General features: G+C 45.6%; 1 long non-coding RNA gene across 1 annotated transcript; it reads left to right on the forward strand.

Annotated features, from left to right (window-relative positions):
• The first annotated feature begins 33,774 nt into the window (after window positions 1-33,774).
• Window positions 33,775-36,334, forward strand: LOC143740145 (uncharacterized). The gene is made up of 2 exons (XR_013204768.1): window positions 33,775-34,185; window positions 36,167-36,334. It is a non-coding gene; the product is annotated as an uncharacterized LOC143740145 (long non-coding RNA).
• Window positions 36,335-72,089: the final 35,755 nt, after the last annotated feature.

A 72,089-nucleotide genomic window follows, 5' to 3' on the forward strand; every position in this document is an offset into this window, starting at 1 on the left:
TGAATACATACAAGATAAGCATATTTGTAATAAGTAAACATATCCATTTAATTAATAATTGAAAAATGCAAAGATATAACAAGATATAAAACAAAGATATAGCAGATAGAACAACGGATCATGTACAAATTTAAAACACATGGAATGGGAATAAGGGAATAAGAGTAAATCATTTACAAGTAAGTGAACTTGGAATCCTGCATCCATTTAATGTTGTTTCAGGGTGTTCTCACTCCCCATCATGGTCAGTTTTCATGTGCTGATCCTGCAGTACGCACTCCTCACATTCCTCCTCTCCAAGCTTTGCAAAGCTGATCTTCTTATGTTTTACAGCTTTGCGGTAGCTTTCATAGGAGCAGCTGTTGCCTTTTTCCAAATAATCAGCATACATGAGCTTGATGTTAACGTCGCTAGGGAGATAGCGACGATATGGGGCATGCTCTCTTCGGTAGTGGCTCACTGATGGGTGGAATGATTCAATGTGGTCGTAAAAAGGCTGCATGTCCAGCTTGTTGGATGGTGTATGTCTTCCTCTTTGGTCTCGTGTGATCACCTCATTCCCATTCCCCATCACAGAGAGGACCAGGCTGTCATTCGCTGGGTGGTACCCCAAAGTGGCCAAGAAAAAAGTTTTACAGACCTGCTGTGGGACCTGATCTGTATTATTTAGCCTGTAAACAAAGGACCTGCATCGTCGACTTGTTTTTCCATCCACACAAACTGCTGCTGTTGGTAGCTGGCTGACACTGTGGAACATGAATGCACGTCTGTCTGTGTAGTTGATGTCCCAGTACCTCTTCCAGATCTCCTTACGCCTCTCCTCACTAAATATGTCTGTGCATTTTCTTCTGCTTTTACACGGATCTCCCATTGGTGGGGCTTTGGCTGGAGCGAGGGTGGGCTCTGGTTCTGGCAGTGGAGCGAGTGTGGGCTCTGGCAGTAGAGCTGTGGCTGGAGCTAGGGTGGGCTCTGGTGCTGGCAGTGGAGCGAGTGTGGGCTCTGGCAGTAGAGCTGTGGCTGGAGCTAGGGTGGGCTCTGGTGCTGGCAGTGGAGCGAGGGTCGGCTCTGGCAGTAGAGCTGTGGCTGGAGCTAGGGTGGGCTCTGGTGCTGGCAGTGGAGCGAGGGTCGGCTCTGGCAGTAGAGCTGTGGCTGGAGCTAGGGTGGGCTCTGGTGCTGGCAGTGGAGCGAGGGTCGGCTCTGGCTCTCAGTCTTAAACTTATATAAAGCAGTAGAGCTGTGGCTGGAGCTAGGGGAAACTCCATAAGAGCAACAAGCGTGGTGTCAGGTGTGCTGCAGAACAGCTCATCAGAACCAAACTCTGGGAAACTAATATCCAAACAACTATCAAGATCTGTCCATGTTTTTGATTTGGGTGCTGGATCACAATCAATATCGCCATAAGTAACTGAAATGAACAGAACAAATTTACAATGGAGACATGCATGGAAAAATATGGAACATGAACATGAAATATTTGAAGAATATTTGATTAATTAATGTCAATGTTATGAAAATGCCTACCACTGTCCAGAACGATCATTTTTTGTTTGTTTGTGGTGCATCCGGACCACAAGGAATATCACCACAAGGAACTGAAAGGAATAGAGCAAATTTAATAATACTAAAAATAATAATAACAATAATGATAATAATAAAATAATAATAAGGCATGGAGGGAAATTTGAATAGGAAATAATATTTTATATTCAATACACGTAGGTCCAGCAAACATTTGTTTTTACCAATAGGCTATTTGATTAATCAATGTCTAATTTAACAAAGTATCAGGCATAGGCCTACAAGTTAGTGCAACTGGTTAATCAAGGGTTAAGTTTGGCTCGCTGACTGGTGGATTAATCTCAAATGCGTGGAGTGATTTGAATATTGTTTTTCTGACGTAACTGACTACCAGACAAAAAAGCTATAGCCCGTACATGCGGGTGGATACAGTTTTGCAACCAATTATTATTTATTGCAACGTAAAAGGAATTGCCTTTACATCTAATTGAATGTTAATCGCCTGACTTGTGGATTGATGTGAACGCCAGCTATAGAATAATGCTCAGAATGCTTGTGGATTAAACATCTCTGATGACGTTCATTGCCATGGATTTTATCATGTTACAAGAAAAGGTAGGATATGGATTTGCGAGCTGTTTCTATACTGTTTTTATGTGTGATCATACACTAACGTTAACTGCATTCGACTCGCACTCGTGTCGTGCAACTAGTCTGTTGTCTAACGTGACAGTACGTGTCACTGACAGGCTAGCTGGCTCTGAGTGAATTACCATTATGAAAAAAAACACATTTATTTGAGATTATATACGGTTAAATAACTTATTGCTGGTAAGTTATTTAGTCTCTGCTTGTTTACAGTGCTTATATGGAGCAGTTTGGTAGCCTATTCATAACTGACTAACTTTAGCCTTATGCTAGGCTGCTGTTAGCTAGTTAAATTAAGTAAATCGCGATCTTAAGTTTGTCTAATGCACATTTTGTGTTTCACAATTTCTTACCTTCAAAATGATGTCTGCGTTTCAAAGCCATCTCAACCATCATTTTCCCTCGAGAGTAATGGGCTATCCTTACGCTATAATAAAACAACCACTCAACAATATTGTTTTACCTACTCTTTTATTCAGGTATTGTGTGTGTCAGAAGTGCTTCAATGACAGTATGACAGTAACACAGGCTACACCGTAACTTAAACGCGGCAAACTTTAATGGACAGTAAAACAAAGGCAGAATACCGTAACTCCTGGCCGGCACAGTAACTTCATATTGACGCGCGGCGATACAAAGGCAGAGTGCCGTAACTCAATTTGAGCATTCCAAAACAAAGCCAAACAGCGGTAACTGGTGTTACGGTCTTCTCCCTTGGTTTCTCCTTTGCTTTTTGGAAGTTACTGTTAAGACAACCCATCATTTTTAGAAAAAACAACAGAATTGACGCAAGATACTTCTTCAAGATAGGGTCTTGAATTTGCCAAAAATATCAATAACTCATTTTCGACCTAAAACGTAGTTACGGTCTTTTGCCTTTGCACGGCAGAATAGTCACAGAGTGTACAAATAACAAGGTCATATGAGACACAGCCCTCTTTTAACCGTATAAATATTGGGAACTACAGGTCCTTCTAAAAAAATTAGCATATTGTGATAAAGTTCATTATTTTCCATAATGTAATGGTAAAAATTTAACTTTCATATATTTTAGATTCATTTGACACCAACTGAAATATTTCAGGTCTTTTATTGTTTTAATACTGATGATTTTGGCATAAAGCTCATGAAAACCCAAAATTCCTATCTCAACAAATTAGCATATTTCATCCAACCAATAAAATAAGTGTTTTTAATACAAAAAAAGTCAACCTTCAAATAATTATGTTCAGTTATGCACTCAATACTTGGTCGGGAATCCTTTTGCATAAATGACTGCTTCAATGCGGCGTGGCATGGAGGCAATCACCCTGTGGCACTGCTGAGGTGTTATGGAGGCCCAGGATGCTTCGATAGCGGCCTTAAGCTCATCCAGAGTGTTGGGTCTTGCGTCTCTCAACTTTCTCTTCACAATATCCCACAGATTCTCTATGGGGTTCAGGTCAGGAGAGTTGGCAGGCCAATTGAGCACAGTAATACCATGGTCAGTAAACCATTTACCAGTGGTTTTGGCACTGTGAGCAGGTGTCAGGTCGTGCTGAAAAATGAAATCTTCATCTCCATAAAGCTTTTCAGCAGATAGAAGCATGAAGTGCTCCAAAATCTCCTGATAGCTAGCTGCATTGACCCTGCCCTTGATAAAACACAGTGGACCAACACCAGCAGCTGACATGGCACCCCAGACCATCACTGACTGTGGGTACTTGACACTGGACTTCAGGCATTTTGGCATTTCCTTCTCCCCAGTCTTCCTCCAGACTCTGGCACCTTGATTTCCGAATGACATGCAAAATTTGCTTTCATCCGAAAAAAGTACTTTGGACCACTGAGCAACAGTCCAGTGCTGCTTCTCTGTAGCCCAGGTCAGGCGCTTCCGCCGCTGTTTCTGGTTCAAAAGTGGCTTGACCTGGGGAATGCGGCACCTGTAGCCCATTTCCTGCACACGCCTGTGCACGGTGGCTCTGGATGTTTCTACTCCAGACTCAGTCCACTGCTTCCGCAGGTCCCCCAAGGTCTGGAATCGGTCCTTCTACACAATCTTCCTCAGGGTCCAGTCACCTCTTCTCGTTGTGCAGCGTTTTTTGCCACACTTTTTCCTTCCCACAGACTTCCCACTGAGGTGCCTTGATTCAGCACTCTGGGAATAGCCTATTTGTTCAGAAATTTCTTTCTGTGTCTTACCCTCTTGCTTGAGGGTGTCAATGATGGCCTTCTGGACAGCAGTCAGGTCGGCAGTCTTACCCATGATTGCGGTTTTGAGTAATGAAACAGGCTGGGAGTTTTTAAAAGCCTCAGGAATCTTTTGCAGGTGTTTAGAATTAATTAGTTTATTCAGATGATTAGGTTAATAGCTTGTTTAGAGACCCTTTTCATGATATGCTAATTCTTCGAGATAGGAATTTTGGGTTTTCATGAGCTGTATGCCAAAATCATCAGTATTAAAACAATAAAAGACCTGAAATATTTCAGTTGGTGTGCAATGAATCTAAAATATATGAAAGTTTAATTTTTGTCATTACATTATGGAAAATAATGAACTTTATCACAATATGCTATTTTTTTGAGAAGGACCTGTATATTCTCAGAAGACGAAGCACTACTACTTGGGTGGAGTGATAACCGCAGCACCTGAGACGCGCCGTTGTGAGGAGCAGAGAGTTCGTTCAGAGTTAGAGTAATAGAGTCAGCCTTCAGCAATTATTAGATAGTAAAAGCATAGTTTACAATCATGGGTGTTCGCTGTATTGTAAAGAGCTGCGACAATAAACAGGAGAGACCAGGTAATACCATGATGTTTCATAGAATTCCAACCAAAAACGAATCAATGGCTACTTGCTCTGGATATTGATCCAAACACCCCTGAAGAGATCATCAAGGACCATCGTGTTTGTTTAGTACATTTCACTGAAGACGAATATTTTGAACAAATGGAATTTACCACACGGACCATGAAACGTGTTCTGAAGGATACGGCCATCCCATCGATAGCACAGACAGGACAAAGTAGATCGCCTGTGGCTGCGGTAAGTGTTCCGTTATGTTTTTAGATGACTATCTTGTCTATCAGCTACCAAAGTTTGTAATTCCTCGTCTGTGTATTCTGGCTCAAAACGATATGGTTCTGGATCTTGGTTTGATACCAAGTAAAAATCATCTGACAATTCCTCAAAGTCAGCCATGATCACCATTCACGTCCACTAGCTAGTTAGTCACGTTTGTTTTGTTGACGGAAGAAACAACGAGAGATGAAAAAGGTATGTATGGACTTATCTAACTCTGAAGGATACGGTGAATAAGCTAAAGTCCCAAAAAGTCGGCGTGTTCCTTTAAACAACCAGGAAGAAACATCATGGACATATTCCAGAAGGACAATGTCTGTGTCATTCAGTGTCATTCATCGCGCTCAAATTTTCACTTATGAATTGGCCCCTCTTAGTCAGTGGTGGACAGTAACGAAGTAAATGTAATTCGTTACTGTACTTACAGTAAGTAGCTTTTTTGCGTATCTGTACTTTACTGAAGTTTTTACATTCGGGGAGACTTTTACTTTACCTCCTCTACATTTCAAAGTCAAATATCTTACTTTTTACTCTACTACATTTTCAAAATCAGTCGTTCCTCTTTATTTATGAGTTGATAAAAACGTAACTGGTCAAATGAGCAGCCAATCACAGTAGGCTACAGCGCGCGCAGTTTGTTTTGAACTTGAATTGGCGGTATCTACTAAGTGTGTACCAGAGCCGTTATGAGAGTTGCGAATATATACGGTTGCGACACAGTAGCTGTGTCCGAAACCGCTCACTCGTTCACTCATTCACTAATCCCTATATAGTGTATGGCATTTGAGTGCACTATATCTGCAAGGAGTAAACAAAATGAAGTCAGTGAATTCTGACGCTGGCGTTTACACTGTGCGTCGGAGAGCTAGAGCTGTCGCAGAAAAGGCTTCGTCACACGTACTGATAAAACATTTATCTGATAAAACATTACACACTTTATAAAATAATATTAACAACAATATAGTCATAGTGATCTCGCTGCCGAGCGGTCACGTGATTCGTGTAGCTCTCAATAGTTCCAAACAAATTGCGTGGCCAATGATTTTAAGTGGGGCAGAGAGCAGCATGTATGTGTGTGTGTGTATATATATATATATATATATATATATATATTTAATGGCGTTGTGCAGGTTTATGTGAATGTATTATAGCTTTAGGATGTTAATAATTATGACCATAGACGCTGGAGAAAACTATATACAGTAAATACTGTAAATGTATTACACCTTATAGCAGGTGTGCCTAACCCTGCTCCTGCCGATCGACTGTCCTGCACAGATCATCTCCAACCCTAATCAAACACACCTGAAGCAACCAATTAAGGTCTTCAGGATCACTTGAAAATTAAAGGCAGGTGTGTTTAATTAGGGTTGGAGATAAACTGTGCTGGACAGTCGATCGGCAGGAGCAGGGTTGGGCACACCTGCCTTATGGGAACAGTCCCCTTCCCTCCAAAATTAAACATAAAAAATGTATTAAATTCTCTCTCTCTCTCTCTCTCTCTCTCTCTCTCTCTCTCTCTCTCTCTCTCTCTCTCTCTCTCTCTCTATATATATATATATATATATATATATATATAAATAAAATATAAATATTACTCAAGTAAAATTTTTAATAATATTACAAATAGTATTACAAATAGATATATAACAATAATTATATATATATAATAAAAATAAAAACATTACTCAAGTAAAAGTAGAAGTGCTGCCTTTAAACATTCACTTAAGTAAAAGTACAAAGTATTTCCCTTTAAATGTACTTAAGTATCTAAGTACTATGATTTTTTATGGCTATAATGTCCTATTATAATTTGTCACAAGACTCTTACTTAACTCAGTCTACGTGAAGATTAATGTCACTCTTGGCACACCAATCTAGTAACAAAATGACATTAATTAGTTAAATAATATAACTATTAATTAGTTATATTATATATATATATATGATATATATATATATATATATATATATATATATATATATATATATATATAACTAATTAATAGTTATATTATTTAACTAATTAATGACAAAATGACATTAATTAGTTAAATAATATAACTATTAATTAGTTATATTATAAATAGTATATATATATATATATATATATATATATATATATATATATATATATATATATATATATATATATATATATAACTAATTAATAGTTATATTATTGAACTAATTAATGTCATTTTGTGACAACATTTATTTCCATCAAAAGTTGCATCAATTTTTGGTCAAGATCTTGATTTGACTAGGCAAAAGTCAAGCACTGATAGTGGGTTGAAAAGCTGCAAACTTGAAATTTAACAGTCCTGTCTGATAGATTATTTCAACCTTATTAATCTAGATCTTCACACTAGCATCCTTTTCACCATCTCTTGCATGTATTTATGTATTTTTAGGTGGGGAATAGTGTGGTGTAATTTACCTTCAGAAAGAAGTGCAGATAAATAAGATAGATAAATAACTAAGCTATTCCCTCACCTCCCAAGGTGCAGTAACTCTCATTGGTGATAGGTGAAAATGAGACATATTCTTTGATGTTTTTGACATAAAAAAGCAAATAACGCAAATAGATCCTTTCAACTTCTCATGAAATTAGGACCCAGCGAAAGGAAGAGATGGAGCTGGCCTCCACAGCCACACTTAATCACTCTGACTATGGTGTCTGCTCCACTGGGAATGTCAGAATTAACAGGAAAACCAAGGGAAAGACTTTAATCTGCCTCAACTACTAATTCTAAGCTATAGCAACACAGGAAATTTTCAGCAAACAAACAAAAAACAAAACTAAAAAAACTGATGAAATGTGCCTTATTCAAATTAGTGCAGAAAAACTTTCTGTTTGGTTTTGAGAAGTATACAAACAAAAATAGTCACGGTACAGTTTCAAGCATTTAGTTTGCAGTGCAAGATGCTTTATTTGATAGTCAGATATAGGAATTTAAATCACTTAAAAAAGAAGATTAAAAATATACATATGAAAAGGTCCATAATTCTGCTCTATAATTCTATATTTCAAATAGTTGTATATATATCATCATAAAATAAATTGTAATTTAAATATAAATTAATGTATTGACTCAATATATTGATAAATTTAGTGAAAAATGTTCTATGAACATTAACTACTAAAACAAAAATTATGATTGCTCAAAATACTAAATCCTATACTAATAAAAGGCCCTTTTCATTTTCAGTCAAATAAAAGCTAGAAATTAAAACAGTGAATATGCTGGACAAAAGCATCCCTTTCCACAATTGGATAAATATGGTAAGGTGTGGGCATGCTGTTGTCAATGGTTCTGCTGTCTCAGTGGTTTAGGCACTGCCAGACTTTTGTGAAGGTTAGGGATTGTAACTGTCTGTTTATGTCAGTCCCTCCACTCAAAGGTCACAGTGAGTCTGTATTTTGTATTAATTAGCCACCCAAATGTCTGTTGTGTTTGCACACTGCACCTCTCTCCATCTCAGGGACTATCTAAAGTGAAGAGTTGAGAGGTGATGAAATGGTCTCTTTATCACAACAGAAAATTGTGAGACTTGATCACCTAGGCACTAAGAAGCCTTTTAATAGATTATTTGATGTTTGTAATTGCAGGAATATTGGCCTACTTTTTTCAATGGAGTTGAAAATTCATATGATTTACTAATTCCTAAACATAAATATGTATGTAAATATATACTGTGATACATAATTAAACGTATATTTTGTGGATGCTAGGATAATGCAAAACTTTTTCACAAAAAAATATGTGTCATCTGGCAAAATATTTTAATAGCCAGATGAGAGAATAATGAAATCCCTAAAGAAACTTACTAAGTCTTTTTTTACAGTGTTTTTATGCTACACCTAACATTTTCACATTATCTGCTATTTTTCACCTTGTAATTTATATTATTTTCTTTTTCTTTTCTTTTTAATGTTCATGTTAGTCCACAGTGCATTAATTAATGTTTACAAATACAACTTTTGATTTTAATAATGTCAGTCAAGTCACATTTATTTGTATAGTGCTTTTTACAATACAGATTGTTTCAAAGCAGCTGTCATAGATCACACCTATGTGGCTCTCTCCGATCACCGAAGGACACCGTCACCATAGTATTGAACTTCATTTCACATCAGCCCCGTGCCTAGGTCTAATCAGCGGCACAGGTGTATCCACTTATCCCCTCTATATAAACTGCCTCTGAACTTTTGCGCATCGCAAAGTCTTGTTTTGCCCCGGCTAACATTTCAGAGCATTTATTCTACTTTGATTGCATCCCTGTTATCTGATCCTTTCCTGTTCATGGTTTCTCGTCTATTCGTCTGCCGCCTGCCCCGACCTTGCCTGGTATTGTTTATGATTCTGGATTTCCTCTGACATTCCTGTTACTGATCTCTGTATTTTGCCTGCCTGACTATTCTATATTAAATATACTGCAAATGGATCTGCACGACTCTGACTCTGCATCACAGCAGCATTCCAGAGATAACAGGAAAATAATGCAACAAAGCAACGAAGCCCATCCTCAAAGAACGGTAAAGAAAAGTAAACCCACCAGTCGTGTATCCTGAAGAGCCTAAAACATAGAAAGAGAAGAGATTTAATAAGAGCATGAACATGGAATGTGGAAAGCCTCGTAGGCCAATAGCTAGTTAGTAAGAGGCGGCTTCGTCATAGTGAGAACAGTGGGTCTGAAGGTACTATGAGAAGACGTGAATAATGCATTTATGCATTTATGATCTGCTACTGTATTTAAGCAATTATTCATTGCTGACACTTTGATGCAAAGCGACTTGTTACGTTTCGAGACGCACTTATGACTGATCAAAAACAGTTCCCTGTGAACGAGTTGTGAAATAGTGACATGAACTGAGATGAGGCTAACTTAGTACATATGGACAGGCCATTGGACCACAAGCCGTTATAGACCACACAGAGACGAGGCCGCGATGGACCACACAGAACAAGGCCACCTTGGGCCACACAGAAACAAGGCCGCAATGGACCACACAGAGACAAGGCCACCTTGGGCCACACAGAACTAGGGCACACAGACCCGGCCATGACAGACCAAACAGAGACAAGGCTGCGATGGACCACATAGAACGAGGCCACCTTGGGCCGCACAGAGCCAGGTCACCTTGGGCCACACAGAACCGGCCATGACAGACACACAAAGACAGGGCGCGATGGACCACACAGAACGAGGCCACCTTGGGCCGCACAGAGCCAGGCCACCTTGGGCCACACAGAACCGGCTCTAGTGACCACAGAGCAGTGCAACACTGGGCCACATAGCCTTGCTAGACCACAGAGACAAGGCCTCACGGCCTTAGTAGACCACAGAGACAAGGCTGGCAATCAGCCACAACGGCCTCTAATGCTAGGGATGCTCCGATTGATTGGACGCCGATCATGATCGGCCGATATTGGCTAAAAATAGATTGATTGGCGAACCCCAAAAGCGCCGATCAAAAAAGCCGATCACGTGACGTAAATTACTCGCGCGACTTTTTCCCACCTGCATGCATGGCGCACGGGCACACAACAGCAGAGTGGAGCTTAGCAGTGGCAACATGAGTTCTCCTTCACCGGAACGAATAGGGAGTCTCCAAACGGATTGAAGCGCGCGCCCGAGTGAAGACCGTGCACCGCTCGAGCCACAACAGAACGCGGTATCTGCGCCACTGAGCACTGAGCACTGCGGCAACGAGCACTTTGATCACTTGATAAAAAAAAAAAAACATTTCAGCGCTAGATCGCCTCTTATTTAACAAATGAACAAAAAGAATGCTCTGAGTTAACTGGAGATGTTTTTATTTATTTGTATTGGTACATTCGTGCCGCAAGATGTTTCAAAAGTGGTGGTGGTATTTTTTTTTTTTTTGATCTGACGTAGTTGGTTCCTCAACTAGCCTACATCAGATTCAGATTCAGATTATTTTATTTAATGCCATGTCAGCATTCAAATTTATTTTCATGGCAAAAATTCAATTATAAAAATACAAATATCATATAAATACAATAAAACAATACAAAACAAGAATTAATTTTATACAATATATATATTTTTAAATGAACATATGATAAAAAATCCAAAACCTTTTCAGGCATAATCTCATTAAATATGTCCTTTAATGAAGTAACTTCATAAAAGAGCATTCTGCTCAACTGCATCAGACGTTCATAATAATAACAGAAAAAAAACTTGCCATAGTTTTGGTGTAACAAGTTGTACATTTTGTTGCCAATTAGTAAATGTAGTGGGTGTATTAAGAGGCTACAATTTCCAAATATGCCTAAGTGTAACTTGATCCCCTCCCATTAAGCTGATCTGATGTGTGTTGGTCTGCCTGACCCCTCACTTTTAGCGAGGCAACAATGCCTCGAGGCCGCTTGGCCACACAGACAACAGCCGCTGGCCACATAGAACCAATGCCGCTAAGGGCCACGAGACCACTGGCCATTTTTTACATACAGGACAAGGCAACATTGTGCCACAAGACCTTTAGACCCACACAGAGACAAGGCCCGCTGGGCCACAAGGCTGCTAAAGCCACACAGAGACAGAACCACTCATAGACAAGACCTTAGGCCACATAGAACCAATGCCATAACTGGCCACAAGACCACAGGACAAGGCCACATTAGGCTACACGGTCACAGTAGACCACACTGAACATAGAATGAGGCCGCGAGGGCCGCAATATCGTGAGCACACACTGAGATGAAGTCGGACAGAGACAACGGCCACTAGGCCACACAGAACTGAGGCCGTAAGGGCAACAGACCACGGAGGCCACACACAGGACAAGGCAACATTATGCCACCAGGCCTTGAGACCCACACAGAGACAAGGCCCGCTGGGCCACAAGGCTGCTAATGCCACACGGATACGAGGCCGACGAGACACGGCCGCTACGCCACACATAACCGTGCCATGACTGGCCACAAGACCACGGGACAAGGCCACATTAGGCTACACGGTCACAGTAGACCACACTGAACATATATATCATATTTTTTTTTTTTAGACTATAAAGGCCACATGGGACAAGACTACAACAGCTACTAATGCCACATAGAGACAAGGCCACACTGAGACAAGGCCACTAGGCCACACATAGACGATGACTCCTTGGCCATTTGTAAAATGCAAGCTAAAGCTATTGCATAATATGAGAAAAGGGAGAGCATAACACCACCACCAGTAGTTGCATAGGTATTTACCTGAACCGTTACTGGAGAGCTTGCTGAGCTTCGAGAATGATTTTTGAATCGGGTCTTATATATGACTCAAAAGCAGAAGAAGACCATCTGCCCAGGATCTTGACAGCTGAAGTAGAAATGCCACGTTCAGCTGCTGTAGTGGCTGCCCCAATCCTGAAGGAATGACCAGTATACTGGGAGGGAGATGGCTGCAGCTTTTGAGGACAGAGACTAGATGAGTCCTGGACCAGGCTTTAGAGAGTGGTGCTCCAGTAGTTAGGATAGATAGAGGGGAGTTTTTAGAATTTTTTCATAGATGAGAAAGGACCGATTTTATTACCATTTTAGAAAATGTTAAAGGAACACTTCGACTTTTTGGGACTTTAGCTTATTCAACGTATCCCCCAGAGTTAGATAAGTCCAAACATACCTTTTTCATCTCCGTGCGTGCTGTAAGTCTGTTTGACGCACCCACCGCTAGCCTAGCTTAGCACAAAGACTGGATGTAAATGGATACAGATAGCATACTAATCCCAATAAGTGACAAAATAACGCCAACATTTTCCAATTTACATGTTGTGATTTGTATAGTCACAGTGTGTACAAATAACAAGGTAATATGAGACACAGCCACTTTTTAAATGTTTAAATACTGGGAACCATTTTCTCAGAAGGTGAAGCACTGCTACTTGGGCGGAGTGATTACTGCAGCACCCGAGAAGCGCCGTTCTGTCAACAAAACAAACGTGACTAACTAGCTAGTAGTGAACATGATTCGTGATCATGGCTGACTTTGAGGAATTGTCAGAGGATTTTTATTTGGTATCAAACCAAGATCCAGAACCATATCGTTTTGAGCCAGAATACACAGATGAGGAGTTACAAACTTTGGAAGCTGGTAGACAAGATGCCGAACAGACTGAGGTCGAGGAGAGAATCAGAACGAACACAAACTGGTGGTGTAAATGTGGAACATGCCAACCTATGCCGACAGAAACCGAGTGCCTTTTTTGTAGTGAATGGGACCGGGTATTGCCATCGATGTCAAGGCTTGATGACAATGAAAATCTTTACGTCACTACCACAGAAGATTTCTCTGCCCTACTACACCCGGCAGTTGTCGATTTTTTTTTTCCTGTTGTGACAAGATCAACTGGAAGAAACGCCCCATGCAGAGTGAACATAATGGACAGCTGTCCACCAAGTAAGTGATTTTGTAATAATCATAATGCATAGTTCAATGTAATTGTAGTATAGCCATACCATACAGTTTGTCAATACACAAAATATGCACACATGCCAATTGACATAACACCCTTGTAATAGCCTTTCATGATCACCTGTTTACTTGTAGCCTAGCTATTCATACAAAGTTTTCTGTGCTCTTAGACAATACAGGTTGGTGTCCTACCGCATAGTATTGGAGTGGGCCCTAAAGGGAGAAACTTTGGGTAGAAGCAATCGTAAACCATTGCCATCATGTGTGGTTTGTGCCATTCAAAGAAAATATCCCTCAGAGACTGGTGTCTATGTGGGATTTCAAGAGGCGGAGGAGGCAATGGAAATGTTGTAAGTAAGTATGTGCTAACACCAATCATATAAAGTAATTAGCCTATACTACGTATTTATCATACACAACTGCGAACACAATTTATAAACTAGTTATTTTCAAATCTATTACAAGATTAAAAGCTGAATTTTTTGTTGTGTTGGTATTACTGTATATGTTGCATAGACTATATCTGTGAATAAAGACATGTAACAACATAACATAAAAGAGCAAACCACAAATATCAGAGTAGAAGTAGTATTGTCCCTGACTACATTATTCTGTATTCACTTTGCATATTCTACTCAGCCTGTCTGATACTTTGACACTGGTCTGTGAAACTACACTGCCTTACTGCTTCTTCTCTGCCCACACAGGTTCCATCCTTTGACCTCTTACAAGACAGCAGAGCTTTATTTCATCCGGAAAATATGTGAAACCTTGATTTGCTTTTTATTTATTGTAATATTTTATATTTCAAATACATTATTGCAACATCTACACTTATGTCTTTTCATTTTTGACAACATATGGTGTGTAGTCAGTATGAGATTGAACACCTTTTACTGTACAACTTGTAGGCCTACACAAGGCAGATTAGCACAGGACAAATAAGAGAACAAGAGAAATCACAAACTGAGAAATATTATTTATTTTACACTAGCTGTATAACAATAACAATATACAATAATAATAATATCAAAAAGGCACTTTGGGTGGCAGTGGAGACAGAGTGAAAAGCAGGCCTATGGAATGCCAAAACCATTTTTTTTTTTATTCCTGAATTAAAATATGGAAGAACATTATAACAACAGTGTACTTCAGAAAATGCTTATTCTGGTAATTGTGATACACAGATAAACCAGACAGCACAGCAGAAGTATCAGGAGTTTTGCACAATATCTTATACTGACAACAATAGACTAACCTTTTCCAGTATGCCATGGATAAAACTGGTGTTCTATATTTGGAAAATCCTCCCTCATTATTTTCCTGATAGAGGGATGTCTGTCGGTTGTGACAACCTTTACATCGATCCCTTCTTCTAGGAGCTTTTCCAGTCCTTTCTTGAAACCCATTGGCTCCATGGCAACAGAACTTTTGGCCTGGGTCACCTAGAGGGAACAAATACGCATTTACTGCCTACTGTAGAGATTGGGACATTACATTTCTGATAAGACTTTTCAGAACAATGACTTAAGGTTTGGATCTATTATTATATGTATTATTGATCATTTTTACCTGAATCAGCTCAAATGTTAAAATCTGATTGGTGGAGTCATCCATGAAGGAATACGTTGTGTATTTGCATGAATGACCTGGGCTATCACTTCTCCCATCTCCGCAGATCTGCACTCCCTCACCATCCAGAGTCTGGCAGATGAGTCTTGCTCTTATAGTGTCCTCCTGCTTCTTGTATTGTTCTGCAATAACTGGAATCAGGTAGCTGGACTGTATGCTGTAGTAGGTGGTTTGATGGGGAAGTTGAAGGTTCAAAAGCCCTGCCCAATCAGCAATGTCTGTATTAGTAGCACCACTGAAGAGTGTTGTTGCTGCTGCTTGCAGATTGTTCTCCGCCATTCCACGGACACTTGGGCATGATTCCCATTCTCCAGTGTGTCCACTATTACATTTCCATAGGACTCTGATCCTGCTGCCAGATGTTTTCACATTTTGGTTCACATCACACATTGCAGCACCACAAACAGTGCATTTTGGAAGAGTTCCATGAGTTTGGACTCATTAACCAGCCACTTCCTCTCTTTCCATCCTTTATATTGCCCAGGAATGCTTGCTGTGCTTCCTGTGGTAGAGGTGGAGGGGCTTGTGTCAGGGACAAAACTGGAGTCAGCAGGATCAGCGGCAGGTTCTGAGGCCATGCTGATGTCCAAGGCTGATGTTGCTGAACTGATATCCATTTCTGAATAATCAATTTGTTCTGGTTCCTGTTGATGACAAACCAACATGGACAAGTTTATTTTCTCATGTCACCTCTACATACATACATGTTTTTGCGTAACATGTTAGTCATAATTTGAAAATACATTTTCAATATTCAATTATCTGACTGTTCAATTTTGCATTTCATGGTGATTAAGATAAGTGTCAGCTGAATGATCAAAATGTATGTAAATGTTGTGATAACATTATCATGGATAGATAACCTGGCTTGCTAATTACATCAAATATTAGACTTTTTTTTTGGCCTGCAGGTAGCCATCATCATGGCTCATGCTTCATCATGATGAAGCAGTGTCCTATATAGGAAATATTGAATTTTTTGAATTTTTTTTTTTGCATTTATCATATAGAACGTCACGGTTACGTATGTAACCCTAGTTCCCTGATAGGGAACGAGACGCTGCGTCAAACGCTGTGGGGAACGCCCCTGCGTTGTGCGTCATGAAGCACGTATGGAATCAGCCCAATGGAGAGATGGAACGTCATAGGCGGGTGACGTCATGGATCAGGAAACTATAAAGCACCCCATAAACACAAGCGCAATAGCTTCTGATAGGCCTGAAGGAAGCACTAGCGGGAATGCCGGGAGTATGGTGGAATGACGCAGCGTCTCGTTCCCTATCAGGGAACTAGGGTTACATACGTAACCGAGACGTTCCCTTCCAAGGGAACTCGAGCTGCATCAAACGCTGTGGGAACGCTAATACCCACGTCGCCATAGGACCAAGTGACCGCCATGTGAGAGCTAGCGCACACAGGACGAGAGCACCTGTGCCCCAGGGGTAGAACTTAAGTCTAGGTCGTAGAACTTAATGAAAGTATGCGGTGAAGACCATCCAGCCGCATCACAAACGTCACTGAGGGAAACTCCTGACAGTAAGGCTTTAGAAGCCACCATACTCCTGGTAGAGTGGGCTCGTACAGCCAAAGGTGAAGGCTGACCAGCCGACTCATAGGCAAGTGAGATAGCCTCGACCACCCACTTGCTCATTCTCTGTTTAGACGCGGGACAGCCCTTCTTGGGTGGCCCAAAGCACACAAATAGTTGTTCTGACTTCCTCCACAGGGCAGTTCTGTGGACATAGGCGTCTAACGCCCTAACAGGGCAGAGTAAATTAAGTTTCTCCTGGTCAGACGACAGAAATGGAGGAGGACAAAAGGTTTGCAGAACTGTAGGTCTAACAACATTAGTAGGGACCTTGGGAACGTAACCTGGTCTAGGATGCAGAAAAGCCTTAACCATGCCAGGCGAAAATTCCAGGTGAGGGTGAAACCGACAGAGCCTGCAAATCTCCGATTCTCTTTAGTGAGGAGATAGCAAGAAGAAAGATAGTCTTAAACGTGAGAAACTTCTCAGGAACTTCTTCGATAGGTTCAAGAGGAGCTAGGGAAAGACCTTCTAATACGATGGCCAGATCCCAGGCCGGCACCCTCGTACGAACTGCTGGCCTCAGCCTCAGTGTGCCACGAAGGAAACGAGTTATAAGCAGGTGTCTCCCAAGAGAAACTCCACTGAAAGGGACGTGGTAAGCAGCCAGTGCCGCCACATACCCCTCTAGTGTGGAGGGGGATAACCCTGTGGAGAAGTGCTCCTGCAGGAATTCCAGCACTGCACCCACTGGGCAGTTAACTGGGTCCTGCAGGTGCTCTCCACACCAAGAAGTGAAGAGTTTCCACTTCAAGGCATAAAGCTTCCTCGTGGATGGAGCTCTGGAGTGAAGAATGGTCTCAACAACCTCAGTTGAGGACCAGAGTTCATGAGCTGGGCCCCCTCAGAGGCCAAGCCCACAATACTGGGCGGGGGTGAAATATCATGCTGCCCGCCTGAGAGAGTAGTTCCCTCCTGACCGTGAGCTCCAAGGGAGAGCCGTCCAGGAGAGAAATCCGGTCCGGAAACCATACTCGGGCCGGCCAGAACGGGGCTACTAATAGTAGGCTGACCCCGTCCCGGTGAACCCTCTCCAGAACTCCAGGTAGCAGAACAATCGGGGGAAAGGCGAACAGACGTGACCTTGGCCACGGCTGCACCATAGCGTCCAACCCCAGAGGGGCTGGATGGCTGATGGAAAACCACAGATGACAATGCGTGGTCTCCTTGGAAGCGAATAGGTCCACCTCGGCGCGACCGAAACTCAACCAAAGGAGCTCCACCACCTCGGGATGGAGTCTCCAATCCACCGGCCTCGGGCCCTGTCTCGACAGGGAGTCTGCTACCACATTCAAATACCCAGGAAGATACATTGCTCTCAGAAATAGTAACCTCCCTTGGGACCACAGGAGGATCTGACGGGCCAACTTGTAAAGCCGGCGAAACCGCAGGCCCCCCTGATGATTTATATAAGAGACCACCGACGTGTTGTCTGACTGAACTAACACATGATGACCTCTCAGGTCTGCTAGGAAGTGTTTCAGAGCCTGGAACACCGCCAACATCTCTAGACAATTTATAAGCCGTGATAGATGATGGTCCTGCGACAGCCCTTGGGCTGGACGACCACTCGTGACCGCCCCCCATCCTGTGAGGGAAGCATCCGTCGTTAGCGTTACGCGACGACAAAGAACCCCTAACACAGACCCTTTGAATAGGAACCAAGTTTCTTTCCACATGACCAGAGCACGAAGGCAGCACCGCGTGACTTTGACCGTGCGGAGCGGATTTCCCCTCGGGGAGAATCCCTTGGTCCTGAGCCACCACTGTAGCAATCTCATGTACAACAGGCCGCAAGGTATAACGTCGGACGCTGCTGCCATCAGACCCGACAGTCTCTAAAACTGTTTTACAGTAAGTAGCTGGCCTAGCTTTACTTGTTTCTGAGAGAATCGAAACGATGCGGGTCGGAGCGAGTCGCGCCTTCATCGAAACCCAAACCCAAACGACACCCAGAAAAGTGGTCGTCTGAGGAGATAATACACTTGTCTTTGCGTTCAGCCTCAACCCCAACTTCCTGATATGAACGAGAACGACATCTCAATGTCGAACCGCCATCTGCTCTGTCTGAGCTAAAATCAACCAATCGTTGATGTAATTGAGGACACAAACACCCTGAAGCCTCAGGGGCACTAGTGCTGCGTCCATGCATTTCGTGAAAGTGCGGGGAGATAAAGCTAGGCCAAACGGAAGAACCCTGTGCTGGTACACCTCGCCCCCGAAGGCAAACCTCAGGAACTTCCTGTGTTGTGGAAGGATGGAAATGTGGAAGTACGCGTCCCTTAGATCTATCGTGACAGACCAGTCCTCGGATCTGATTTGTGACACGATCTGCTTGATAGTGAGCATCTTGAATTTTGGCTCCCCTACCGAGCGATTCAATAGGCGCAGGTCTAAAATTGGACGCAACCCCCCATCCTATTTTGGAACGATGAAATATCGGCTGTAATAGCCTGACTCCACACTGGGAGGAGGAACCCGGTCTATAGCCTCCTTTTGAAGGAGTGCTTTCACCTCTTGTTCCATAACCAAAGCCTGCTCGGGGCCCACCACTGTAGGCAGAACCCCTCTGAATCTTGGTGGACGACACCTGAATTGGATAGCATAATCCCTTTCTATTGTCTGCAGGACCCAATGAGATATTTTTGGAAGGCTTTTCCACTCTGCCAGAAATTCTACTAAGGATACCAGTCTCTCGAGACTGGCCTCTGTTGTAACTTGAGCAGCAAACGCAGCGCCCTGTAACGGCACACCGGCAGGGTTCAACTGGTCTAACCGCTCTGAAACCCTCCTCAGAGGGAGCGAGCGTCCCTCAGGAAATCACTCGCTGGGACCGTCTGCGCCCCGGCATGAAGGCGGGGTTGACAGAACGGGCCCCTGAGGGCACCGAGGAAGAATGGCCTTCGTAGAAAGAGGTGCACACCTTTCCGCCTCGGTGGGGACCACCCTCAGTGTCCTGCGCACCGTGGCGCCAGGACTTCTTCTTAGCCGAAGCCTTCTTAGCTAATATAACTGTCCTCAGATCAGTTCTATTACTGGGAGATTTCGGCTGAGAGTGCCACAGCTGGGCCCACTGTCCAGCGGGGGGAGCACGAGACGCGACACTCTGCTTCAGCGCCCTATATGATGAGCTTGCAGACGGCCGGGGCTGCTCCTGCCCAGCAGCCCCAGGGACATTAATTTTTAAAGGGAGAAATTTCTTAAAAGCTGTTGTTTGCTTTTCCTTCTCCTGGAATTTATCGATGACAGAATTTACAGCATCGCCAAATAAACCCAGGGGGGAGAGAGGAGTGTCTAAAAGGAAAGCTTTTTCTTTTTCTTTTATATTGGTCTGATTTAACCACAGATGTCTTTCTGCGGCCACCAGAGCTGCCATAGATCGACCCACTAGCTTGGCCGACTCTCTGGTTGCGTGCAGGGATAAATCAGCAGCCTGACGCAGTTCGCGAACCACGTCAGCACTGACCTCCTCACTCTCACTCACGTCCCTCAGCAGGTCAGCCTGGTATGCCTGGATAATAGACATAGTATGCAGACATGACGCAGCCTGACCCGCCGCCGAATACGCTTTACCCACAAAGACCGAAATATTTCTAAGAGGCTTGGTGGGTAATGCCGGTGCCTTAACAGATGACGCAGCCTGGAGGGAGAGAAAACTCGCAAGCGTCTCTTCCACGCGAGGCATAGCCGAATAACCATATGATTTTGCCCCCACAATATTAGAATATGTTGAAGTCTGGGGACTAAACACTCTATATGACACCCGTTTTTTTCCACGATTTCAACACCTCAGTGTGGAGATCGGGAAAAAACGGCAAGCACCGGCGTGGAGGTTGCACTCGTGACGGCAAAAATCTCTCATCTAATTTTGATTTAGAAACAGACTCCTGTCTAGTCACTGGCCATACAATGCTGAGTTTTTCTACAGCTCTTGTTAATACCTCCACTAGCTCATCACTTTTGGGAGTGTAAGGTGGCGAATCCTCCACATCTCCCTCATTTATAACTGGTGCCTCAGCCCGAGCGGAAGAAACCGCAGCGCGTGCTACTGAACACGGGACTGAGGCACTGGATCTCACAGGCGAAGGGAGAGATAAGGCAGAGCCCGTCTCTAACCCCGCTGAGAGATCCATTTGCGATCCCCACGATACGCGTCGTCGCTCTGCCTCGGCAAGAGCGGGACCCGAACTGTGGGGAGCGCACACCGAACCGCTCTCCTCGAAGAGCGCCCGGCGGGCGCGGAGCGTCCTTAATGGCAGACGCTCGCAATGCTCACAATCAGCTCCCTCGAGAGCTGACTGGGCATGCTGCACTCCCAAACAAACAACACAAAGAACGTGTGTATCCCCACTCCTAAAATAACGCGAGCAGGGAGGGACACAATTCCTAAACTGCTGTTCGTTCGCCATATCTCTCTTAATATATATATATAAATTGTTTGTGTGGTGCAGAGTATGTAAAGACAGACAATATTCACACAGGGACAGATTCACATATAGCGCGAATGAAGGCACAGAAAGCTGTTGCGCTTGTGTTTATGGGGTGCTTTATAGTTTCCTGGTCGATGACGTCACCCGCCTATGACGTTCCATCTCTCCATTGGGCTGATTCCATACGTGCTTCATGACGCACAACGCAGGGGCGTTCCCCACAGCGTTTGACGCAGCTCGAGTTCCCTTGAAAGGGAACAAATAAAACCATTGAGTGATAAAATATAAATTATCCTACCAATTGACGTGTCCAGCTGGGTGCCAAGGCAATCAATGGCTTTGTCCTTGTAGCTGTCTGAGCAGGACTTGTGAGCTGCAAAGGTAGTGGGGCTTTGAACTCTGCAGTAGGTGCAGTACAGGTTTTTCGGTGGTGGAGTGTGGTAAACCTGCAAACAGGCTGGAAGCATCCTCAAATTCCAGCAGATCCAGCTGCAGGTCACTTGGCTCATCCTGATTAATCAATATCACAGAACATTTATAAATAATTATTATTACAGGAATGGATATATTTAAAATGTAATTTATTACAGCTGAACCAAACGTATTCAACAGCATATAATACAATAATGTTAGATAATTGTAGTACAACAGGCTAGAATAAGGGGAAAGTAATAGCACAAGGCAAATTGTTTTTGCACAATGAACCTACAGACAATAGCCTACTATTTCACAAACAAGGTCACTGTTTCTCAATAATGAACACTGCCATCCACTCCTCCAATTCATTAGCATGTAGAAGGCTACAGTCCTGAAAGTTACCTTTAGCGCTGCTTATTTGTTACTGGGGCGATAGAGCGCGTTTGTGACAACACAATACTAACATAGGGGATACATGGAGCCCGGTAACAACTGTAATAGTAGTGAGCACCCTATTCATTCAATAGTGTCACTAAGGTTACATTACATCTAGCTAATGGCACTGTAACAGTAGGCTAGTCATCTAAAAACATAACGGAACACTTACCGCGGCCGCAGGTGATCCACTTTGTCCTGAATTTACAATCGATGGGATGGCCGTATCCTTCAGCACACGTTTCATGGTCCGTGTGGCAAATTGCATTTTTTCTAAATAGTCGTCATCAGTGAAATGTTCTGAGCAAACAAAATAGTCCTTGATGATGTCTACAGGTGTGTTTGGATCGATATCCAGAGCAAGTAGCCATTGATTCATCAGATCAGCGTTTTTGATTGGAATTCTATGAAACATCATGGTATTACCTGGTCTCCCCTGTTTATTGTCGCAGCTCTTTACAATACAGCGAACACCCATGATTGTAAACTTTTACATTTATTAGTAATTGCTGACTCTATTACTCCAACTCTGAGTGAACTCTCTGCTCCTCAGCACGGCGCGTCTCAGGTGCTGCGGTTATCACTCCGCCCAAGTAGCAGTGTTTCGCCTTCTGAGAAAATAGTTCCCAGTATTTAGACGTTTAAAAAGTGGCTGTGTCTCATATTACCTTGTTATTTGTAAAAACTGTGACTATACAAATAACAACATGTAAATAGGAAAATGTTGGCGTTATTTTGTCACTTATTGGGATTAGTATGCTAGCTGTATCCATTTACATCCAGTCTTTGTGCTAAGCTAGGCTAGCGGTGGGTGTTGCAAACAGACTTACAGCACGCACGGAGATGAAAAAGGTATGTATATGGACTTATCTAACTCTGGGGGATACGTTGAATAACGTTGAATAAATAAGTCCCAAAAAGTCGAAGTGTTCCTTTAATGTGATACATGAGCCTTGAGAGTCATTCTTAGAGTTTTTAAGAAAGAGTAAAGAAATTAGGTGAGAAATCAAATTAAAAAAGGCCATGGGGAAAATTGGAGTGAATCCCCTGGATGCATGAGCCATGAACGCTTTAACAAAACACGGTTACAATCTGAATATAACAATAGGAAAAGAGACTATTGCGGACGGGAGGTAATAAAAAGGTTGGTTGGATGGATTTGCTTTTCTAAATTACTTGGTGTGTAATGATGCTGTTTAAGCATAACCAACATAAGCAAAGTTACAACATTCAAAGTTCGAGCAATGGGAGAATTTCATTTAAAAATTGTTTTTAAGGACTACAGCAGCGCTGAGGGGAACTACACAAAATTCCTCCTTGGTTAGTGCATCACAAACCCTAATTTTACATGAATCCTGCCCACGGAGCATGATTTATAGAATATCGACACAGAGTAGCTAATCAGTGACTAGAAGATAGCTACGCATAAGCTACATAATTCATCAACTAACCATTCGGAATGTTGCTACATGTTGACATCTCTTGAGTCTCTACATCTTTAATCTGACTTCGGTTTGAACGTAAAGCTAAAAGTTTTGAGATTTGTCTGTGAGAGGTAATCGAAACGGCAAACAAGCTGTTGAAATTCTGACACCTGTGCTGGGAGCAGCAGCCCAACTACATCCAGACAAAAACGATGCGCTTTACTCACCCTCGAATGACAATTCCAGCATATTATATGAAAACATCCGTGGGGTATTCCGAGCCAAACGTTTCACACGCCCTAGGGGCACCGGAGACCAATCACGCATCGATTTCATAATTGTTGATGAGGAAGGAACAACCGGCCGTGATCAGAATGGAAATAGAAGAATCTGAAAGAAAAGTGAACATTATAAACAAATAAGGCAGAAATACGTTTCTTAGGAGTAGGGAGCCAATCGGTGATATACGGTCTAGCTGGATTGAGCAGAGCGATTAATTTACGTGAACTCTGTTAGAGGGCAGGGTGGTGGATATGGGTTGCTGAAGGGCAAAGCCGTCTGAAGCCTGAAGACTAAAGCACGCAGCTGTTGTATTGCAGTGGCCAGAATGAGAGCGACCTTAATCATGCAATTATAGACTTTGTTGGACCGAGCTTTGTTAGCACATACAATGTATACGTTTTGCAGTCTCTTCGAACCCGAAAGGATGTTAACAGCCGCTATAGGGTCCTTTCTGTGAAGCGCGGATGAACGAAGCCTGAGCCGGCTTGATAAATCGTCGAACTGCTAAATCTTAATCTTATTAATATTAATACGATACTTGCCTGAAGTAAGGTGATGGCATACCCATAATATACTACCTCAATCACACTTGATATTCTGTTGTTGACTTTTGAGCGTAGAATCCATTTCTCAGCTGCGCAGCATATACCTGACATACTAATAATGGATAAATATTCTAAATGTTCCGATCCAATCTGACTTGTAATGCTGCCCGAATCATAAATCATGCACTGTTCCTTCGTTGGCCAGAGGAGAACTGGCCCTCCGACTGAGTCTGGTTTCTCCCAAGGTTTTTTTTCTCCATTCTGTCACCTGATGGAGTTTTGGTTCCTTGCCACTGTTGCCTTGGCTTTTGGCTTGCTTAGTTGGGGACATTTAATATTCAATAATATTATTGATCTGCCTTACTTAAGGTGGACGTTGACGCAATTTTCTTTTAGAAACAAACTGTTATATTATTTTCATGTTATCACTGTGAAGCTGCTTTGATACAATCTGTATTGTAAAAAGCGCTATATAAATAAAGGTGACTTGACTTGACTTGACATACTCTCGAGTTGCTCTTGTAGGAAGAAAGTTTTATTCACGGCTGAGAAATCTCTGGCCATGGCAACCGAGTGAGTCCCTTGAATAGAAATAAATTAACATTTAAATCGTACAGCTGAGTAAATATGTCACTCGAGTCTCCTTGACTGTGATTTGTTCTGGTGATTGGTTTGGAAGTTATAATCTAACTTATAACTCCTGTTAGTTCTACTGTGCTAAGCATGTTTTGGCTAAGTATATGACCTTTGACCTGAGCATCCTTAGTCTGCCTTCTCTGTACATTTAATACCATATATATTACGTAAATATTTCTATAACACATATCAGTGGATTAAATTAGTCACCAGAAAAAATTGTGTTACGGCGATTATACCGTATTTCTGTTATTGAAGAACTTAAACTTAAGTATTAAAATATATTGATGATATGATAAATATATATATAAAATGCAAAACTGTTATAGAGAATTATCAGCACTTGTGCCCTAGTTATTGGCGATTCTATTACACGGAACGTGAAAATAGACACCAGCCACCATAGTCGCATGTTTGCCGGGAGCCAGAGCACCTGACATCAAAGCAAATTTAAAAGTGCTGGCTAATGCTAAGCATAAATTCTCTAAGATTATTTTTCACGTCAGTACTAATGATGTTCGACGTCGCCAGTCGGAGATCACTATAATTAATGTTAAAGAGGTGTGTGAACTCGCAAGTACGATGTCAGGCACTGTAATTTGCTCTGGCCCCCTTCCTATTCAAAGGAGTGATGAGATAGTTAGTAGACTGTCCTCACTCAATGGCTGGCTGTCTAAGCGGTGTTTGCAAAATAATATAGGATTCATAGACAATTGGAAAGAATTTTTGGGGCAGACCTGACCTGTTGAAAAGAGATGGTATTCATCCCTTCTGAGATGGTGCTGCTCTTCTCTCTAGTAATATGGCACATAGTCTTAGAGCTCAAACATGACAATCTGGGGCTTATGTCAGGAAGCAGACAAACTGGCTAAACCGACCGTCTGCTAGCTGTCTCATGTCACTGAGGCCAGATAAATCCCATCACATAGAGACTCTTTCACCTAGATATCATTACATAGAGATGGTGTCTGTCCCCCGAATAAGGAAATACAAAAAACTTCCAAACCCATCTAAGGGTAAAAATTTAATTGATGTTCAACAAATTAAAAACAGATATAATACAAATGAACAAATGATAAAGCTTGGTTATGTTAGTTGTGTTTGACAGAAACCTGGGTGAAATCAAACGATTACATTACTTTAAATGAGTCCAGCCCCCAAGATTATGGTTTTAAACATGAACCTCGTATGAAAGGCAAAGGGGGAGTTGTTGCATTAATTTACAGTAATATTTTCATAAATACTAAGAAGTCTAGTTTCAAATAGTATTATTTTGAAGTGTTGGTTCTTAATGTAACAATATCTAGAGTAAATGATAAATCACATTTGAGATTTGGGCTGGCTACTGTATACAGGGGACCAGGGCACCATACAGACTTTATCAAAGAATTTGCTGACTTTTTATCAGAGTTAGTACTGGCTGCAGATAAAGTCCTAGTCGGTGATTTTAATAAACATGTAGATAACGAAAAATATGCATTGGGATTGGCATTTAAAGACATCCTTAACTTGCTTAGAAGAAATCGATATTGCAACATAAACTTTTAACTCTCTTTTCCGGTACTTTAGACACAGTTGCTCCTTTGTGCTTAAAGAAGATTAAAGAAAATAGTCAAACGCCATGCTACAATGAGCACACTCAGGCACTTAAGAGAGCAGCCAGAAAAATGTGTCACGGTTTTTGAATCGGCTCTCTCACGCTGATGTGTCTGCGTGAGTGTATTGTGTGGGTGTGGTTACTCATTGTGCTGATTAAGTGTCACCAGCTGTCTTCCATTCCAGTTCCCTTTATATTCCCAGCAATTCTCTCCCTTGTTGTCAGATCGTTGTGGTTGTTCCCCGGTGTGTTTCCTGTGCTCGTGCCTCGTCTGCTGTTCCTCGCCTGCTGTTCCTCGTCTGCTGTTCCCCGTCTGGAGTTTCGTTCGTCGTGTCGTCTGGATGTTCGTCAGTTCGTCGTGTCATCTGGATGTTCACTTTCCCTGGGATTCACTCGAGCACGTCATCACCTGTTTACCACCGGATCGCCATCTCGTCCCTGCTTCACTGTCCATCTGAGTGTTGTCCCCGACTTGTGCCTGCTTCATTGTTTCAGTCTGCATAATCCATTAAACTGAGTTTTACTTGCATACTGCATCCTGCTGTTTATTTCCTCACAGAACGATCTGACCAACCATGGATGCAGCAAGTTCATCACAGCTCAACGATTTCATCGCTCACAGTATCTCACGTATGGACCAACAAGCAGAGAGTATCTCGGGCACAGGTCGTGCGGTGCAAGCACTCGTGAAGCAGGTGTCCGAGCTCACCCAACAGGTACAACTTTTACAGACTCCCACTGCGCCCCCCACACCGTCCGTCCCCCCACCACCGATGCCTGCAGCAGTTGAGAGACCAGAGCCACGCCTACCCACACCAGAGGGATATTCCGGTGAACCGGAGTATTGCAGAGCATTCCTCACAAGATGTTCTATGCATTTTGCCTTACAGCCACGCACTTTCCAGAGCGAACAGACCAAAGTAGCCTTCGTGCTAACCCTGCTGTCAGGGAGAGCAGCACTTTGGGGAACGGCGGTGTGGGAGAACGGAGACGACTGCTGCACCTCGTTCCAGGCACTCTCCGAGGAGATGAAGAGGGTTTTCGACCGTGCAGTGGCGGGTAAGGAGGCGGCCAGATTACTCGCCGAACTGCGACAGGGAGAAGGCTCGGTGGCGGACTACTCCATTCGGTTCCGCACCCTGGCTGCAGAGTGCCGTTGGAACGAGGAGGCGCAGTGGGATATGTTCCTGCATGGGTTGGCTGACCGCGTTCAGAGGGAGATATACGCGATGGACTTACCCGAGACACTGAACGGACTGGTGGAACTTGCGCTGAGAGTGGACTCGCGCCTGAATCGTGTGACCAGACTGACGCGCCCCAGCCGTTCCCAGTCCAGCCCGGAAGACCACCAGCCCGGTGGCGCGAGCGCGGTCAGCCCCGCATTCGACCACGAACCCATGCAGGTGGGGAGAGCTCGGCTTTCCCGGGAGGAGAGGGAGAGGCGGAGATCCCAGGGACTCTGTCTCTACTGTGGCCGGGCAGGTCACTTCATCCACTCCTGCCCGGTAAAAGAGCAAGCCCGGTAGTAAGTATGAGGCTACTATCGGGTGGGATCTCCGCCGAGAAGACCTCATCACCATCATCAACCCTCCTCCCGGTAAGACTGAGATGGCGACAGTCGACGCACTGCACCAACGCACTACTGGATTCAGGAGGGGAGGGTAATTTCATGGACTTCAAACTTGCACTTAAGCTTCAGATTCCCGTCACTCCTCTTTCGCACCAGATTACAGTCAACGCACTCAATGGTCAAGAACTTCCCCTTATTACACATGCTACTGAAGACATTACCCTAATCACTTCTGGAAATCACACAGAACTCATTTCATTTTTTCTCATGGACTCACCACTTGCACCAGTGGTTTTGGGACACCCGTGGCTTTCCAGGCACAACCCCCGGATCGATTGGTGCACTAACACTGTTTCCACATGGAGTAACCACTGTCATGAGTCTTGTTTAGTGTCTGCCTGTCCTTCTGTGTCTGGTTCTATGTTTCAGAGTGAGGCAGCGGATTTGTCTAACGTGCCCGCGGAGTACCAAGACCTGAAGGAGGTGTTCAGTAAGTCTCGCGCTGCTTCTCTTCCTCCGCATCGTTCCTATGACTGTGCGATAGATCTACTGCCAGGTAAATCTCCGCCTAAGGGCAAACTTTACTCTCTTTCTGTTCCCGAGAGGGAGGCCATGGAGAAATATATTTCTGATTCTCTGGCCTCTGGGTTCATCCAACCTTCCTCTTCTCCTGCGGGGGCGGGGTTCTTTTTCGTTGGGAAGAAGGATGGTTCTCTGCGACCTTGCATTGATTACCGAGAGCTGAATAACATCACGGTAAAGAACTCTTACCCTTTGCCGTTGATGTCTTCAGCTTTCGAGAGGTTGCAGGGAGCATCCATTTTCACGAAACTGGACTTACGTAATGCATATCATTTGGTTCGCATCAGGAAGGGGGATGAATGGAAAACCGCTTTTAATACCCCTAGGGGGCACTTTGAATATTTGGTTATGCCGTTCGGGCTTTCCAACTCCCCAGCGGTTTTTCAAGCACTCGTGAATGACGTGTTGAGAGACATGGTAGATCAGTTCATATATGTTTACCTGGATGACATATTGATTTTTTCTTCGTCTCTCCAGGAACACGTTCAACACGTCAGGCGAGTGCTCCAGAGGTTGTTAGAGAATGGGCTTTTTGTCAAGGCGGAGAAATGCTCGTTTCATGCACAGTCTGTTCCCTTCTTAGGGTACATCATCTCTTCTGAGGGAGTGCGCATGGATCCTGACAAGGTTAAGGCTGTGGTAGATTGGCCAAGTCCAGATTCCCGTAAGGCCCTACAGCGGTTTCTGGGATTCGCCAATTTTTACCGACGTTTCATTCGTAATTTCAGCCAACTAGTCGCACCTCTGACTGCCTTGACCTCCCCCCGAACGACGTTCAGGTGGTCGAACACTACCGAGGCAGTGTTCAACAACCTCAAAAGTCGCTTCGTTTCGGCTCCCATTCTTGTCACACCTGATCCCACACGTCAGTTCGTGGTGGAGGTCGACGCGTCAGAGGTGGGAGTAGGAGCAGTGCTTTCACAACGCGCTTCCTCAGACGACAAGATGCATCCCTGCGCGTTTCTTTCTCATCGACTATCGTCTGCCGAACGTAATTATGACATTGGTAATAGAGAGTTGTTGGCAGTCAAACTAGCGTTGGAGGAGTGGCGTCATTGGTTAGAGGGTTCGGGGGTTCCCTTTATCGTTTGGACCGACCATAAGAATCTTGAATATATCAGATCTGCTAAAAGACTCAACTCCAGGCAGGCTCGGTGGGCTCTTTTTTTCGGTCGTTTTGATTTTGTTCTCTCGTACCGCCCCGGGTCCAAGAACATCAAACCCGACTCTTTATCTCGTATTTTTGATCCATCCGAACGCCCGGTGACTCCCGAGTGTATTTTACCTGAGAAAGTTGTCATCTCCACTCTGGTATGGGAGGTCGAGTCGAAGGTCAAGACAGCCTTAGAAGGGGTAACGCCTCCGCCTGGTTGTCCACCGAGCCGATTATTTGTTCCGGAGGGGTTACGGTCCGACGTTATTAGATGGGGTCATTGCTCCAACGTGGCTTGTCATCCAGGAGTGACTCGCACCAGGTTTCTAGTTAAACAACGATTTTGGTGGCCATTGATGGCTCGCGACATTCACGATTTTGTTTTGGCTTGCTCAGTCTGTGCCACTAGTAAGACATCTAACCAACCCCCAGACGGGTTACTTCGACCGCTGTCTGTCCCTTCGAGACCCTGGTCCCACATCGCTCTAGATTTTGTCACCGCCCTCCCGCCTTCCAATGGCATGACGGTTGTTTTAACCGTAGTGGACCGGTTCTCGAAGGCGGCACATTTCATTCCCTTGCCCAAATTACCTTCAGCCAAGGAGACAGCGGTCACTGTCATAGATCACGTTTTTCGGTTACATGGCCTCCCGATGGACGTGGTCTCGGACAGGGGTTCCCAATTCGTATTCAGATTTTGGCAGGAATTTTGTAAATTGCTGGGGGCCACGGTCAGTCTGTCCTCGGGCTATCATCCCCAGAGTAATGGCCAGTCTGAGCGAGCCAATCAGGACCTCGAGAGAATGTTGCGATGTTTGGTTGCCAAGAATCCGTCGTCCTGGAGCCAACAGCTTTCTATGGTGGAGTACGCCCACAATTCATTACCAGTGTCATCCACGGGCCTCTCGCCATTTAAGTGTAGTTTAGGTTACCAGCCACCAATTTTTCCGAGTCTGGAATCCGAGGTCGCGGTCCCCTCCGCTCACGCATTCGTCCAGAGGTGCCACCGTACTTGGACTAGAGCCCGTGAGACTCTACTCCAAGCAGGGAGGCGCATGAAGGCCAAGGCCGATCGCCACCGGTCAAAGCCTCCCGTTTACGTCGTGGGTCAAAGAGTGTGGCTTTCTACCAAGAATATTCCTCTCCGCTCCGTGTCTAACAAGTTAGCTCCTAAATTTATTGGCCCGTTTCCTGTCACCAAGATTATTAGTCCGGTGACAGTCCGACTCAAACTCCCTCCTGCGTACAGGAGAATTCACCCCGCTTTCCATGTGTCTAAAATCAAACCCGTGTTTCATTCTCACATTAATCCGCCTGCCCCGGTTCCCCCCCCGCCGCGAACCCACATATTCGGTTAACCGCATTCTGGACTCGAGACGGAGGGGACGAGGATTTCAGTACTTGGTGGACTGGGAGGGTTACGGTCCGGAGGAGAGAAGTTGGGTACCGGCTAGAGACATCCTGGATCACTCCCTTATCGATGATTACAATCGACAGGTAAGGGAGTCTGAGAACGCCAGGAGGCGTTCTTAGGAGGAGGGGTACTGTCACGGTTTTTGAATCGGCTCTCTCACGCTGATGTGTCTGCGTGAGTGTATTGTGTGGGTGTGGTTACTCATTGTGCTGATTAAGTGTCACCAGCTGTCTTCCATTCCAGTTCCCTTTATATGCCCAGCAATTCTCTCCCTTGTTGTCAGATCGTTGTGGTTGTTCCCCGGTGTGTTTCCTGTGCTCGTGCCTCGTCTGCTGTTCCTCGCCTGCTGTTCCTCGTCTGCTGTTCCCCGTCTGGAGTTTCGTTCGTCGTGTCGTCTGGATGTTCGTCAGTTCGTCGTGTCATCTGGATGTTCACTTTCCCTGGGATTCACTCGAGCACGTCATCACCTGTTTACCACCGGATCGCCATCTCGTCCCTGCTTCACTGTCCATCTGAGTGTTGTCCCCGACTTGTGCCTGCTTCATTGTTTCAGTCTGCATAATCCATTAAACTGAGTTTTACTTGCATACTGCATCCTGCTGTTTATTTCCTCACAAAATGCAGTTCCACTGAAAGAAAACAAAACTAGAGGTATTTCGCATTTCATGGAAAGAGAGCACGATTGCCTACAGAGAGGCCTTGAAACGCTAGATATGAAAGCTTTAGCATAAAGTTCTGCCAGGAATACTTAATTACTATGTCACTTATTACCTTCACATCTATCCAATCACGTCCTTATACTCTCTGTATAAAAGATTGGTACTTACACACGTTTGAGTTCGCAGACGCTGTCGCGACAACTATTGCTCTCGTTCAGTCGCCAACCAACATACTTCAGGACACGCATATTGTTTACGATTATCAAGTTACAACGATGAATATGTCCCGCTGTCTCTCCTTCTGCACGTTGAAGTTCCCGCATTCAGTGCCGCATCTCCCCATGGGCACAGCGGTCTTCGGAGAGTTTGATCAACCATGGCTTCTCAAGAAAAGTCCTGCTCCTTTTAGGCCCAAAACACCTGGTAACCCATCAGTATCCATTTCCACGACATCAAAAGCCTCAACATCGTCAGCTCAGCCAAATAATCTGGCAGGAAGAGAACTGCAAAATCATCCTCAACTTGTCCAGCAAAAAGAACCTCGCTGTCTGCACGGATGCCATTTGTTCCGCTGATCACCGATCCACCGACATGAATCAACAACTCTGCAATTCACGAGAGGCAATCTTTTCACACTGGTTTTCAAGTTCAAGCTCCACTTCCAAGGCTTTCAGTCGGGTTTTGATGTTTGGTAGGCGCTTCCACCAGCCACTGTTAATATGTCCCCTATACCATGATTAAACTTCATTCAGGTAAGTATTTAACTTGGCTACTATGCTGCGTTCTACAACAGCGGCAGAGTTCAACTGGTAACTATGGTGACGTGGTGTGTTCCTAATAACTGGTGATATGCAGACTGCACAACGCACCATACTGCAATGCTCTAAACAGCAGGGCCAGCTAGCTAGCCTTAATGTTTGTTACAAGTGTAAGCAAAGATTCACGTTACCTAATAATAATCACTTAATAATCTCTGAGTATTACTGTACAGTACTACAATTACTCAGTATGGATGTCCTTATGTGTATTAGGGGTGGTGAAAAAAATCGATTATTGATTAATCGCGAGTATGTTATGGACAAGTATGAATCAATTATTCAATTTTCAAAAATCAATTTTTTATAATAAAAAAAAAAATGTTTGCATTATTTTTTTTTTGTAAAAAATGTTATACCGGAAGTTGAACGTCACGAACGCACCCAGTTCCAGTTAGCAAGCGCGTGTAACGCAGCCAGAGCAAGTGTGAGCAGGTGTGTAAAATGGAAGAACCAGGAATGAGCAACCAACCGATCCACCCAGCTCCATCTTAGCTCAAAGCAAGCTGGTGGATTCATTTTGGTTTTCATGGCAGGAGCTCTAAACATGTTGATATGACGCATGCCGTCTGTCGACATTGCCACACTAAACTGAAGTACTGCAGCAATACGAGCAACTTGAGGGCCCACATTTCCCGCTTTCATCCAGAGGAGGCAGGGTGGGTTAAAGACAACCGCCTGAAGCCCGTCATCTCACCGAATCAGGGCACTCTCCACGATATGACAAAATTGGCCCCGGGCTCTGAGAGAGCTAAGAAAATCACAACATCGATATCTTATTTTATAGCTAAAGATATGAGGCCATACAGAGTGGTCCACAGTATGGAGCCAAGGTATGTGATACCATCCCGGAGCTTTTTTACACACAAGTCGATTCCTATTCTTTACAAGTTTTTAGTGCAAGTGTCCCTCAAGTCTGCTCCCAGGGTAGCAATAACTTGCGATGCCTGGACCTCCAAAGCCACCATCTCATATGTGACCGTTACAGCTCATCATGTCAACAGTGAGTGGAAGCTTATTTCATACGTGCTTCAGACGAGAGCTATGGATGATAGCCACACGGGCGCTAATATGTGCGAGTTTCTCAAAGCTGCGGTGGACGAGTGGGGGATAGAGACACACGACCTGGTTCTCGTCACCGACAACGCTTCAAATATGAACGTGGCTGCAGAGCTTGGTAACTTTCTACATGTCTGTTGTTACGCTCACACCCTAAACCTCGCCTGCCAACGAGCGCTGAAGTTGCCCGCTGTTGCCCGACTGTTGGGTCGAGTCAGACGGATCACCGCCTTCTTCCACCGCAGCACCACAGCCAGTCATGTGCTGGAACAAAAGCAGGCCCTACTCGGTAAGCAAAAGGCTTAAAATTAATTTAAAAAATAAAATATTTACCTTTGTAATAGAAGTGAATCTATTTTAACGTTTTCATTCAAAGCAAGCTTTTTATTAGTTTCTAAATTACCAGTAGGCTATTTAAAAATTTAATTCCTTATATAGGCTACTAGTAATCAGAGGTGGGCACACATACATTAAAAACTATTTTGTTACAAAATAGAAATACTGGCTCATGAAATGTAACAAAATAAAATACTGATGTGAAAAATGTATTTCAATAAAATACAAGTAATTAGTATTTTGAAAATACAAAAATACTCCCACAATAATCTTAAGTGTTTTTTTTATTACTTAAAGGTCAATAACACAAATGGTGGCAATAACACAAATATGAGAAATGTGTAAATTCAAAATGGCGAAGTAGCAAAATAAAAAAGTATGGGCATTTCACTAAATCCCTACAGGGCCTGAAATAGCTCCCTCTGACGTATATGGCATGTATAGCTAAGTTCACATCAATGGTGTGGTAGGCTGCCCTTAATAGCAAAGCTTGTTTGATGTAGGCTACGTAGCCATGTTATCACCATCTACTTATTTTACACTTAAAGCCCTGTTTTAAGATAATTTCTGATGATATAGAATGGTTAAGATTGAAATTTGGACAAATGCTACTTCTGTATTAGCACCCCCCCCCCCACCTCCACAATGGTTTCATAGGAGCACTGGAAGAATCATTCATAAAACGCATTAAACTTTAGTTTACAAAGACGTGAAACTAACCGAGTGGTCTGGGCTGTTCACTGATATGTTCGCACAAAAATCGCTGCAAAAGATGCTTTCCAACAGGTCTTTTACCATTCGTTGTAAAAATGTGGACATATTTTTCCAAACGCCTTACAACCGGACATTCTTCCGTTGAGAGCTTGAATAATAGACACTCCAGCCCAGTTGCTGGCGATAATGCACCTTTGCCAAAGTTTGGATAGCGTAGCCTACGATACCACGAATGCATAACTACAGAAAGAATAAAAACAACCCCATTTCTGTCTCCGGCAGCGGAGGAATACGGTACCTCACAGAACATCCAATACAAGTCAATGGAGTTGGACAAAAACTATGATAAAACCTGTTGGAAAGGATCTTTTGCAGTGATTTTTGTGTAAAAATAACAGACCGAGAATGTGTCACAAAATCAAAATTCCATTTAAATCAATATATATGATTAATCATATTAATCATAATATGTGTGGGTTTGTTTTACACACGAGACTCTAACTGCCCTGACCGCGTATGCCTTTTCCATAGTAGAATCACGCTGCGTGCGCAATTACTGAAAAACAATAGGATTGATGATTATTTTATACAAAATCAATATCAATATTTCTCATATGTAATACGTTTAAAAACGTGTAAAAACTGCAGATGGATGTTATATTGTGCTCGCTTGCTTAGCATGGAGATTTCAGTGGAGTTACGACAGACGCACTGTTTCATAATAGGTAGGGCCTATGTTTTGCTTTTATGAATGACTACACAGTGCATTGGTCTCATAAGGCACAATTATTTTCTCTGTAATGCTGTTCAGTGTGCAATATGTGTGTGTAGACTGAATATTTTTCACAAACCACTTTACCTTAATGCCGTTTTTAAGATTTCAATACTCATTCACTTCTTGGAGGTAGCCCAGTCTACAGGGTGTCACGTGATTTTCGTGCATCTAACCTGGACATTGCCATTGCCAACATCAGACCGAAAATATGGCAAAATCATTTACTATGGTGATTTTTCTTAAGTATTTAAGTATTTGAAATACTCTAAATACACTCCCTCAAAATATTTTGTTACAAACTACATTTAAATTTTTTCCACACCTGCAGAATACAAATTACAAAATACACTAAAGTGATTAAATACTTATTTAAAATACATTTAATTGAAATACTGCCCATGTCTGCTAGTAATTAGCTTTTCTTCTTCTTTTTTAATTTTACTAGAACTGCTTAAACACAAACTGAAGACAGGTGCTCCAACAAGGTGGAATAGTGGCTTTGACATGGTTGATTGGTTCCTTGAACAGCAGCCTGCCATCTGCGCTGCACTCCTCTCCCCTCAAGTAAATAAGTCTGGGATTTAAGATTTAATCAGACCTAGTAGCAAGCCAAGGTGTGAAAAATATTTCAGTTAATTGAAATAAAATAAAAAACTAGACTTTAGAATAAAAATATAATAAAAATATGATATTGTGTACACACAAATCGTCTCGGTTACGTATGTAACCCTCGTTCCCTGAGTAGGGAACGGAGACGTTACGTCGGATGATGAAGAATGGGGTTTCGCTTAGAAAGCCTATCAACTTCGAGAATTACAAAAAGAGCCAATGGCAAAGAAATGCCATGGGTCTGCGGAATTTGCATAGCGTATCTCCGCCCTACCTCGTGTGTATAAAAGGAGGACGCCAGCAACATGCAGATATGTTTCTTCGCTGAGGAGCCAAGACTGAGCTTCAGGCGATCCCCGCAGTACAGCGGAAAGTGGCAGGAAGACGTAACGTCTCCGTTCCCTACTCAGGGAACGAGGGTTACATACGTAACCGAGACATTCCCTTTCGTTGTCACTCCGAGTTGGATGACGACGAATGGGGTTACCAGTCTAATCACGCCACCTTCTCGGCTGCTTCCAGTGCCCTGCGTAAATCTGAGATCCCTGTCGTGAGACTGGCACGGACAAAAGACTCCTATTTAGCACAGGATTGCCAAGGTACACTGGGGAGCATATCCCAAGGTTTAGGGGAGATGCAATTATTGCCAACCCAGAGGGGGGGACTTAGAGAATACACATATGACCCGAAGGATGCATATGGAGAACACTGGGGTGTCCAGCCGCAGGTGGAATATTTCAACCCCAGGGGTGGCAAGGTGGCTTGCCAAGGGAAAGACACATGCTCAGAGAGGCTTACAGTGGAAATACACATGTGGGGGTCGCTCAGGGAATGACCATGCACACGGGAGGCACCTAGCCGACGCGCAGGCAATAGACACTGGCGCCGACGTCAGCAGTGCTGGAGGAACTCAGGGCTTTCGGAGAAGCTCACCTGAGGGAAATATCGCACGTATCCAGTCCGTGGAGTGGAATGGCGAGCAAGCGAAGACACCTGAGCGGGTCCAGTACTAGCTGGTCGAAGCGAGTACATGAGAGGACACTGGCTCCACTCGGAGATTATAGAATCTGGCGAATTTGTTCGGTGTCGCCCAGCCTGCAGCTCTGCAGATGTCTGTCAGCGAAGAGGTTCCACTTCAACGCATAAAGATGCGGGCACTAGGGCCAGCTGTGTGCCAGAGCATCCGTGCCGAGCGTGCCCTCGGTCAGGGAATAAAGCTTGGCACAATGGGTCGAGTCGTGAGAGGCAAACAGATCTATCTGTGCGTCCCCGAACTGGTGCCAAATCAGCTGAACCGACCGGGGATGGAGCCGCCATTCCCTCGGGAGGAGCTGAAACCGTGAGAGCTCGTCGGCTACACAGTTCAGAGCTCCGGGGATATAAATGGCACGAAGCGACCTCAGATGCTTCTGACTCCATAAGAGGAGGTGGCGGGCGAGTTGTGACATACGGCGGGAGCGCAGACCACCTTGGCGGTTGATGTACGCTACAGTCGCGGTATTGTCTGATCGGACTAGTACGTGTTGGCCCTTGAGCACGGCCCGGAAGCGGCGCAGAGCAAAACGCACAGCCAGCAACTCGAGGCAATTGATGTGCCAAAAGCGCTAGGGTCCTATCCAGGAGCCCGCAGCAGCACGTGCTGCGAAATCAAAAATGCGCTTGGCAGTGAGCATCTTGAACGGCAGCCTGTGAAGGGAGCGGTTCAGCACGCGCAGGTCCAGGATTGGCCTTAACCCACCGGTTTTCTTCGGGACAATGAAGTACGGGCTGAAGAAGCCGGACCTCATTTCGGCTGGAGGGACAGTCTCGATCGCACCCTTCGCCAGCAGGGTGGCAACCTCCGCTCTCATGATAGGGGCATTGCCACCGACCAAAGTGGAGCGAACTCCCCTGAAGCGGGGAGGAGACTGCGCGAACTGAATCGCGTAGCCGAGCCTGATCGTTCGAGCGACCCAGCGGGACAGGTTGGGAAGCTCTAGCCAGGCTCCCAAGAACTGTACCAGCGGGGTCATGCAAACCACAGACTTCCCGTCGGTGGAGCAGCGAGGCGGAATGAATGTCCCGGACGTGGACGGCATAGCGGCCCAGTGTCGGGGCATAGTCATTGACCGCGTCCTGACAGAGGAGACCAGGGAAGGACGAACGTTCCACGGGGGTATGCTCTGCCAGGGGGCTGGCGACAGAGGGGGATAATAGCTGCACGGTCCGGGGACGGCGCATGCTGTCATCCGGCTCTGGGACAGAGGGGGACGAGGGGTGCACGGCTCGGAGGCGGCGAGTGTCGTCCGAGAACTCTGTGTGCTCAGGGATGAACATGTCACTTCTTTCTTTAACCACATTAGGGTGCTGCCCACCCGAGGGTGAGCAGCGGGGAGTGGAGAACAAAAGGTTCTCCCCCGGCCCTCCACTGGGGGAAGGAGTGGTCCTGCTACCATCTCCTGAAAAGTGACAGTCATCCCTGAGCAGCCCGTCTCAGGAGCGCCGCTTGGCCCGGCGTTTAGCGGGGGGCTGGGCAGGAGAGGGCTGGAGCGCCTTCTTACGGCTTCCTTCGCGACCAGGCCCAGGTGGAGGCTGCTGCTTGGGCCGGCCGGGAGGGGGGGGGGACCGCAGGAGGGCGCCCTCGGCAGCGAACAGACTGAGTATTCTGCCCGGTCGGCTGGGTGGAGGCAGCAGCGGGCCATCGGGGCAGAATGTGCTTGATAGCCTCAGTCTGTTTCTGCACAGTCGAGAACTGTTGGGCAAAATCCTCGACTGCACCGCCGAAAAGGCTGGCCTGTGATATGGGGGTGTCGAGCAGGCGGGACCACTCGGCATCCCGCATATCGGCGAGGTTCAGCTGCCTCATCGAGAGGAGGAAAGGCGGATGAGATCAACGAGCGGTCACGGGAAGACATGGGGGTCTACCAGGACTTCGAGATCTCATCATGCACGTCAGGGAAGAAAGGTATAGGGGTTTGACGCGGACGGGGGTCCGCGGTCTTACCCAAGTACCAATCATCCAACCGCGAGTGCTCGGGACAGGGTGGAGGAGACCACTCTAAACAAATGCTTGCGGCGGCCCAGGAAAACATGGCCGTCATCTCTGGATCGGACTCGAGCACAGCCGTATGCACACCGGAAGGTGGCAGCTGTGACGAATCTTCACTTCCAGAAGAATCAGACCCACCTTGTGATGCTGCAATAGACATAGTGTCCTCCTCTGGAGCGCCAAAGGAAATCCGCGGGGCATCAGAAGATCGTCCCGCGGAAATCCCCTGAACACTCGCGGGTTGCAACATTGGAGAGGGTGCGGCTGGGCACGGACGGATAGTCAGCGCTTTGTTCCAAACCAAGCCGAAGTAGAACCTCTCGTGGAGCCGCTAGAGCGGGGTGTGGATGAGGGGACCCTCACTCTTGCGAGATCACTGAGTCTTGATCGTAATGTTGCGATGGTCATGTTCCCGCAGTGAGAACATGAGTCATCCACGAGCGCTGCTCTAGCGTGATCAATGCCCAAACACACTATGCAGCGCTCGTGCCCATGAAAGTCGGCCACCAGTCTACCGCAACCAGAAGTGCACGGGCGATGCATCTTTAAAAAGATGTGCCACGTGCAAGCTCTTTTGTGAGAGAAAAGATACTCTGAGAGTGTTGAAGCGCCCGGGGAGAAACACACTCACTGGCAAACCACTGCACAGATAAGCAGGAAGTGTGCGCTCGCCGGGAGATCGCCGTCACACCAACACCAGAGAATCTCGCTTGTCTGTAAAGCTGACAGTTCAGAGATGGCTTGTGGAACGAAGAATAAACTTGGCTCCGAAGCGAAAACACATCTGCATGTTGCCGGCGTCCTCCTTTTATACCCACGAGGTAGGGTGGAGATACTCTATGCAAATTCCGCAGACCCATCGCATTTCTTTGCCATTGGCTCGTTTTGTAATACTCGAAGTTGATAGGCTTTCTAAGCGAAACCCCATTCGTCGTCATCCGACGTAACTCGGAGTGACAACGAAAGGGAACTAACTAAAAAAAAAAATATACATAAAATGTCTTTAGTTTTGTTTGTCAATTTGACACGACAGCCTTGAGGAGGCACTGGTGCATGTGTTTGAGACTTAGTCTAAATGACTGTGAGTCGTTGTGTTGGCTTGAATGGAGAACTCTTATAGCTAGGGTTGGGTATCGGTTGGGTATTATCCGATACCAGTACCTACTCTGTATTTTTTAAACGGTTCCGGTGCTTAAACGGTTTTTGAAACGGTACTTAAGAAAACGAAACCGCACACACTTTGTCAAAAAATAATACCCTTTTATTTACAGGGCCAAACTAGACACAAAATTAACTTAAATCTTTAAACAATATAAATACAAGTAACATATGGTAATAATAAATAAACCAATATCAAATAAAATTCACATTTACATATTATCAAATAAAACAATTTTGTATCAAACAATGTAATAATACTGGAGATTAATAGAGATTACTACCAGGGTAATCTAATCTCGACATGGCTCCAGGTTCCCATGTTTTGTCTTCTTGAACCAGTCATGTAAGTTATCTGGTCGTTGTACTAGTTACGGCAGCGCTTAGCTTGGCGAGTTTGGTATTTCGTCTTACCTACGCAGCGTTGAGTGAACCTATGAAAGAGAGTGTCTCTGGTTACTGGTGTAACCTATGTTCTCTGAACAGGGAACGAGACGCTGCGTTCGCTGCCAAGATCCTCACGCTGCCGACAAGCTTTCTTTTTCGGCAGAGAAATTTGAGGAGCAGATGATGCGCGCGCTAATATAATATGACGACATAAGAGCGTTGAGGCGGCGCCCGCGCCATCAGCAAATGCATTGGCGTGATTCTATATGGCTTCAGACAATCGGCACACCCAGAGGGCGTTCTGACGCGTAATTTTACACGTGAAATGCAGCCAAACCTTGGAGGATTTTGTCTTCGGCATCTTTATTAATCCCCTCGCTATCAGCAGACGTTCAGGAGTCTCCCGCATATTGATAACGGCTCCCTGATGCCCGCAAATTAGTTCAAATCTCCCGCAATCTAGAGCAAGCGAGCAAGAGTGTGCATGCGAGACAGAACAGACTTTGCTCCAAACCATATAGTGCGCGCACAGCGGAGAGGGAGAGAGCGAGAGATTTTGCGTGTGTGCGCCACATGACACAGAGAGTCAGGCACCGAAATCAGGCACCGAAATTGTCGTTCTTATTCGGTCTGGTTACTACCGTTTACGTCGGAACCATTTCCCTATTGGCACCGCGTTTCGGTACCCAACCCTACTTCCCAGCAAACAAAATTATGTTATGAGAACGTTGTGGGAACGTTGGTTTGAAATGTTCTAAAAACGTTGAAATCTCCAGTTTGCTTAACGTTGCTGGAACGTTAGCATAATGTTGCTGGAACGTTATCTTAAGGTTAGCATAACGTTGCTGGAACGGTATCATAATGTTAGCCAAACGTTGTTGGAATGTTAGCATCGTGTTGCTGGAACGTTATTTTAAGGTTAGCATAACGTTGCTGGAACATGTAGCATAATGTTGCTGGAACAGTATCATAATGTTAGCAAAACGTTGTTGGAAAGTTAGCAACATGTTGATGGAACGTTATCTTAAGGTTAGCATAACGTTGCTGGACCGTTAGCATAACGTTGCTGAAACATTCTTAAGGTTAGCATAACGTTCATGGAACGGTATCTTAATGTTAGCAAAACGTTGTTGGAACATTAGCATAATGTTGCTGGAACGTTATCTTAAGGTTAGCATAACGTTGCTGGAACGTTAGCACAACATTGCTGGAACATTCTTAAGGTTATCATAACTTTCATGGAATGTTATCTTAAGGTTAGCTTAACATTCATGGAACGTTATCTTAAGGTTAGCATAACGTTCATGGAACGTTATCTTAACATTGCTGGAACATTGGCATAACCTTGCTGGAACATTATCTTAAGGTAAGCATAACTTTCCTGCAACGTTCTTTCCCCCAAAATTTTATTAACGATACAACAATCAAAGAACATTAAAATGTCCACTTTCTTTCATGATAAAATTATATTTTAAGGTTAGAAAAAAAATTCTGCACCATTCATTCAACTTTATTTTTTTATTAACACAACCATGGGAATTATAAGCAAACACTTTTACAGAACATCAAAAAGTAGACAATTACATACGATTATCATACATTTTAAACGCTGCATTATAGCTTAAAAAAACAACAACAAATATTTTCATATAAACATTTAAATTAAATAAAAACTGTATTTAAGGGTTAGTTCACCCAAAAATTCTGTCAGTAATTACTCACCCTCATGTTATTCCAACCCAGTAAGACTTCCATTCATCTTCAGAACACAAATTAAGATATTTTTGATGAAATCTGAAAGCTGGCTCACTTCTCCATAGGCTTCTAGGCAATTTCATTCTGGCGAATTTATCAAGCGACGACAATAATCGATATTAATTAATTAAATTGCTTTATTTTTGTCCTTGCTTATAGACGAGGTTGACCAAAGTAAGTCACTTTCGTTCCAACAGAGGATGAAATTTGTCATTATCTTTGAGTTTGAGTGACATAATATCCCTTTCAAGAGGACACGTGAAAGCGACATGAGATTGAATGCATTGAAAAGCCCTCGTGCTATTCATATACTGAGAGAGAGATAAGACTATAGAGCTGCACGATTCATCTTTAAAAAAACTTTCTGTTAACATTGTGGTAGTTACGATCCGTGAAGTTGTTAAGCTCCTGGTAACCCGCGAGAGCACCACAAGTTTATCCTCCATCATCGCACTCTCCGACGTTCGAAACAACTGTGGCTTTCATAACTACAACGGAAGACATTCATTTGATTGGACAGTGGAAAAAACGAAATGGCGTCGGGCCTTTTTATTGCTCCGAGTTGATTTTTTTTAACTCCAAAAACGCGAGGCGCAACCGGCGGTTAAACGTGAGGCACCTGGGGCGCATAAACATCGTGCAGAACATGCACTGCCATAGGAAATCAATTGAAAATATAGCTGCAAGCAGCCATTACCGGGGCCAAGCGCAAGATGCGGCAACAGATGCCATCATAGGTGGGAGTGGCAGACCAACTGCAGCAAGGAGCAATTCAAAGACATTTTAAGAGAATTGTGGCAAAATGGCTGAAAAATCATATATTCAGTAACTTTTAAGATGATTTAATGGTTTATGTTCAACAAATAGGTGGCGCAGTTATGAAATCAATTTGATGTTGTCAGAGTGAGGTGACAATGACACATACAAAGTTTGGGGTCAAAATGTGAAGGCATTGCAGAGATAAAGCCTTAATAGTCATTTTGGCAGCATGCCTCAAATTTGCTGGTGCGGTATACGAAAACGGTTTCATCTATCAATACGAAATCCATAACTTTTAGTCGGCACGGTCTGGAGAAGATACCATTTGATTTTGGTGAAAATAGGACAAACGGTCTAGGAGGAGTTAGAAAAAGTAGGTATTTAGTGAAAATCAAGATGGCGGACAGGAAGTTTGGCTGACTTAGGCAAAATTGGTATTTTTGTTTTTGGCATAACCCAAGGAATCAAGTAAGACCAGAGTCATTACAATAGGCAAATTCATTAAAAAGTTATTAGTATTTTTGTATATTTAATCATAACTTTTATCGTATTTTACCACTAGGTGGCACTGTTTCAAAACTTCTCATGCTCCTTCAGGGCATCGTACTGATGACCCATACCGAGTTTAGTAACAATTCGTTCATGCGTTCAGAAAATACAGCATTTTAGCACATAATTCAAAATGGCCGACAGCCAAAATGGCCGATCTGGGAAAATTGGATATCGCTCGACTCAAAATTACGACCTGAATCTAACGAGACCACTTTTATGATTTTTGGACAAACCGTTCAGAAGTTATAAGCAAAAATAGCCATTTTCTGAAGTTTGTCCAAATACGTCAAACTTGGTATCTATGTTCTCGGCATGACCTATTAAGGAATCTATTAAGACCAGTGCCATTACAATAGGCCTATTTTTTCAAAACTTATTAGCATTTTTGGAAAAATAAATTTAACTTTTGACCAACAGGTGGTGCTGTCTCGAAATATTTTGAGTGCCTTCAGGGGATGGTGCTGGTGGCAAATTCTGAGTTTCATAATGTTACACCAATTCATTTGTTAAGTATAGCATTTTACATCACAAAACTGTATTAAAGTCAATGGGAATTTCACGTTTTGTTCTATTATAGTGCCAAAAAGAGGCAAAATCTCACAATTTTTTTGGTTTGACGAATCAACTTGAATTCCAAGATTTTTGGTCCCCACTGCCTCAAGATGATCTGGTGCAATTTTGGTGAAAATCGGACAAACCGTCTAGGACGAGTTCGAAAAAGTAGATTTTTTGAACATTTCAAAATGGCGGCCATATTTTTGTGACGGAAAATGACTTCATAGGGTGCAATCGAATCGCCTTGTGCTCCGAAATCAGAGGAAAAAAGAATTTTGTTGATAGGTCTTACGGTTCACAAGTTATTAGCATAATAAAAGTGACAATTTGGACAGGTGGTGGCGCTAGAGGGAATGAGTTAGAGACACCAAAATTGGTGTATTTAATGTTGGAACTGTCCTCTATCAGAATGTCAAAACTTTCCCGCAAACGGTTATATGGGCTGCCATAGACGCCCAGTCGGAAGAAGAAGAAGAAGAAGAAGAAGAAGAAGAAGAAGAAGAAGAAGAAGAAGAAGAAGAAGAAGAAGAAGAAGAAGAAGAAGAAGAAGAAGAAGAAGAAGAAGAAGAAGAAATATAGCTGCAAGCAGCAACACGGGGCCAAGCCCTTCAAGGCAGCGCAAGCAGAACAAGTACAGCAAGTACAGCAAGTACTGCAAACACAGCAAGTAGTCAAGTCAAGTCATCCTCATTTTTATAGCGCTTTTAACAATGTAGATTGTTTCAAAGCAGCTTTACAGAGATAAACATATAATTTAAGGTAACAGAGATTGGTTTGGTTTCATAGTGGTTCTTGAAAAATGTTTTTTCCAGCTAAAGTTAGTTTTGATTGATTCACCTCCGTCTAAATGATCATTTGTTATTAAATTAGGGGCCGCTAAGACGACACAGTTCTCTCTAAACAGACTTTAAACGTGAACCTGTGATAGACGCTGATGGCGTTCACATGCGCATTAAGAATTGATTCTATAGTTATGTCCGTTTGAATATATGTGAGCAGGTTTGTAATTCCGTACAAACCATGCCTAAACAAACTACTTGTCTTGTCTATAAATTTTGATGCAGAATTTTATTTTATCTTATCACTTTGGGTAGGTACGCGAACCGAAAAATTCCACAACGCTGTATCTGTGGAGTGGTATAGGGATCCTCCACAGGGAGAGGCTAGTTGGCACTTCAGCACTGCATTGTCATCAGGTCCAGGCGAAAGTCCTTCGTCAGATCTGGAAACGGCCTGGATCCGGCAGGCTGCGGGAAAACCTCGGGATAAACAAAGACACTAAAATTAGCGTAGATGCCATTCTTCTTATGATGTAACGAGTACATCAGGATTTAAGGGAAGTGTTCCCAGTTCCGGTCTGACCTAATCTAAGCAGCCTAATATTGAATTATAGAAGCCTATAGAGTGTTATGTGAATGCTAGGTCAAAGAGATGTGTTTTTAGTCTAGCTTTGAAATTACAGACACAGCAAGCACAGCAAGAAAAGCAAGTACTGCCAGTACAGCAAGCACAGCAAGTACAGCAAGTACTGCAAGCACAGCAAGAACAGCAAGTACTGCCAGTACAGCAAGTACAGCAAGTACTGCAAGCACAGCAAGTACAGCAAAGTACAGCAAGTACTGCAAGTACAGCAAACACAGCAAGCACAGCAAGAACAGCAAGTACTGCCAGTACAGCAAGTACAGCAAGTACTGCAAGCACAGCAAGTACAGCAAGTACTGCAAACACGGCAAGTATCGCAAGTACAGCAAGCACAGCAAGCACAGCAAGAAAAGCAAGTACTGCCAGTACAGCAAGCACAGCAAGTACAGCAAGTACTGCAAGCACAGCAAGAAAAGCAAGTACTGCCAGTACAGCAAGCACAGCAAGTACAGCAAGTACTGCAAGCACAGCAAGAACAGCAAGTACTGCCAGTACAGCAAGTACTGCAAGTACTGCAAGCACAGCAAGTACAGCAAGCACAGCAAGTACAGCAAGTACAGCAAGTACTGCAAGTACTGCAAGTACAGCAAGTACTGCAAGAACTGCAAACACAGCAAGTACAGCAAATACAGCAAGTACAGCAAGTACTGCAAGTACTGCAAACACAGTAAGTACTGAAAGTACAGCAAGTACAGCAAGTACTGCAAACACAGCAAGTACAGCAAGTACTGCAAGCACAGCAAGTACAGCAAGTACAGAAATTTCTACAAGCACAGCAAGCACAGCAAAGTACTGCGAGTACAGCAAGTACTGCAAACACAGCAAGTACAGCAGGTACAGCAAGTACTGTAAGTACAGCAAACACAGCAAGCACAGCAAGAACAGCAAGTACTGCCAGTACAGCAAGTACAGCAAGTACTGCAAGCACAGCAAGTACAGCAAGTACTGCAAACACGGCAAGTACCGCAAGTACAGCAAGCACAGCAAGCACAGCAAGAAAAGCAAGTACTGCCAGTACAGCAAGCACAGCAAATACTGCAAGCACAGCAAGAAAAGCAAGTACTGCCAGTACAGCAAGCACAGCAAGTACAGCAAGTACTGCAAGCACAGCAAGAACAGCAAGTACTGCCAGTACAGCAAGTACAGCAAGTACTGCAAGCACAGCAAGTACAGCAAAGTACTGCGAGTACTGCAAGCACAGCAAATACAGCAAGTACAGCAAATACAGCAAGTACAGCAAGTACTGCAAGTACTGCAAACACAGTAAGTACTGAAAGTACAGCAAGTACAGCAAGTACTGCAAACACAGCAAGTACAGCAAGTACTGCAAGCACAGCAAGTACAGCAAGTACAGAAAGTTCTACAAGCACAGCAAGTACAGCAAAGTACTGCGAGTACAGCAAGTACTGCAAACACAGCAAGTACAGCAGGTACAGCAAGTACTGTAAGTACAGCAAACACAGCAAGCACAGCAAGAACAGCAACTACTGCCAGTACAGCAAGTACTGCAAGCACAGCAAGTACAGCAAAGTACTGCGAGTACAGCAAGTACTGCAAACACAGCAAGTAATGCAAGTACAGCAAGTACTGCAAGCACAGCAAATACAGCAAGTACAGCAAATACAGCAAGTACTGCAAGTACTGCAAACACAGTAAGTACTGAAAGTACAGCAAGTACAGCAAGTACTGCAAACACAGCAAGTACAGCAAGTACTGCAAGCACAGCAAGTACAGCAAGTACAGAAAGTTCTACAAGCACAGCAATTACAGCAAAGTACTGCGAGTACAGCAAGTACTGCAAACACAGCAAGTACAGCAGGTACAGCAAGTACTGTAAGTACAGCAAACACAGCAAGCACAGCAAGAACAGCAAGTACTGCCAGTACAGCAAGTACAGCAAGTACTGCAAGCACAGCAAGTACAGCAAGTACTGCAAACACGGCAAGTACCGCAAGTACAGCAAGCACAGCAAGCACAGCAAGAAAAGCAAGTACTGCCAGTACAGCAAGCACAGCAAATACTGCAAGCACAGCAAGAAAAGCAAGTACTGCCAGTACAGCAAGCACAGCAAGTACAGCAAGTACTGCAAGCACAGCAAGAACAGCAAGTACTGCCAGTACAGCAAGTACTGCAAGCACAGCAAGTACAGCAAAGTACTGCGAGTACAGCAAGTACTGCAAACACAGCAAGTACAGCAGGTACAGCAAGTACTGCAAGTACAGCAAACACAGCAAGCACAGCAAGAACAGCAAGTACTGCCAGTACAGCAAGAACAGCAAGTACTGCAAGCACAGCAAGTACAGCAAGTACTGCAAACACGGCAAGTACCGCAAGTACAGCAAGCACAGCAAGCACAGCAAGCACAGCAAGAAAAGCAAGTACTGCCAGTACAGCAAGTACAGCAAGTACAGCAAGTACTGCAAGCACAGCAAGAAAAGCAAGTACTGCCAGTACAGCAAGCACAGCAAGTACAGCAAGTACTGCAAGCAGAGGAATAACAGCAAGTACTGCCAGTACAGCAAGTACAGCAAGTACTGCAAGCACAGCAAGTACAGCAAGCACAGCAAGTACAGCAAGTACAGCAAGCACAGCAAGTACAGCAAGTACAGCAAGTACTGCAAGTACTGCAAACACAGCAAGTACTGCAAGTACAGCAAGCAAGGCAAAGCACAGCAAGAACAGCAAGTACAGCAAGTACTGCAAACACGGCAAGTACCGCAAGTACAGCAAGCACAGCAAGCACAGCAAGAACAGCAAGTACTGCCAGTACAGCAAGCACAGCAAGTACAGCAAGTACTGCAAGCACAGCAAATACAGCAAGCACAGCAAACCCAGCAAGTACAGCAAGTACTGCAAACACAGCAAGAACTGCAAGTACAGCAAGTACTGCAAGCACAGCAAATACAGCAAGTACAGCAAATAGAGCAAGTACAGCAAGTACTGCAAGTACTGCAAACACAGTAAGTACTGCAAGTACAGCAAGTACAGCAAGTACTGCAAACACAGCAAGTACAGCAAGTACTGCAAGGACAGCAAGTACAGCAAGTACATAAAGTTCTAAAAGCACAGCAAGTACAGCAAAGTACTGCAAGTACAGCAAGTACTGCAAATACATTAAGTACAGCAGGTACAGCAAGTACTGCAAGTACAGCAAACACAGCACGCACAGCAAGAACAGCAAGTACTGCCAGTACAGCAAGTATAGCAAGTACTGCAAGCACAGCAAGTACAGCAAGCACAGCAAGTACAGCAAGTACTGCAAGCACAGCAAAAACAGCAAGTACAGCAAGTACTGCAAGTACTGCAAACACAGCAAGTACTGCAAGTACAGCAAGTACTGCAAACACAGCAAGTACAGCAAGTACAGCAAGTACTGCAAGCACAGCAAGAACAGCAAGTACTACAAGCACAGCAAGTACAGCAAAGTACTGCAAGTACAGCATGTACTGCAAACACAGCAAGTACAGCAAGTACTGCAAGCACAGCAAGTACAGCAAGTACTGCAAGTACTGCAAGCACAGCAAGTACAGCAAGTACTGCAAGTACAGCAAACACAGCAAGAACAGCAAATACAGCAAGCACAGCAAACACAGCAAGTACATCAAGCACAGCAAGAACAGCAAGTACAGCAAGCACTGCAAGCACAGCAAGTACAGCAAGAACTGCAAGTACAGCAAACACAGCAAGCACAGCAAATACAGCAAGCACAGCAAACACAGCAAGTACATCAAGCACAGCAAGAACAGCAAGTACTGCAAGTACAGCAAACACGGCAAGTACCGCAAGTACAGCAAGCACAGCAAGCACAGCAAGAACAGCAAGTACTGCCAGTACAGCAAGCACAGCAAGTACAGCAAGTACTGCAAACACAGCAAATACAGCAAGCACAGCAAACCCAGCAAGTACAGCAAGTACTGCAAACACAGCAAGAACTGCAAGTACAGCAAGTACTGCAAGCACAGCAAATACAGCAAGTACAGCAAATAGAGCAAGTACTGCAAGTACAGCAAGTACTGCAAACACAGCAAGTACTGCAAGTACTGCAAACACAACAAGTACTGCAAGTACAGCAAGTACAGCAAGTACTGCAAACACAACAAGTACTGCAAGTACTGCAAACACAACAAGTACTGCAAGTACTGCAAACACAGCAAGTACTGCAAGTACAGCAAACACAGCAAGCACAGCAAGTACTGCAAACACAACAAGTACTGCAAGTACAGCAAGTACAGCAAGTACTGCAAACACAACAAGTACTGCAAGTACTGCAAACACAACAAGTACTGCAAACACAGCAAGTACTGCAAGTACAGCAAACACAGCAAGCACAGCAAGTACTGCAAACACAGCAAGTACTGCAAGTACAGCAAACACAGCAAGCACAGCAAGAACAGCAAGCACAGCAAACACAGCAAGTACATCAAGCACAGCAAGAACAGCAAGTACTGCCAGTACAGCAAGCACAGCAAGTACAGCAAGTACTGCAAGTACAGCAAGTACAGCAAGTACTGCAAGTACAGCAAGTACTGCAAGCACAGCAAATACAGCAAGCACAGCAAACACAGCAACTACAGCAAGTACTGCAAACACAGCAAGTACTGCAAATACAGCAAGCACAGCAAACACAACAAGTACATCAAGCACAGCAAACACAGCAAGTACAGCAAGTACTGCAAAAACAGCAAGTACTGCAAGCACAGCAAGTACAGCAAGTACAGCAAGTACTGCAAGCACAGCAAATACAGCAAGCACAGCAAACACAGCAACTACAGCAAGTACTGCAAACACAGCAAGTACTGCAAGTACTGCAAGTACAGCAAGTACTGCAAGCACAGCAAATACAGCAAGTACAGCAAACACAGCAAGAACAGCAAGTACAGCAAGTACTGCAAGTACAGCAAACATAGCAAGTACTGCAAACACAGAAAGTACAGCAAGTACAGCAAGTACTGCAAACACAGTAAGTACCACAAACACAGCAAGTACAGCAAGTACAGCAAGTACTGCAAACATAGCAAGTACTGTAAACACAGCAAGCACAGCAAGAACAGCAAGTACTGCCAGTACAGCAAGCACAGCAAGTACAGCAAGTACTGCAAGTACTGCAAGTACAGCAAGTACTGCAAACACAGCAAGTACAGCAAGTACTGCAAGCACAACAAGTACCGCAAGTACAGCAAGCACAGCAAGTACAGCAAGTACTGCAAGTACAGCAAACACAGCAAGCACAGCAAATACAGCAAGCACAGCAAACACAGCAAGTACAGCAAGTATTGCAGACACGGCAAGTACTGCAAGTACAGCAAGTACTGCAAGTACTGCAAACACAGCAAGTACAGCAAGTACTGCAAGTACAGCAAACACAGCAAGCACAGCAAATACAGCAAGCACAGCAAGAACAGCAAGTACAGCAAGCAGAGCAAGAACAGTAAGGACAGCAAGTACTGCAAGTACAGCAAACACAGCAAGCACAGCAAATACAGCAAGCACAGAAAACACAGCAAGCACAGCAAGAACAGCAAGTACTGCCAGTAAAGCAAGCACAGCAAGTACAGCAAGTACTGCAAGTACAGCAAGTACAGCAAGTACTGCAAACACAGCAAGTACTGCAAGTACATAAAGTACTGCAAGTACAGCAAGTACTGCCAGTACAGCAAGTACAGCAAGTACTGCAAACACAGCAAGTACTGCAAGTACAGCAAGTACTGCAAGCACAGAAAAAACACCAAGCACAGCAAACCCAGCAAGTACAGCAAGTACTGCAAACACAGCAAGTACTGCAAGTACAGCAAATACAGCAAGTACTGCAAGCACAGCAAAAACACCAAGCACAGCAAACCCAGCAAGTACAGCAAGTACTGCAAACACAGCAAGTAATTCAAGTACAGCAAGTACTGCAAGCACAGCAAATACAGCAAGTACAGCAAATACAGCAAGTACAGCAAGTACTGCAAGTACTGCAAACACAGTAAGTACTGCAAGTACAGCAAGTACAGCAAGTACTGCAAACACAGCAAGTACAGCAAGTACTGCAAAGTACTGCGAGTACAGCAAGTACAGCAAGTACTGCAAACACAGCAAGTAATTCAAATACAGCAAGTACAGCAAGTACTGCAAGTACTGCAAACACAGTAAGTACTGCAAGTACAGCAAGTACAGCAAGTACTGCAAACACAGCAAGTACAGCAAGTACTGCACGCACAGCAAGTACAGCAAGTACAGAAAGTTCTACAAGCACAGCAACTACATCAAAGTACTGCGAGTACAGCAAGTACTCCAAGTACAGCAAACACAGCAAGCACAGCAAGAACAGCAAGTACTGCCAGTACAGCAAGTACAGCAAGTACTGCAAGCACAGCAAGTACAGCAAGTACTGCAAACACAGCAAGTACTGCAAGTACAGCAAGTACTGCAAACACAGCAAGAACCGCAAGTACAGCAAGCACAGCAAGTACAGCAAGTACTGCAAGCACAGCAAGTACAGCAAGTACTGCAAATACTGCAAACACAGCAAGTACAGCAAGTACAGCAAGCACTACAAGCACAGCAAGTACAGCAAGTACAGCAAGTACAGCAAGTACTGCAAGTATAGCAAGTACAGCAAGTACAGCAAGTACTGCAAGTACAGCAAGTACTACAAGCACAGCAAGTACAAGTACCGCAAGTACAGCAAGCACATCAAGAACAGCAAGTACTGCCAGTACAGCAAGCACAGCAAGTACAGCAAGTACAGCAAGTACTGCAAGTACAGCAAGTACTACAAGCACAGCAAGTACAAGTACCGCAAGTACAGCAAGCACAGCAAGAACAGCAAGTACTGCAAGTACTGCAAGCACAGCAAATACAGCAAGTACAGCAAGTACTGCAAACACAGCAAGTACTGCAAGTACAGCAAGTACTGCAAACACAGCAAGAACCGCAAGTACAGCAAGCACAGCAAGTACAGCAAGTACTGCAAGCACAGCAAGTACAGCAAGTACTGCAAGTACAGCAAGTACTGCAAACACAGCAAGTACAGCAAGTACAGCAAGCACTACAAGCACAGCAAGTATAGCAAGTACAGCAAGTACAGCAAGTACTGCAAGTATAGCAAATACAGCAAGTACAGCAAGTACTGCAAACACAGCAAGGTACTGCCAGAACAGTAAGCACAGCAAGTACAGCAAGTACTGCAAGCACAGCAAGTACTGCAAGCAAAGCAAGTACAGCAAGTATAGCAAGTACTACAAGCACAGCAAGTACGGCAAGTACAGCAAGTACTGCAAACACAGTAAGTACCGCAAGTACTTTAAGCACAGCAAGTACAGCAAGTACTGCAAGCACAGCAAGTACAGCAAGTACAGCAAGTACAGCAAGTACTGCAAGTATAGCAAATACAGCAAGTACAGCAAGTACAGCAAGTACTGCAAGTACAGTACTACAAGCACAGCAAGTACAAGTACCGCAAGTACAGCAAGCACAGCAAGAACAGCAAGTACTGCCATTACAGCAAGCACAGCAAGTACAGCGAGTACTGCAAGTACTGCAAGCACAGCAAATACAGCAAGTACAGCAAGTACTGCAAACAGCAAGTACAGCAAGTACAGCAAGTACTGCAATTACTGCAAACACAGCAAGTACTGCAAGTACAGCAAGTACTGCAAACACAGCAAAAACCGCAAGTACAGCAAGCACAGCAAGTACAGCAAGTACTGCAAGCACAGCAAGTACAGCAAGTACTGCAAGTACTGCAAACACAGCAAGTACAGCAAGAACAGCAAGCACTACAAGCACTACAAGCACAGCAAGTACAGCAAGTACAGCAAGTACTGCAAGTATAGCAAATACAGCAAGTACAGCAAGTACTGCAAACACAGCAAGGTACTGCCAGTACAGTAAGCACAGCAAGTACAGCAAGTACTGCAAGCACAGCAAGTACTGCAAGCAAAGCAAGTACAGCAAGTATAGCAAGTACTACAAGCACAGCAAGTACGGCAAGTACAGCAAGTACTGCAAGCACAGCAAGTACAGCAAGTACTGCAAGTACAGCAATTACTGCAAGTATTGCAAACACAGCAAGTACCGCTAGTACAGCAAGTACCGCAATTACAGCAAGTACTGCAAGTACAGCAAGTACAGCAAGTACTGCAAACACAGTAAGTACCGCAAGTACAGCAAGCACAGCAAGTACAGAAAGTACTGCAAGCACAGCAAGTACAGCAAGTACAGCAAGTACTGCAAGTATAGCAAATACAGCAAGTACAGCAAGTACAGCAAGTACTGCAAGTACAGCAAGTACAGCAAGTACTACAAGCACATCAAGTACAAGTACCGCAAGTACAGCAAGCACAGCAAGAACAGCAAGTACTGCCAGTGCAGCAAGCACAGCAAGTACAGCGAGTACTGCAAGTACTGCAAGCACAGCAAGAACAGCAAGTACTGCCAGTACAGCAAGTACTGCAAGTACTGCAAACACAGCAAGTACTGCAAGTACAGCAAGTACTGCAAACACAGCAAGAACAACAAGTACAGCAAACAGAGCAAGTACTGCCAGTACTGCCAGTACAGCAAGCACAGCAAGTACAGCAAGTACTGCAAGTACAGCAAGTACTGCAAGCACATCAAGTACAGCAAGTACTGCAAGCACAGCAAGTACAGCAAGTACAGCAAGTACAGCAAGTGCAGCAAGTACTACAAGCACAGCAAGTACTGCAAGTAGAGCAAGTACTGCAAGCACAGCAAATACAGCAAGTACAGCAAGTACAGCAAGTACTGCAAGTACTGCAAACACAGCAAGTACTGCAAGTACAGCAAGTACTGCAAACACAGCAAGAACCGCAAGTACAGCAAGCACAGCAAGTACAGCAAGTACTGCCAGTACAGCAAGCACATCAAGTACAGCAAGTACTGCAAGTACAGCAAGTAATGCAAGCACAGCAAGTACAGCAAGTACTGCAAGCACAGCAGGTACAGCAAGTACAGCAAGTACAGCAAGTACTACAAGCACAGCAAGTACTGCAAGTAGAGCAAGTACAGCATGTACTTCAAGTACAGCAAGTACTGCAAGCAAAGCAAGTACAGCAAGTACTGCAAACACAGTAAGTACAGCAAGTACTGCAAGTACAGCAAGTACTGCAAGCACAGCAAGTACAGCAAGTACAGCAAGTACCGCAAGTACTGCAAGTACTGCAAACACAGCAAGTACCGCAAGCACAGCAAGCACAGCAAGTACCGCAATTACAGCAAGTACTGCAAGCACAGAAAATACAGCAAGTACAAAAAGTACTGCAAACACAGTAAGTACCGCAAGTACAGCAAGCACAGCAAGTACACCAAGTACTGCAAGCACAGCAAGTACAGCAAGTACAGCAAGTACTGCAAGTATAGCAAATACAGCAAGTACATCAAGTACAGCAAGTACTGCAAACACAGCAAGTACTGCCAGTACAGTAAGCACAGCAAGTACAGCAAGTACTGCAAGCACAGCAAGTACAGCAAGTACTGCAAGCACAGCAAGAACAGCAAGTACTGCCAGTACAGCAAGCACAGCAAGTACAGTGAGTACTGCAAGTACTGCAAGCACAGCATATACAGCAAGTACAGCAAGTACAGCAAGTACAGCAAGTACTGCAAGTACTGCAAACACAGCAAGTACTGCAAGTACAGCAAGTACTGCAAACACAGCAAGAACCGCAAGTACAGCAAGCACAGCAAGTACAGCAAGTACTGCCAGTACAGCAAGCACATCAAGTACAGCAAGTACTGCAAGTACAGCAAGTAATGCAAGCACAGCAAGTACAGCAAGTACTGCAAGCACAGCAAGTACAGCAAGTACAGCAAGTACTACAAGCACAGCAAGTACTGCAAGTAGAGCAAGTACAGCATGTACTTCAAGTACAGCAAGTACTGCAAGCAAAGCAAGTACAGCAAGTACTGCAAACACAGTAAGTACAGCAAGTACTGCAAGTACAGCAAGTACTGCAAGCACAGCAAGTACAGCAAGTACAGCAAGTACCGCAAGTACTGCAAGTACTGCAAACACAGCAAGTACCGCAAGCACAGCAAGCACAGCAAGTACCGCAATTACAGCAAGTACTGCAAGCACAGCAAATACAGCAAGTACAGAAAGTACTGCAAACACAGTAAGTACCGCAAGTACAGCAAGCACAGCAAGTACAGCAAGTACTGCAAGCACAGCAAGTACAGCAAGTACAGCAAGTACTGCAAGTATAGCAAATACAGCAAGTACAGCAAGTACAGCAAGTACTGCAAACACAGCAAGTACTGCCAGTACAGTAAGCACAGCAAGTACAGCAAGTACTGCAAGCACAGCAAGTACAGCAAGTACTGCAAGCACAGCAAGAACAGCAAGTACTGCCAGTACAGCAAGCACAGCAAGAACAGCAAGTACTGCAAGTACTGCAAGCACAGCAAACACAGCAAGTACAGCAAGCACAGCAAGTACAGAGAGTACTGCAAGTACTGCAAGCACCGCAAATACAGCAAGTACAGCAAGTACTGCAAGTACTGCAAACACAGCAAGAACCGCAAGTACAGCAAGTACATTAAGCACAGCAAGTACAGCAAGTACTGCAAGTACAGCAAGTACAGCAAGCACTGCAAGCACAGCAAGTACAGCAAGTACTACAAGCACAGCAAGTACAGCAAGTACTGCAAACACAGCAAGTACAGCAAGTACAGCAAGTACATCAAGTACTGCAAGTACAGCAAGTACTACAAACACAGCAAGTACAGCAAGTACAGCAAGTACTGCAAGTACAGCAAACACAGCAAGCACAGCAAGTACTGCCAGTACTGCCAGTACAGCAAGCAAAGCAAGTACAGCAAGTACTACAAGTACAGCAAGTACAGCAAGTACTGCAAGTACAGCAAGTACTGCCAGTACAGCAAGCACTGCAAGAACAGCAAGTACTGCCTGTCACATGCCTGTCCTGTCTTGTGTTGCACATGGGTGTTTTGTTATTTTGGGCCATGTGCTCTGGTCGTTGTCTGACCGCTCCTCCTCGTTACCTGATTATTGTTTGAGTTCTTCCACCTGTCCCCTCTTGATTTGTTCCCTTCTTAAGTCTCCTCTTGTTTGCAGTCTCCCCGTGATTCCCCGTTCCCCGCTCAATGTTAAGGTTCAGTTGTTGTTTCATTTTTATTCATTGTGTTTTCCCCCTTGTGGGTTTTTTGCTTTGTGTTTGTTTATTTTTGTAATAAACCATTCTCCTGCATTTGAGTCCTCACACCTTTTTTACCTTGCACGTTCCGTGACATAACGATCCGACCAAATGAGGACTCAGCGGAGAAGAGGGGCCACGTCAGAGACTGTTCATGTTCCGTCTGCCCAGTCAGAGACTGTTTACGTCCCGTCTGCCCAGTCAGAGAATGTTCACGTCACGTCTGCCCAGCCAGGGACTGTTCACGCTCCGTTTGCGTAGTCAGAAACTGTGCACGTCCCGTTTGCCCAGTCTGAGACAGATCAGGAGATGCCCATTCGTGTGGCCGCCAAGGCACTTATGGACTATTTGGAGCGTCTGGCTCGGATCCTGGACATGCCCGTGTCTGCTGTTCCAGAGCCAGAGCCAGTGTCTCCTGTTTCAGAGCCGGAGCCAGTGTCTGCTGTTCCAGAGCCGGAGGCAGAGCCAGTGCCTGTTCCAGAGCCGGAGGCAGAGCCAGTGCCCGTTCCAGAGCCGGAGGCAGAGCCAGTGCCCATTCCAGAGCCGGAGGTAGAGCCAGTGCCCGTTCCAGAGCCAGTGCCCGTCCCAGAGCCGGAGGCAGAGCCATTGCCTGTTCCAGAGCCGGAGGCAGAGCCAATGTCTGTTCCAGAGCCGGAGGCAGAGCCGTTGCCTGTTCCAGATCCAGAGGCAGAGCCAGTGCCCGTTCCAGAGCCGGAGCCTGTGTCTGCTGTTCCAGAGCCTGAGGCAGAGCCAGTGCCTGTTCCAGAGCCGGAGGCAGAGCCAGGGCCTGTTCCAGAGCCGGAGGCAGAGCCAAGGCCTGTTCCAGAGCTGGAGCCAATGTCTGTTCCTGAGCCAGCGCCTGTTCCAGCGCCAGAGCCAGGGTTTGTTTCTGTGTTTGTGTCTGTTCTTGTGACTGTTACAGTTCTTGTGTCTGTTCCTGAGCCGGTGTCTGTTGTTCCTGAGCCGGTGTCTGCTGTACCTGAGCCGGTGTCTGCTGTACCTGAGCCGGTGTCTGCTGTACCTGAGCCGGTGTATGCTGTTCCTGAGCCGGTGTCTGCTGTTCCTGAGCCGGTGTCTGCTGTTGCTGAGCCTGAGCCACCTTCGTGGCCACCCGAGGGGTCTTCACCGCCCTGGCCGCCCGAGGGGTCTTCACCGCCCTGGCCCCCCCGAGGGGTCTTCACCGCCCTGGCCGCCCGAGGGGTCTTCACCGCCCTGGCCGCCCGAGGGGTCTTCACCGCCCTGGCCGCACGAGGGGTCTTCACCGCCCTGGCCGCCCGAGGGGTCTTCACCGCCCTGGCAGCCCGAAGGGTTGTCTGCTTCGCCCTGGCAGCCCGAAGGGTTGTCTGCTTCGCCCTGGCCGCCCGATGGACTGTCTGCTTCGCCCTGGGTGCCCGATGGACTGTCTGCTTCGCCCTGGGTGCCCGATGGACTGTCTGCTTCGCCCTGGCCGCCCGATGGACTGTCTGCTTCGCCCTGGCCGCCGATGGACTGTCTGCTTCGCCCTGGCCGCACGATGGACTGTCTGCTTCGCCCTGGCCTCCCAGGACTAAGTGTTCTATCCCTCCCGTCCCGCCCTGCCCTGGTCTGTCCCTCCCGTCCCGCCCTGCCCTGGTCTGTCCCTCCCGTCCCGCCCTGCCCTGGTCTGTCCCTCCCGTCACGCCCTGGTCTGTCCCTCCCGTCACGCCCTGGTCTGTCCCTCCCGTCACGCCCTGGTCTGTCCCTCCCGTCACGCCCTGGTCTGTCCCTCCCGTCACGCCCTGGTCTGTCCCTCCCGTCACGCCCTGGTCTGTCCCTCCCGTCACGCCCTGGTCTCTCCCTCCCGTCACGCCCTGGTCTGTCCCTCCCGTCACGCCCTGGTCTGTCCCTCCCGTCACGCCCTGGTCTGTCCCTCCCGTCACGCCCTGGTCTGTCCCTCCCGTCACGCCCTGGTCTGTCCCTCCCGTCACGCCCTGGTCTGTCCCTCCCGTCACGCCCTGGTCTCTCCCTCCCGTCACGCCCTGGTCTGTCCCTCCCGTCACGCCCTGGTCTGTCCCTCTGGTCTGTCCCTCCCGTCCCGCCCTGGTCTGTCCCTCCCGTCACGCCCTGGTCTGTCCCTCCCGTCACGCCCTGGTCTGTCCCTCCCGTCACGCCCTGGTCTGTCCCTCCCGTCACGCCCTGGTCTGTCCCTCCCGTCCCGCCCCGCCCTGGTCTGTCCCTCCCGTCCCGCCCTGGTCTGTCCCTCCCGTCCCGCCCTGGTCTGTCCCTCCCGTCCCGCCCTGGTCTGTCCCTCCCGTCCCGCCCTGGTCTGTCCCTCCCGTCACGCCCTGGTCTGTCCCTCCCGTCACGCCCTGGTCTGTCCCTCCCGTCACGCCCTGGTCTGTCCCTCCCGTCACGCCCTGGTCTGTCCCTCCCGTCACGCCCTGGTCTGTCCCTCCCGTCACGCCCTGGTCTGTCCCTCCCGTCACGCCCTGGTCTGTCCCTCCCGTCACGCCCTGGTCTGTCCCTCTGGTCTGTCCCTCCCGTCCCGCCCTGGTCTGTCCCTCCCGTCACGCCCTGGTCTGTCCCTCCCGTCACGCCCTGGTCTGTCCCTCCCGTCACGCCCTGGTCTGTCCCTCCCGTCACGCCCTGGTCTGTCCCTCCCGTCACGCCCTGGTCTGTCCCTCCCGTCACGCCCTGGTCTGTCCCTCCCGTCACGCCCTGGTCTGTCCCTCCCGTCACGCCCTGGTCTGTCCCTCCCGTCACGCCCTGGTTCTGTCCCTCCCGTCACGCCCTGGTCTGTCCCTCTGGTCTGTCCCTCCCGTCCCGCCCTGGTCTGTCCCTCCCGTCACGCCCTGGTCTGTCCCTCTGGTCTGTCCCTCCCGTCCCGCCCTGGTCTGTCCCTCCCGTCACGCCCTGGTCTGTCCCTCCCGTCACGCCCTGGTCTGTCCCTCCCGTCACGCCCTGGTTCTGTCCCTCCCGTCACGCCCTGGTCTGTCCCTCTGGTCTGTCCCTCCCGTCACGCCCTGGTCTGTCCCTCCCGTCACGCCCTGGTCTGTCCCTCTGGTCTGTCCCTCCCGTCACGCCCTGGTCTGTCCCTCCCGTCACGCCCTGGTCTGTCCCTCCCGTCACGCCCTGGTTCTGTCCCTCCCGTCACGCCCTGGTCTGTCCCTCTGGTCTGTCCCTCCCGTCCCGCCCTGGTCTGTCCCTCCCGTCACGCCCTGGTCTGTCCCTCTGGTCTGTCCCTCCCGTCCCGCCCTGGTCTGTCCCTCCCGTCACGCCCTGGTCTGTCCCTCCCGTCACGCCCTGGTCTGTCCCTCCCGTCACGCCCTGGTTCTGTCCCTCCCGTCACGCCCTGGTCTGTCCCTCTGGTCTGTCCCTCCCGTCACGCCCTGGTCTGTCCCTCCCGTCACGCCCTGGTCTGTCCCTCTGGTCTGTCCCTCCCGTCACGCCCTGGTCTGTCCCTCCCGTCACGCCCTGGTCTGTCCCTCCCGTCACGCCCTGGTTCTGTCCCTCCCGTCACGCCCTGGTCTGTCCCTCTGGTCTGTCCCTCCCGTCACGCCCTGGTCTGTCCCTCCCGTCACGCCCTGGTCTGTCCCTCCCGTCACGCCCTGTTCTGTCCCTCCCGTCCCGCCCTGGTCTGTCCCTCCCGTCCCGCCCTGGTCTGTCCCTCCCGTCCCGCCCTGGTCTGTCCCTCCCGTCCCGCCCTGGTCTGTCCCTCCCGTCCCGCCCTGGTCTGTCCCTCCCGTCCCGCCCTGGTCTGTCCCTCCCGTCCCGCCCTGGTCTGTCCCTCCCGTCCCGCCCTGGTCTGTCCCTCCCGTCCCGCCCTGGTCTGTCCCTCCCGTCCCGCCCTGGTCTGTCCCTCCCGTCCCGCCCTGGTCTGTCCCTCCCGTCCCGCCCTGGTCTGTCCCTCCCGTCCCGCCCTGGTCTGTCCCTCCCGTCCCGCCCTGGTCTGTCCCTCCCGTCCCGCCCTGGTCTGTCCCTCCCGTCCCGCCCTGGTCTGTCCCTCCCGTCCCGCCCTGGTCTGTCCCTCCCGTCCCGCCCTGGTCTGTCCCTCCCGTCCCGCCCTGGTCTGTCCCTCCCGTCCCGCCCTGGTCTGTCCCTCCCGTCCCGCCCTGGTCTGTCCCTCCCGTCACGCCCTGGTCTGTCCCTCCCGTCACGCCCTGGTCTGTCCCTCCCGTCACGCCCTGGTCTGTCCCTCCCGTCACGCCCTGGTCTGTCCCTCCCGTCACGCCCTGGTCTGTCCCTCCCGTCACGCCCTGGTCTGTCCCTCCCGTCCCGCCCTGGTCTGTCCCTCCCGTCCCGCCCTGGTCTGTCCCTCCCGTCCCGCCCTGGTCTGTCCCTCCCGTCCCGCCCTGGTCTGTCCCTCCCGTCCCGCCCTGGTCTGTCCCTCCCGTCCCGCCCTGGTCTGTCCCTCCCGTCCCGCCCTGGTCTGTCCCTCCCGTCCCGCCCTGGTCTGTCCCTCCCGTCCCGCCCTGGTGTTTCCTTCCCGTCCCGCCCTGGTCTTATGGAGCGTCTGGTAGCCGCTCCGTAGGGAGGGGGTAGTGTCACATGCCTGTCCTGTCTTGTGTTGCACATGGGTGTTTTGTTATTTTGGGCCATGTACTCTGGTCGTTGTCTGACCCCTCCCCCTCGTTACTTGATTATTGTTTGAGTTCTTCCACCTGTCCCCTCTTGATTTGTTCCCTTCTTAAGTCTCCTCTTGTTTGCAGTCTTTGTCGGATCGTTGTCTAATGTCTCCCGGTCCCCGTGATTCCCCGTTCCCCGCTTCATGTTAAGGTACAGTTGTAGTTTCATTTTTATTCATTGTGTTTTTCCCCCTCGTGGGTTTTTTGCTTTGTGTTTGTTTATTTTTGTAATAAACCATTCTCCTGCATTTGAGTCTTCACACCTTTTTTACCTTGCACGTTCCGTGACACTGCCAGTATTGCCAGTACAGCAAGCACTGCAAGTACAGCAAGTACTGCAAACACAGCAAGTACTGCAAGTACAGCAAGTACTGCAAGTACAGCAAATACTGCCAGTACAGCAAGCAGAGCAAGAAGAGCAAGTACTGCCAGCACAGCAAGTACAGCAAGTACTGCAAACACAGCAAGTACTGCAAGCATAGCAAATGCAGCAAGTACAGCAAGTACTGCAAAACAGCAAGTACAGCAAGTACTGCAAGTACAGCAAGTACCGAAAACACGGCAAGTACCGCAAGTACAGCAAGCACAGCAAGAACAGCAAGTACTGCCAGTACAGCAAGCACAGCAAGTACAGCAAGTAATGCAAGCACAGCAAATACAGCAAGCACAGCAAGAACAGCAAGTACTGCAAGCACAGCAAATACAGCAAGTACACCAAGTACTGCAAGCACAGCAAGTACTGCCAGCACAGCAAACACAGCAAGTACAGCAAGTACTGCAAATACAGCAAGTACAGCAAGCACAGCAAGAACAGCAAGTACTGCCAGTATTGCCAGTACAGCAAGCACAGCAAGAACAGCAAGTACTGCCAGCACAGCAAACACAGCAAGTACAGCAAGTACTGCAAATACAGCAAGTATAGCAAGCACAGCAAGAACAGCAAGTACTGCCAGTATTGCCAGTACAGCAAGCACAGCAAGAACAGCAAGTACTGCCAGTATTGCCAGCACAGCAAGCACAGCAAGTACTGCCAGCACAGCAAACACAGCAAGTACAGCAAGTACTGCAAACACGGCAAGTACAGAAAGTACTGCAAACACAGCAAATACAGCAAGTACTGCAAACACAGCAAGTACTGACAGTATTGCCAGTACAGCAAGCAGAGCAAGAAGAGCAAGTACTGCCAGCACAGCAAGTACAGCAAATACTGCAAACACAGCAAGTACAGAAAGTACTGCAAACACAGCAAATACAGCAAGTACTGCAAACACAGCAAGTACTGCAAGCATAGCAAATACAGCAAGTACAGCAAGTACTGCAAACACAGCAAGTACAACAAGTACAACAAGTACAGCAAGTACTGCAAGTACCGCAAGTACTGCAAACACGGCAAGTACCGCAAGTACAGCAAGCACAGTAAGAACAGCAAGTACTGCCAGTACAGCAAGCACAGCAAGAAGATCAAGTACTGCCAGCACAGCAAACACAGCAAGTACAGCAAGTACTGCAAGCAGAGCAAGTACAGCAAGTACTGCAAGTATAGCAAATACAGCAAGTACAGCAAGTACTGCAAACACATAAAGTACTGCCAGTACAGTAAGCACAGCAAGTACAGCAAGTACTGCAAGCACAGAAAGTACAGCAAGTACTGCAAGTACAGCAATTACTAACAGTACAGCAAGCACAGCAAGAACAGCAAGTACTGCCAGTATTGCCAGTACAGCAAGCACAGCAAGTACAGCAAGTACTGCCAGCACAGCAAACACAGCAAGTACAGCAAGTACTGCAAACACAGCAAGTACTGCAAGTAAAGCAAGTACTGCAAGTACAGCAAATACTAACAGTACAGCAAGCACAGCAAGAACAGCAAGTACTGCCAGTATTGCCAGTACAGCAAGCAGAGCAAGAAGAGCAAGTACTGCCAGCACAGCAAACACAGCAAGTACAGCAAGTACTGCAAACACAGCAAGTACAGAAAGTACTGCAAACACAGCAAATACAGCAAGTACTGCAAACACAGCAAGTACTGCAAGCATAGCAAATACAGCAAGTACAGCAAGTACTGCAAACACAGCAAGTACAGCAAGTACAGCAAGTACTGCAAGTACCGCAAGTACAGCAAACACAGCAAGAACAGCAAGTACTGCCAGTACAGCAAGCACAGCAAGAAGATCACGTACTGCCAGCACAGCAAACACAGCAAGTACAGCAAGTACTGCAAGCAGAGCAAGTACTGCAAGTACTGCAAGTATAGCAAATACAGCAAGTACAGCAAGTACTGCAAACACAGCAAGTACTGCCAGTACAGTAAGCACAGCAAGTACAGCAAGTACTGCAAGCACAGAAAGTACAGCAAGTACTGCAAGCACAGCAAGTACAGCAAGTACAGCGAGTACTGCAAGTACTGCAAGCACAGCAAATACAGCAAGTACAGCAAGTACTGCAAGTACTGCAAAAACAGCAGGTACAGCAAGCACAGCAAGTACAGAGAGTACTGCAAGTACTTGAAAGCACAGCAAGAACCGCAAGTACAGCAAGCACAGCAAGAACAGCAAGTACTGCAAGCAGAGCAAGTACAGCAAGTACAGCAAGTACTGCCAGCACAGCAAACACAGCAAGTACAGCAAGTACTGCAAACAAAGCAAGTACTACAAGCATAGCAAATACAGCAAGTACAGCAAGTACTGCAAACACAGCAAGTACAGCAAGTACAGGAAGTACTGCAAGCACAGCAAATACAGCAAGCACAGCAAGAACAGCAAGTACTGCAAGCACAGCAAATACAGCAAGTACAGCAAGTACAGCAAGTACTGCAAGTACAGCAAGTACTGCCAGCACAGCAAACACAGCAAGTACATCAAGTACTGCCAGTACAGCAAGCTCAGCAAGAAGAGCAAGTACTGCCAGCACAGCAAACACAGCAAGTACAGCAAGTACTGCAAGCACAGCAAGTACAGCAAGTACTGCAAGTATAGCAAATACAGCAAGTACAGCAAGTACAGCAAGTACTGCAAACACAGCAAGTACTGCCAGTACAGTAAGCACAGCAAGTACAGCAAGTACTGCAAGCACAGCAAGTACAGCAAGTACAGCAAGTACTGCAAGCACAGCAAGTACAGCAAGTGCTGCAAGCACAGCAAGTACAGCAAGTACTGCAAGCACAGCAAATACAGAAAGTACAGCAAGTACTGCAAGTACTGCAAAAACAGCAAGTACAGCAAGCACAGCAAGTACAGAGAGTACTGCAAGTACTGCAAGTACAGCAAGTACTGCAAGTACTGCAAACACAGCAAGTACAGCAAGTACTGCAAGCACAGCAAGTACAGCAAGTACTGCAAGCTCAGCAAGTACAGCAAGTACAGCAAGCACAGCAAGTACGGCAAGTACTACAAGCACAGCAAGTACAAGTACCGCAAGTACAGCAAGCACAGCAATAACAGCAAGTACTGCCAGTACAGCAAGCACAGCAAGTACAGCGAGTACTGCAAGCACAGCAGATACAGCAAGTACAGCAAGTACTACAAGTACTGCAAACACAGCAAGAACCGCAAGTACAGCAAGCAAAGCAAGTACAGCAAGTACTGCAAACACAGCAAGTACTGCAAGTACAGCAAGTACTGCAAGTACAGCAAGTACAGCAAGTACTGCAAGTACAGCAAGTACTGCAAGTACAGCAAGTACAGCAAGGACATCAAGTACTGCAAACACAGCAAGTACAGCAAGTGCTGCAAACACAGCAAGTACTGCAAGAATAGCAAATACAGCAAATACAGCAAGTACTGCAAACACAGCAAGTACTGCAAGCATAGCAAATACAGCAAGTACAGCAAGTACTGCAAACACAGCAAGTACAGCAAGTACAGCAAGTACTGCAAACACGGCAAGTACCGCAAGTACAGCAAGCACAGCAAGAACAGCAAGTACTGCCAGTACAGCAAGCACAGCAAGTACAGTAAGTACTGCAAGCAGAGCAAATACAGCAAGCACAGCAAGAACAGCAAGTACTGCAAGCACAGCAAATACAGCAAGTACAGCAAATACAGCAAGTACAGCAAGTACAGCAAGTACTGCAAGCAGAGCAAGTACAGCAAGTACATCAAGTACTGCCAGTACAGCAAGCACAGCAAGAAGAGCAAGTACTGCCAGCACAGCAAACACAGCAAGTACAGCAAGTACTGCAAACACAGCAAGAACTGCCAGTACAGTAAGCACAGCAAGTACTGCAAGCACAGCAAGTACAGGAAGTACTGCAAGCACAGCAAGTACAGCAAGTACTGCAAGCACAGCAAGTACAGCAAGTACTGCAAGCACAGAAAGTACAGCAAGTACTACAAACACAGCAAGTACAAGTACCGCAAGTACAGCAAGCACAGCAAGAACAGCAAGAACTGCCAGTACAGCAAGCACAGCAAGTACAGCGAGTACTGCAAGCACAGCAAATACAGCAAGTACTGCAAGTACTGCAAAAACAGCAAGTACAGCAAGCACAGCCAGTACAGAGAGTACTGCAATTACTGCAAGCACAGCAAATACAGCAAGTAAAGCAAGTACTGCAAGTACTGCAAACACAGCAAGTACTGCAAGTACTACAAGCACAGCAAGTACAGCAAGTACTGCAAGTACAGCAAATATTGCAAACACAGCAAGTACAGCAAGTACAGCACAACAGACACAGCAAGTACAGCAATAACTGCAAGCACAGCAAGTACAGCAAGTACAGCAAGTACTGCAAGTACTGCAAACACAGCAAGTACCGCAAGTACAGCAAGCACAGCAAGTACCGCAATTACAGCAAGTACTGCAAGTACAGCAAATACAGCAAGTACAGCAAGTACAGCAAGTACTGCAAACACAGTAAGTACCGCAAGTACAGCAAGCACAGCAAGTACAGCAAGTACTGCAAGCACAGCAAATACAGCAAGTACAGCAAGTACAGCAAGCACAGCAAGTACAGCAAGTACTGCAAGCACAGCAAGTACAGCAAGTACAGCAAGTACTGCAAGTATAGCAAACACAGCAAGTACTACAAGCACAGCAAGTACAAGTACCGCAAGTACAGCAAGCACAGCAAGAACAGCAAGTACTGCCAGTACAGCAAGCACAGTAAGTACAGCGAGTACTGCAAGTACTGCAAGCACAGCAAATACAGCAAATACAGCAAGTACTACAAGTACTGCAAACACAGCAAGTACAGCAAGCACAGCAAGTACAGAGATTACTGCAAGTACTGCAAGCACAGCAAATACAGCAAGTACAGCAAGAACCGCAAGTACGGCAAGCACAGCAAGTACTGCAAGCACAGCAAGTACAGCAAGTACTGCAACCACAGCAAGTACAGCAAGTTCAGCCAGTACTACAAGCACAACAAGTACAGCAAGTACTGCAAGTACAGCAAGTACTACAAGCACAGCAAGTACAGCAAGGAAATCAAGTACATCAAGTACTGCAAGTACAGGAAGTACTGCAAACACAGCAAGTACAGCAAGTACTGCAAGTGCAGCAAACACAGCAAGCACAGCAAGTACTGCCAGTACTGCCAGTACAGCAAGCACAACAAGTACAGCAAGAACTGGAAGTACAGCAAGTACTGCAAACACAGCAAATACTGCAAGTACAGCAAGTACTGCCAGTACAGCAAGTACTGCCAGTACAGCAAACACAGCAAGAAGAGCAAGTACTGCCAGCACAGCAAACACAGAAAGTACAGCAAGTACTGCAAGCACAGCAAGTACAGCAAGTACTGCAAGTATAGCAAATGCAGCAAGTACAGCAAGTACAGCAAGTACTGCAAAAACAGCAAGTACTGCCAGTACAGTAAGCAAAGCAAGTACTGCAAGCACAGCAAGTACAGCAAGTACTGGAAGCACAGCAAGTACAGAAAGTACAGCAAATACTGCAAACACAGCAAGTACAGCAATTACAACAAGCACAGCAAGTACAAGTACCGCAAGTACAGCAAGCACAGCAAGAACAGCAAGTACTGCCAGTACAGCAAGCACAGCAAGTACAGCGAGTACTGCAAGTACTGCAAGCACCGCAAATACAGCAAGTACTGCAAGTACTGCAAAAACAGCATACACAGCAAGCACAGCAAGTACAGAGAGTACTGCAAGTACTGCAAGCACAGCAAATACAGCAAGTACAGCAAGTACTGCAAACACAGCAAGCACTGCAAGTACTACAAGCACAGCAAGTACAGCAGGTACTGCAAGTACAGCAAATACTGCAAACACAGCAAGTACAGCAAGTACTACAAGCACATCAAGTACAGTAAGTACATCAAGTACTGCAAGTACAGCAAGTACTGCAAACACAGCAAGTACAGCAAGTACAGCAAGTACTGCAAGTACAGCAAACACAGCAAGCACAGCAAATACAGCAAGCACAGCAAACAAAGCAAGTACAGCAAGCACATCAAACACAGCAAGTACAGCAAGCACAGCAAGTACAGCAAGTACTACAAGCACACCAAGTACAGTAAGTACATCAAGTACTGCAAGTACAGCAAGTAAAGCAAGTACTGCAAACACAGCAAGTACTGCCAGTACAGTAAGCACAGCAAGTACAGCAAGTACTGCAAGTACAGCAAGTACTGCAAGTATAGCAAGTACTGCAAGTACTGCAAGTACAGCAAGTACTGCAAGCATAGCAAATACAGTAAGTACAGCAAGTACTGCAAACACAGCAAGTACAGCAAGTACAGCAAGTACTACAAGTACCGCAAGTACTCTAAACACGGCAAGTACCGAAAACACAGCAAGCACAGCAAGAACAGCAAGTACTGCCAGCACAGGAAGCACAGCAAGTACAGCAAGTACTGCAAGTACAGCAAATACAGCAAGCACAGCAAGCACAGCAAGAACAGCAAGTACTGCAAGCACAGCAAATACAGCAAGTACAGCAAGTACAGCAAGTACTGCAAGTACATCAAGTACTGCCAGTACAGCAAGCACAGCAAGAAGAGCAAGTACTGCCAGCACAGCAAACACAGAAAGTACAGCAAGTACTGCAAGCACAGCAAGTACAGCAAGTACTAAAAGTATAGCAAATACAGCAAGTACAGCAAGTACTGCAAAAACAGCAAGTACTACCAGTACAGTAAGCATAGCAAGTACTGCAAGCACAGCAAGTACAGCAAGTACAGCAAGCACAGCAAGTACAGCAAGTACAGCAAGTACTGCAAACACAGCAAGTACAGCAAGTACTACAAGCACAGCAAGTGCAAGTACCGCAAGTACAGCAAGCACAGCAAGAACAGCAAGTACTGCCAGTACAGCATGCACAGCAAGTACAGCAAGAACAGCAAGTACTGCAAGCACAGCAAATACAGCAAGTACAGCAAGTACAGCAAGTACTGCAAGCACAGCAAGTACAGCAAGTACAGCAAGTACTGCAAGTACAGCAAGTACTGCCAATACAGCAAGCACAGCAAGAAGAGCAAGTACTCTCAGCACAGCAAGCACAGCAAGTACAGCAAGTACTGCAAGCACAGCAAGTACTGCAAGCACAGCAAGTACTGCAAGTACAGTAAGTACTGCCAATACAGCAAGCACAGCAAGAAGAGCAAGTACTGCCAGCACAGCAATCACAGCAAGTTATGCAAGCACAGCAAGTACTGCAAGCACAGCAAGTACAGCAAGTACTGCAAGTACTGCAAACACAGCAAGTACCGCAAGTACAGCAAGCACAGCAAGTACCGCAATTACAGCAAGTACTGCAAGCACAGCAAATACAGCAAGTACAGCAAGTACAGCAAGTACTGCAAACACAGTAAGTACTGTTGAATAATTTATTATTTAGAAAACAAGTAATTTTGCTATATATTTGGACACAATTATTTCTTCTGTCTGTGACTTTGGATTTCCTCTGTGTATGTGAAAGACCTTGAATGGAATGTTGTTTGCTGCAGAAAATTCTATTCTGAGAAGTCACATGGAAAAAAAACCTTTACCCAAAACTATCTATAGGGTGTGTTACCTTCTTTGGAAGAAGATGTATGTATATAACTCTGAACCAAAATATACTCGGGAGCGCACTGGAAGGCCAGTCGGCCGGAGGGCCAGAGCGTTAGAGCGCCGTTCTATGGAACGGGACGGCGTTCGAAAATAAAGTCTAATTATTTCTGGCATCAAAGATCTCTGCGAAGTTATTTTTCAGAAAGATTGAAAACCACAACATTTGGCGCCCAACGTGGGGCTTGGGTTTTGAAGCAGAAGGAACCACGAAAGGCGACTCTGGTGACCGACACAGACAACAAAGTACTGGTAGAGGTTATCAGTTTTTTATAGATTTAAGTATACTAATATAGGGTATCAGATTTCTGTGTTTCCTATTAAGAGGGCCTTGACGGATAATGGGATAGCATGTACACAGATGAAGTTAAGTATTAGTTTTCTGTGTTTCTTATTAAGAGGGCCTCGACGGATAATAAGATAGCATGTACACAGAGGATTATAAGTACTGATAAGATATCAGTGTTGATCTGTGTTTACTTGTAAGTGGGCCTGGACGGATACAAGTATGGCATGCGCACAGATGGTTAACTTCCGGTTACCGTTTTGTTAAAGATTTAGCAGAAGTCTGCTCGGGGAAGTTATGTTTGGCTTAACAGGTACCGCCTCGACTAGCGAGGGACTGCTCGGGTTAAGTTAAATCCTATGGAATAGGGGAATTAGAAGTTTAGCTTATGGTTACCGCATTGTTATAGGAATGACAATGGACTGCTCGGGTAAGCTAAATTGAATCGCAGAGGTCTGTGATAGTTTAAAGTTATTCAGTGAAGTATTGTTTGTAAAAACAGTGAGAAACACTGTGAGTAGAATATAGCTCTGTGTGTGTATGTAGGATCCTGTCCTGTGAGTCTGCTTGACTGTGACTGTGGTTAAAAATAGGTGACAAGGAATGTGTGAATGTGCTTGAGAGACAAGTAATGTATAAATCAGTATTAAAAGTAAAGGAAATAGTAAAAGAAAACAATTGTTTCAAGATATTAGTCTTGCAGATTATTGTAGTATAAATAAGTTAAAGTATAAAATATATATTAATAAATGGACTGATATATATTAATGGATAAATAAATAAGAATGCACGTGCTTAATATATTATATCTTATATCTGAAGACGTCTAAAATTTGTATCTCATATCCCTGAAGACAAAGTGAGAAAAATGATTCTATTGTAGATAATTAAGGTTGTGCTAAGGAAGAAAAAATAACTTGTGCAGTGTGCTAAAAGTGAACAAGATTGGGTGACCAAGTTTCAACAGTCATAAATAATTTACAGCAATCTTAGAATTGTAGTAAATGGGAATTGTTGGGAATGGGTGAGGAAAAGTTTATTCACCCTGTTAGATTATTTTGAGCACAGCATGCAAATATAGGAGAAAGATTGAAGGCTGATTATATGATAGGGAAAATTATTTAATTGTATTATACTCAGATAGTCAAATGTTAGATTATTGCTGAAATTGCAAAGAAGAGATAGCTTGCTTTTTCCTGCAACGAAGAACTTGCTTTACTAAAAACAGAATGGGAGAACTGCTGTTGTCAACCAGTGATTATTATATAGTATAAAAGAACTAGGAAAAAGATGGTTAAAAGTGGAATTTAGATAAAGAGATAATAGCTCAGGAACAAATATTTATAAAGACTAATTTGATCTATGCAGCTCTCTGAGTGTTCAAGTTTCAGATGGCTTCAGTGTCGAATGGAAGAGGTGAAAGGTCAAATACACGACTGCAGAGAGAAGAAGAAGAGAGGGTGAGGGGCGTTCCGCTCCCCTTCTGAAGATGACCACTCTCTGGCAAACTCAGCATGGAGAAAGACTGATTTAATGCTGGAAAAGGTGAAACTTTCACTATTTCACTGGAGACTTTTTCCTGAGGACAAAGGGGAAAATCCTGAGATGCAAAGCTGAGGCAAAATCTATCAAAAGCCCAAACTCAGCAGAGGCAGAGAAACAACAGAGCCAATATACAGTCTACTACACCAAGCCTTGAGTGACAGCTAGGCTGACGACACATGCAGAGCGACAGCCATGAAGCTTCAACAGACTGATAATCTAAAAACAGAAGAACTGACCGACATCCTTCCCTTACGGGCAACACAGGTGTGGCAACTCCGATGATCCCTCTAGAGACTGCTTCAAATTTAATTATTAGATTAACTTTATTCATTCTGATTATTCACTGGTCTCATAAGCAATTCTTTCTATTCTCTGCTACACTAACCCTCTCTGCTTTTTCAGTAGGTTCAAGTTCAGCCATATAAAAAAGAAAGAGAATACACTGAAAGAGACAAGTGAGTGCTCAACTCACTAAATAGTTCAATCTGAGGCTGGATTTGTTATAGTGAGGGCTATTACATTAAACAACTATAGGGCTAAAAGCATGAGATTATT

This window comes from Siphateles boraxobius, unplaced genomic scaffold (genome assembly GCF_051911475.1).
Source record: "Siphateles boraxobius isolate OS27281-9 unplaced genomic scaffold, OSU_SipBor_1 17, whole genome shotgun sequence".
NCBI lineage: Eukaryota > Metazoa > Chordata > Actinopteri > Cypriniformes > Leuciscidae > Siphateles > Siphateles boraxobius.